Source organism: Chiloscyllium plagiosum, unplaced genomic scaffold (genome assembly GCF_037043375.1).
Source record: "Chiloscyllium plagiosum isolate Xiang-an unplaced genomic scaffold, Cpla_swu_hap1 HiC_scaffold_1, whole genome shotgun sequence".
NCBI classification, from domain to species: Eukaryota; Metazoa; Chordata; class Chondrichthyes; order Orectolobiformes; family Hemiscylliidae; genus Chiloscyllium; species Chiloscyllium plagiosum.
The window spans coordinates 167372373-167442855 of record NW_028270139.1 but is presented as its reverse complement, the minus strand read 5'-3'; the positions used below and the strand labels follow the sequence as shown (position 1 = coordinate 167442855).

The 70483-nt window shown below is 41.4% G+C and overlaps 3 protein-coding genes across 4 annotated transcripts in view; 1 reads left to right on the top strand and 2 right to left on the bottom strand.

Annotated features, from left to right (window-relative positions):
* The window catches only part of LOC148152260 (interferon-induced very large GTPase 1-like), a 22355-nt gene extending 14322 nt beyond the window's left edge, over nucleotides 1–8033 (bottom strand). Inside the window, exon 1 of the mRNA XM_087992118.1 lies at nucleotides 8001–8033. The gene's annotated coding sequence lies outside the window, so the exon portion shown is untranslated. The remainder of the gene's footprint in view (nucleotides 1–8000) is intronic.
* Nucleotides 8034–30885: 22852 nt separating this feature from the next.
* LOC148152259 (interferon-induced very large GTPase 1-like) lies at nucleotides 30886–50214 on the top strand. Of its 2 annotated transcripts, none has more exons than XM_087992104.1 (2): nucleotides 30886–31157; nucleotides 40277–50214. In XM_087992104.1, exon 2 carries the CDS (start codon nucleotides 40512–40514, stop codon nucleotides 47361–47363), a length of 6852 nt encoding a protein of 2283 aa, XP_087848230.1. In that variant the 5' UTR covers nucleotides 30886–31157; nucleotides 40277–40511; the 3' UTR covers nucleotides 47364–50214. The 2 variants fall into 2 exon arrangements, with proteins under 2 accessions (XP_087848230.1, XP_087848228.1); XM_087992102.1 differs by lacking the exon at nucleotides 30886–31157 and adding an exon at nucleotides 34587–34679.
* Nucleotides 50215–56363: 6149 nt separating this feature from the next.
* LOC148152258 (WD repeat domain 54-like) lies at nucleotides 56364–69888 on the bottom strand. The gene is made up of 4 exons (XM_087992115.1): nucleotides 69760–69888; nucleotides 67897–68059; nucleotides 66868–66942; nucleotides 56364–57689 (listed from the first exon to the last, which is right to left on the bottom strand). Exons 1-4 carry the CDS (start codon nucleotides 69780–69782, stop codon nucleotides 57558–57560), a joined length of 393 nt encoding a protein of 130 aa, XP_087848241.1. The 5' UTR covers nucleotides 69783–69888; the 3' UTR covers nucleotides 56364–57557.
* Between the last annotated feature and the right edge of the window lie 595 nt (nucleotides 69889–70483).

Below are 70483 nucleotides of genomic sequence, written 5' to 3'. Positions count from 1 at the left end.
TGGCATGGGCTGGTTGGACCAAAGAGTCTGTTTCTGTGCTGTCTGATTATGACCTTCTCTGCGGCTGTAATACTGAAGTCTGCACTCTGTTCTGCTAACGTGATGCACTTGGTATGGTATGATCTGCCTGTAGAGCATGCAAAACAGCACCTTTCACCGTATCGACATACATGTGAGAATAATAAATCAATTTAAGTATATCTTCCACCTTAAGGACTGATTCAAAGCATCTGTTTAACTCCTCTGCCATCTCCATGTCCCTGAAAATTGTCTCACCAGCTTCATTTTCTAAAAGGACTATGTTTACTTTGACCTCTCTCTTCGTTTTTGTCAACATATAGAAGCTCTTGTTGACAATTTTTATTCTCCTCGCTGGTTTGCTCTTGTAGTTTACTCTCTATTATCTTTTTAGTCCTCCTTTCCTGGATTCTGAATTTATCCTCACTGTCATTCCTGTTAATCTATCCAACCAGTTCACTTTCGCTAACTCTATCCTCCTTTCATTGTAATTCCATTCATTTAACTTTAGTTTCTTATGCTCAAACAGAGGATTAAATTATATCATTACTTCTGAGGGGACCTTTCACTCTGAAACATGGTTCATTCCTCATTACTAGATCATAGATAGCCTGCTCCCTACTTGGCTCCCTTGCATATTGCTCGAGGAAGCTATCCCTGATTCACTATGAAGTTCTTGTCATTGATCCCCTTTCCAACTTGATTGGCCCAGGCAACTTGACGATTGGTGGCTCAGTGGGTAGCACTGCTGCCTCATAACACCAGGGATTTGGGTTTGATTCCAACCTCGGGCAACTGTCCGTGTGGAGTTTGCACATTCTCCCTGTGTCTGTGTGGGTTTCCTCCTGGTGCACCAGTTTCCTCCCACAGTCCAAAGATATATAAGTTAGGTGAATTGGCCATGTTAAATTGCATGTGGTATTAAAGGATGTGTAGATTCGGTGTATTAGTTAGTGGAAACGTAGAGTAATAGTGTAGGGGAATGGGTCTGGGTGTGTTACTCTTCCGAGGGTTAGTGTAGACCTTTTAAAAATTCATTCATGGCATTAGGGCATCACTGACTAGGCCAGCATTTATTACCCATCCCTAATTACCCTGAGGGCAGTTAAGAGTCAACCACATCATTGTGGGTCTGGAGTCACATGTAGGCCAGACCAGGCAAAGATGGCAGTTTCCTTCCCGAAAGGGCATTAGTGAAACAGATGGGGTTTTTCCCCAACAATCAACAACGGAATCCTGGTCATCATAAACTTTTAACTCCAGATATTTATTGAATTCAAATTCCACCATCTGCAGTGGTGGGATTTGAATCCAGGTTCACAGAATATTACCTGAGCCTGTGCGATAAGCGTCCAGTGATAATACCGCTAGGCCATTGCCTCCCCTGTTGGGCCAAATGGCCTGTTTCCACACTGTAGGGATTCTGTGATTAAAGTCATCCATAATTAGTGCTCTATTCTTTTCACATGCGTCTATTATTTATTTATTTATTGCCTTTTCCTACAAAGTGGCTACTGTTTGGGGTCTGTCCATTACTCCCACCAAAATGCTCTTTCCCTTTCTGTTTCTTACTTCCCCCCCAAATACACTCTCGATCATCCGAGCCAAGGTCATCTTTCACAATTGTTCTCATTTCATCTCTTATTAACAGTGCTGCCCCATCAACTTTTCCACCTCTTCTGTCTTTCAAAAAATCAAAATTATTGAATGTTAACTTCTTAGTTCTGATCACATACAACATAGAACGATACAGTGCAGGACTGGGCCTTTGGCCATGATGTTGTGCCAAACTAAATGCCAAAAGAATTATATTTAAATTTCATCATCTGTTGCAGCAACATTTGATGCAGGTATATTTGATGTGTCTTTGGATGAATAGTCTAGTGATAATACCATGAGGCTATTGCTTCTCTGGCTATCATATACTTTGATATATATGTTTGAAATGGGAACAGAGAGAGACCATTATCCATACTGACCACAACTTGTTATATATTTTCAACTGGACAAGACTCACTGCAGATGTTCACCGAAGATCCTTAGACAGCACCTTCCAAACCCTCGACCACTTCAATCTAGAAGGACATGGGCAGCAGATACATGGGAACACTACACCCTGTAAGTTTCCCTCCAAGCCATTCACCATTCTGACTTGGAAATATATCGCTTTTCCTTCATTGTCGCTGGGTCAAAATCCTGGAATTCCCTGTCACAATCATCTATCTTCTTCACCTCCTGCTGCATCTGCATGCTTACTTTCAGCAACCTGTGTCTCATTGCACCAATCCTTTCCCAATCAATAGTACATCCTGTGAAGAGCTGGAGTTGGAGCACTGTGCCCTGTGGTACCCCACTAGTTACTGCCTGTCACTCAGAAAAAAGGTCTGTTTTTCCAAATTCTTTTTTCTCCTGTCTGCCAATAAGTTCTCTATCCATGTCAGCACACTGCATCCCAATCCCATGCCCTTTAACTGCACGCTCACCACTTATATGAGACTTTATCTTTTGAAAGCCCAAATAAACCACATTCATTGGTCCCTTCATCCATTCTTCTAGTTGGATCGTCAAAAAATTCCAGGAAATTTTCAAGCACAACTTTCCTTTTGTAAATTCATGCTGACTCTGTCCAATCCTGTCACTTCTAATAGATTCCAACATTCCCCTGCTGTTAATGAAAGACCAACAGATCAGTCAATCCCTGTTCCCTCTCTCCCACCCTCATAAATGATGGGGTGACATTAATGCTTCCTTTGGATCTGCAGTAACTATTCAGGAATCTTTACTCATCATCTCCCAGAATTCTAATGTGTTTTCTAACTCTGTGGAAGCCATTTTCTTGGTCATGGCTTCCCTCCCAGTTAAGGAATCATTTTGTTGAAGTGCCCCTCATCCAGAAGAACTATAGTGCTTGGCATGTAGCTATGGAAGTCGAGAGTGTGGTGTTTATGCCTGAAACATTCATTCTCCTGCTCGTCGGATGCTGCCTGACCTGCTGTGCTTTTCCAGCACCACACTCTCTGATCTCCAGCATCTGCAATCCTCACTTTCTCCATGTAGCAGTGGGGGTGCTGTTTTGCAGCCTCCTGCACATAGCTAAGTTCCTTTCTCACTAGGAGGTAATGGTAAAGTGTAGCTTATCTGTTCAAGGTGCCTCTGTTTGCCTGCTCAGTGTTTCCCAACTGTGAGCATTTTTTTTAGATTAGATTACTTACATGTGGAAACAGGCCCTTCGGCCCAACAAGTCCACACCGACCCTCTGAAGAGCAACCCACCCAGACCCATTCCCCTACACTTACCCCTTCACCTAACACTACGGGCAATTTAGCATGGCCAGTTCACCCAACCTGCACATCTTTGGACTGTGGGAGGAAACCAGAGCACCCAGAGGAAACCCAAGCAGACACAGGGAGAATGTGCAATCTCCACACAGAAGTTACCCGAGGCAGGAATTGAACCCGGGTCTCTGGCACAGTGAGGCAGCAGTGTGCCACATTTTTTGAGCACGTAGCTTCGTTGCTCAAGCGTGCATAGCCCCATGAATTAGTTTATGATATATTGCCAAGGTGTGTGGCTCCTCTAATAAAGGACATCTGTCCTACATTTGTTTTAGATCTGCACTGACCCTCTGAAGAATATCCTATCCCTGTAACACCATCCTGTTAGGTCAATTTAGCATGGACAATCCACCTAACCTGCACATCTTTAGACTGTGTGAGGAAACCCATGCAGACACGGAGGACATGCAAACTCCATACAGGCATCACCCGAGGGTGGAATTGAACCTGGGTTCCTGAGGGTGTAAGGCAGCAGTGCTAGCCTCTGTGGCACTCCATCAATTCAGTCACCATTTATTCATTCCCCATTATAACATTTCCTGTTTCTGCACATGATGGATCCACATTCATCTTAGAAAATATTTTCCTGTTACCCAAAGACTCTTATGCAGTTTTTTTAATATTGTCTCATTTAGATTTCCCCATTTATATTCAAATTTTGATTGATCAGTTTACTGGGCCTTCTTTGCTGAATTCAATATACATCATAATTATCAGCTTTAATACTAAATCCAACAACTTAATATGTATTCATTTAATCTGATATAATCCATAGCTTCCTTTGATAGCTGCCTCCTCCTCTCCCCTTTATTTCTCTCCCCCTCAATCCTCTCCTCTCTCCCTCTGTTGATCTATCTCTTCTCTCCCCATTCTCCATCTCCTCTCAGCTCTCCAGCCCCTTAAATGCTCTCCCCCATACCTTCCTCTCCCCTCCCTTCCTTCCTTTCTCTCTGTCCTCTGGCTTCCCTCTCTACGTGGGATGGAATGGGCAGAAAATTAAGGGAAACATAGGCATGGAGGTTGGGAAGTGGGGTGACACACAGGCCAGGAACACCAGCCCCCTCCCCGTCTCCCATTCCCATTCCCCATCCCCGGCACTCTCCCCATCTCCCCCTTCTTCACCCTGCTCTCCTCTTTGTTTTCTCCTCTCTGTCCCTATTCCTGTCCCTCCTCTCTCTCCTCCTCTCCCTCTTGCCCCTTCTCTCCCCTGCACACTGCCTCCTCTCTCTCCCAGCACCCCCTTTCTGTCCCCCTTTTCCCCACCTCTCTTCCATCTGCCCCTAATCTCTGTCCTTCCTCTCTCCACACACCCTCTAGCCCTCTGCTCCCAAAGGCTAAGTCGAATGCAGAAAGACCGAGACAGGGAAGAGGAGATCAGAAAAAGACCCTCAGACACAGTTGAGCACACACAGAAAGAGCAAGAGGAAGCAGCAGGAGAGATGAGACAGAGGGTGAATTGGAAATACAGAAATTGACAACAGAAAATGGTAAAGAACAAGATGCAGAATTACCCAATGATATCTGACCCGGATGATTCTTGATGTCGGAATGACCTTTCCATTGAGATGCATTTGGCTTTATATAAACAGGAGGACTTTCACTTTCTGTTTCTCCATGTCCAATCAGTAATGCCAGTGTATGAATAGATTAGAACTGAGTTATATTCACAGAAATCATGTGATTAGTAAGAAGTCAATTGAATTACTTGGAATCCCTGCAGTGTGGAAAGAGGCCATTTGGCCCAACAAGTCCATACTAACCCTCTGAAGAACAACACACCCAGACTCATTCTCCCATTACTCTACATTTACCCCTGACTAATGTACCTATTCTACACATCTGTGGACACTCGTGGCAATTTTAGCATGGTCAATTCACCAGACCTGCACATCTTTGGATTGTGGGAGGAAGCGGGAGCACCCAGAGGAAACCTCCACACACGGGAGAATGTGCAAACACCACACAGACAATTACCTGAGGCTGAAATTGAACCCAGTCTCTGGCACTGTGAGGCAGCAGTGCTAACCACTGTGCCACTGTGTTCCCCTTTCATTTCAGTGATATAATCTACATGCACAGGGTAGGGCTGAGTGTATGGCGTACACAGATCGGGGCAGAACAGATTCATCCTGGAGTCTACAGTTGTCCTCATCACCATCAACCACACGGTTCTGTGTTGCCTGCAAATGTCATGATCATACCCTCTGGGTTTAAGGTCAATTGTTAATCCATTCCACAGGAGTGAGTCCTGAAGAAATCCACTAGAAATAGTCGTCCTGTTGCTAAAACAATCAACAACACCCTTTGCATTCTGCCATGAAACCAACTTGCCAACTTTATTTCCAGCTTGCTACATTCCCCTGGATCCCATGGGGGATTTTAAAGTGTTTTTTTTAAACTAGTCTGCCATGTGGGACATGATCAGAAACCTTGTTGAAATCCATAGAGAACACATCAACTGTATCACCCTCATCAATACTCATCGTGACCTCGTCATACAGTTCGATCAAGTTAGTTCGATCAATATCAAACACCATCTTCGAACATATCCATGCGGCTTGATATTGATTTATTCCTTGCCTTTCTGATTGGCAGCTTTGCATGATCTCTCGAATTAGATTCCAATAATATGCTCCCTATGGAGGTTAGGCTGAGTTGTCTTGGGATTGTTTGTTTGATTTCTTACCATCTTACCTCCCCCACTACTCTTGCTCCCTTCACTCTCCCTGCTTCACTCTCCTCTCCCCATCTCCATTCACCCTCTCTCCTCACCCCATCCCTGCCCCCTCCCCAATTAGTGTCAAGCACACAAAGGCAGAGATAGGGAAAGGTGAGGAAAAGACCCTCTGTCACTGTCGAGCACAGACAGAGTCACAGAGTCATAGAGATGTACAGCATGGAAACAGACCCTTCGGTCCAACCCGTCCATGCCGACCAGATATCCCAACCCAATCTAGTCCCACCTGCCAGCATCCGGCCCATATCCCTCCAAACCCTTCCTATTCATATGCCCATCCAAATGCCTCTTAAATGTTGCAATTGTACCAGCCTCCACCACATCTTCTAGCAGCTCATTTCATACACGTACCGCCCTCTGCGTGAAAAAGTTGCCCCTTAGGTCCCTTTTATATCTTTCCCCCCTCACCCTAAACCTATGCCTTCTAGTTCTGGACTCCCCAACCCCAGGGAAAAGACTTTGTCTATTTACCGTATCCATGCCCCTCATAATTTTGTAAACCTCTATAAGGTCACCCCTCAGCCTCCGACACTCCAGGGAAAACAGCCCCAGCCTGTTCAGCCTCTCCCTGTAGCTCAGATCCTCCAACCCTGAGCTTTGTAAACGATGCTTTGATGAAGGTTTGCAGTTAGCTTATCTCTGTTTGAATTCTGTAAGCATTCAACTCGACCTGTGATAGTCGAACTCAGCGAAAGCTGAAGAACTGTTATGTCTAGGCCTAGAGATGAGGGGATAACAACTTGGGTTTCCCCAGTCTCTGCCCTTGAGAGTGTGATAAGGAACGCTATAAGGCAGGCATCTGTGTAATTTTTTGGTACTCATTGCATTGAGGCATCTGACTTAGTGTAATGAGTCAATCTTGCAAGATTTTTAATAAAGACCCTTGCTTTGCTCTTGCTAATTATTGAGTCAAGTCGATTTAATTTCCACGACAGAAAACCTGGGGGCTCGGTCGGGAACCCCGCGACTGGGTGAGATTCTGAAGATTCCCAGGAGGCGCATGTGCCAGCGCCTTGAAGGTCTTTCACTTCATCTTGAGCACTGAATTGGCCCTTTTGTGTGAGAGGACTGGGAATCTGTGGATCGCCCTAGCGCCGGGGTTTCGAATCAAATAAGGTCGGGGTAAGAATCGTGGGTTAAGTAATCCTGCATAGAGACTCATTCTAAGAGAATAAATACAGCAGGAAAAGGGTTCAGTGAACTCTCGCATGGTATTAGAGTAAAACCCCAAGGGAAGGGGCTTGCCCTCTCAAGAGTGTTTAGGAGACAGCAAGGTTAAGTGTGGTTTTAGACTTGGAACCACCACTGGCTGAGTTAGACTCGCCTAAGATGTCCCAGGTACGTGGTCTCTTGGTTTACGAAAACCAAGGCATTGAGGCGGACACACCCAATGTGAAAGGGGACCTCCAGAGGTAAAAGCAAGTCAAAGGGAAAAGGTAATGGTACCACGAGAGCGAGCGAGCGAGAGAGAGAGAGAGCTGAACACTTTTCCAGTTACATTAAAAATGGGCTCTGGCAAGAGCAAACAAAGGGAGAGTCCACACAGGACTTGGAATGGCCAATCAAAACTACAATACATGCTCAATAATTACGGCCCAGAGTCTGTGAAGCAGTTAGAATTGTGGATCAAGGAATGTGGTTTTCTGGAGGGAGGAAGTTTTAGGAAAAGGCAGCTGGAAATATTGAGGTCGAGGTTGGAGGAGAGAGAGAAGGAGAAAAGGAAGGGAAAAATAGAACCTGTGAATTGGAGTGCTGACAATATTGGCAAGGCTGAGGCTGATATCAGAGAAAGGAAATCTCAAGTAAACGATAAATCAAATACACGTGCAAACACCAGCACACATGCAGACGTGCGTGGTAAACACCCTAACGAAGCTGTACAGTGTCTTAAGTCTGTTTCAGACCCTGACCTTGATGACTGCCCTCCGAGACCTGCAGCCTCCCTACGCGATCCGCCTGGCGAAGGTTCCAAGTCAGCGGCCGCTGCCTCAGGGTCTGCTGAATCACCGGTAGCATCTCGTACCCGCAACAGATCATAGCAAGAAGGCCAAGAGGAGTATAACTGGCCAGCCATAAGTGTCCATGCCAGAGTAGCCAACCCGCAAGCAGAAGAGAACGGAGACATTAATGCTTTTGTTGCAGCGCTGGCAACCGCCTGTAGGAGACATTCCCAGTGCGAATGGACATGACCAAAATAGCAATGTGCAAACAACGGGAAGGTGAGACAGTGTCCCAGTACCTTACGCGTCTCACTGAAATCCATAATGTCCATAGTGGACTGAGACCACCTAGAACATAGAACATAGAACATAGAACAATACAGCACAGAACAGGCCCTTCGGCCCACGATGTTGTGCCGAACATTTGTCCTAGCTTAAGCACCTATCCATGTACCTATCCAATTGCCGCTTAAAGGTCACCAAAGATTCTGACTCTACCACTCCCACAGGCAGCGCATTCCATGCCCCCACCACTCTCTGGGTAAAGAACCCACCCCTGACATCCCCCCTATACCTTCCACCCTTCACCTTAAATTTATGTCCCCTTGTAACACTCTCTTGTACCCAGGGAAAAAGTTTCTGACTGTCTACTCTATCTAGTCCCCTGATCATCTTATACACCTCTATCAAGTCACCCCTCATCCTTCGCCATTCCAATGAGAAAAGGCCTAGCACTCTCAACCTTATCTCGTACGACCTATTCTCCATTCCAGGCAACATCCTGGTAAATCTTCTCTGCACCCTCTCCAAAGCTTCCACATCTTTCCTAAAGTGAGGTGACCAGAACTGCACACAGTACTCCAAATGTGGCCTAACCAAAGTCCTGTACAGTTGCAACATCACTTCACGACTCTTGAATTCAATCCCTCTGCTAATGAACGCTAATACACCATAGGCCTTCTTACAAGCTCTATCCACCTGAGTGGCAACTTTCAAAGACCTATGAACATAGACCCCAAGATCCCTCTGTTCCTCCACCACACTAAGAACCCTACCGTTAACCCTGTATTCCGCATTCTTATTTGTCTTTCCAAAATGGACAACCTCACACTTGGCAGGGTTGAACCTGAAGACATAATGGCAGCAGAAATCACACCGTAAAAAGCACACCAGAGGAACAGCTTCATCAATGGAATGAAGAATGGAATAGCCAAAAAGATGGTCACCCAGCTGTTGGAGAAAGCTGCTGCAGAAAAAGAGGTCGAGGAAGAGGCACTGGCAGAGGCAGATCTGGCAGATACTTTGTTTGTGTGAAGGTGTGAGGCTTGGGTGCTCATTGTTGTGGTTCTGTTCGCCAAGCTGGGAATTTGTGTTGCGGACATTTCGTCCCCTGTCTAGGTGACATCCTCAGTGCTTGGGAGCATCCTCCTCTCCCCTTTATTTCTGTGAAGCGCTTCTGTGATCTTTCCTCTGGCATACCTGCACTATGTTGAGATTGGATGTTGATACCATTAAATGTAAAGGGAGAAGGTTTGATTTTCATTTATTAGAGATGATCTTTGCTTGGCACTTGTGTGGAGCTTGTCTCCAGTCCTTTAGCTGGAATGTTGTCAGGCCCTGCAGCCTTTGCCAAATCCAGTGCCTCCATCTGTTTCTTGATATCATGCATGTTGAAGTAAGTTCACTGAAGTCTGGCATCTGTGATGCAATGGACCACTGGAGAGGGTTGAGCTGGCTCATTCACTTGGCACGTTGGCTGAAGATTGTTCTGAATGCTTCAGCCTTGTATTATGCTGGTTCCCCCAGTATTGAGGCTGGGATAGAACATAGAACATAGAAGAATACAGCGCAGTACAGGCCCTTTGGCCCTCGATGTTGCGCCGATCCAAGCCCACCTAACCTATACTAACCCACTATCCTCCATATACCTATCCAATGCCCGCTTAAATGCCCATAAAGAGGGAGAGTCCACCACTGCTACTGGCAGGGCATTCCATGAACTTACGACTCGCTGAGTGAAGAACCTACCCCTAACTTCAGTCCTATATCTACCCCCCCTTAATTTAAAGCTATGCCCCCTTGTAATACCCGACTCCATACGTGGGAAAAGGTTCACACTGTCAACCCTATCTAACCCCCTAATCATCTTGTACACCTCAATCAAGTCTCCCCTAAACCTTCTTTTCTCTAATGAAAACAGCCCCAAGTGTCTCAGTCTTTCCTCATACGATCTTCCTTCCATACCAGGCAACATCCTGGTAAACCTCCTCTGCACCCGTTCCAGTGCCTCCACATCCTTCCTATAGTATGGCGACCAAAACTGCACACAATATTCCAGATGCGGCCGCACCAGAGTCTTATACAACTGCATCATGACCTCAGGACTCCGGAACTCAATTCCTCTACCAATAAAAGCCAGTACGCCATATGCCTTCCTCACCGCACTATTTACCTGGGTGGCAACTTTCAGAGATCTGTGTACATGGACACCAAGATCCCTCTGCTCATCCACACTACCAAGTATCCGACCATTAGCCCAGTACCCCATCTTTTTGTTATTCTTCCCAAAGTGAATCACCTCACACTTAGCTACATTGAATTCCATTTGCCACCTTTCTGCCCAGCTCTGCAGCTTCTCTATATCCTGCTGTAACCTGCCACATCCTTCCTCACTGTCAACAACTCCTCCGACTTTCGTATCATCCGCAAACTTGCTCACCCAACCTTCTAACCCCTCTTCCAGGTCATTTATAAAAATGACAAACAGCAATGGTCCCAAAACAGATCCTTGCGGAACACCGCTAGTGATGGCACTCCATGAAGAAACTTTGCCATCAACTACTACCCTCTGTCTTCTTCCATCCAGCCAATTCCTAATCCAAACCTCCAACTCACCCTCAATGCCATATCTCCGTATTTTCTGCAGTAGCCTACCATGGGGAACCTTATCAAACGCCTTACTAAAATCCATATATACCACATCTACCGCTTTCCCCTCATCAACCTCCTTCGTCACCTTTTCAAAGAATTCAATAAGGTTTGTGAGGCACGACCTGCCCTTCACAAAACCATGCTGACTATCCTTGATCACATTATTCCTATCCAGATGTGCATAAATCCTATCCCTTACAATTCTCTCTAAGACTTTGCCCACAACAGAAGTGAGACTCACCGGCCTATAGTTACTAGGGTTATCCCTACTCCCCTTTTTGAACAAGGGAACCACATTTGCTATCCTCCAGTCTTCTGGCACTACTCCTGTAGACAACGAGGACATAAAAATCAAGGCCAATGGCTCTGCAATCTCCTCCCTTGCTTCCCAGAGAATCCTAGGATAAATGCCATCAGGCCCAGGGGACTTATCTATTTTCACCTTTTCCAGGATTTCCAACACCTCTTCTCTACATACCTCAAAGCCATCCATTCTACTTATTTGTGACTCAGTATTCACATCGACGACAATGCCCTGTTCCTGAGTAAATACTGAAGAAAAGTATTCATTCAGTGTCTCCCCAATCTCTTCCGCCTCCACACGCAACTTCCCACTACTATCCTTGACTGGACCTATTCCTACCCTAGTCATTCTTTTATTCCTAACATACCTATAGAAAGCCTTAGGGTTTTCCCTTATCCTACCAACTAAGGACCTTTCATGTCCCCTCCTTGCTGCTCTTAGCTCTCTCTTCAGGTCCTTCCTGGCTACCCTATAACTCTCAATCGCCCCAATTGAACCTTCACATCTCATCTTGAGATAGGCCGCCCTCTTCCATTTAACAAGAGATTCCAATTCCTTATTAAACCACGGCTCCCTCGCACGACCCTTTCCTCCCTGCCTGACAGGTACATAATTATCAAGGACACTCAATAGTTGCTCCTTGAACAAGCTCCACATATCATTTACACTCTTGCCTTGGAGTTTACTTTTCCAAGCCACACATCCTAAGTCATGCCTCACCGCATCATAATTTCCCTGACCCCAGCTATAACTCTTGCCCTGTAGTACACACTTATCCCTCTCCATCACGAGAGTAAAAATCACCGAATTATGGTCACTATCCCCAAAGTGCTCACCTACCTCTAATTCTAACACCTGGCCTGGTTCGTTACCCAGAACCAAATCCAGTATGGCCTCACCTCTTGTTGGCCTGTCTACATATTGTGTCAGGAAACTCTCCTGCACACATTGAACAAACACTGACCCATCTAACGAACTTGAGCTATAGCTTTCCCAATCAATATCAGGAAAGTTAAAGTCCCCCATAACAACCACCCTATTACTGTCACTCATCTCCTGAATCACCTTCCCTATCCTTTCTTCAATGATTCTAGGACTATTAGGAGGCCTGTAAAAGACTCCTAACAGGGTGACCTCACCTTTCCTATTCCTAACCTCAGCCCAAACTACCTCAGATGGCAAGTCCTCATCCATCGTCCTTTCCACCACTGTAATACTATCTTTGACAAGCAATGCCACACCTCCCCCTCTTTTACCCCCACCTCTGACCCTACTAAAACATTTAAATCCTGGAACCTGCAACAGCCAATCCTGTCCCTGTTCTAGCCATGTCTCCGTAATAGCCACAACATCGAAGTCCCAGGTACCAACCCACGCTGCAAGTTCACCTACCTTATTTCGTATACTTCTTGCATTGAAGTATACACACTTCAAGCCACTTTCCTGTTTACAGGCACCCTCCTTGGAAATTGATGCCATGTTCCTAACCTCCCTACACTCCAGGCCCTGCACCCTGAAGCTACAATCTGGGTTCCCATGCCCCTGCAGAGTTAGTTTAAACCCCCCCCAAGAGCACTAGCAAACCTCCCCCCAAGGATACTGGTGCCCCTCAGGTTCAGGTGTAGACCATCCTGTTTATAGAGGTCCCACCGTCCCCAGAAAGAACCCCAGTTATCTAAAAACCGGAATCCCTCTCTCCTGCACCATCCCTGTAGCCACGCATTTAAGTGTTCTCTTTCCCTATTCCTCGAATCTCTATCACGTGGCACGGGTAACAAACCAGAGACAACAACTCTGTTCGTTCTAACTCTGAGCTTCCAACCTAGCTCCCTGAAAGCCTGTCTAACATCCTCGGCACTCCTCCTACCTATGTCGTTGGTGCCAATATGGACCACGACTTCGGGCTGCTCCCCCTCCCCCTCCAGGACCCGGAAAACACGATCAGAGACATCACGTACCCTTGCACCTGGGAGGCAACATACCAAACGTGAGCCTCTCTCGTTCCCACAAAACCGCCTATCTGTGCCCCGAACTATCGAGTCCCCAATAACTATTGCTCTGCTCTTCTTCACCCTTCCCTTCTGAGTAACGGGGACAGGCTCCGTGCCAGAGACCTGAGCCCCGTTACTTACCCCTGGTAAGTCATCCCCCCCACAAGTATCCAAAACGGTATACTTGTTCTTGAGGGGAACGGCCGCAGGGGGTCCCTGCACTGGCTGCTTCCTCCCAGTCCCCCTCACTGTCACCCATCTATCTGCCATCTTTGGAGTTACTACTTCCCTATAACTCTGATCTATGACCCCCTCTGCCTCCCGAATGATCCGAAGTTCATCCAACTCCAGCTTCAGTTCCCTAACACGGTCTTGGAGGAGCTGGAGATGGGTGCACTTCCTGCAAGTGTAATCGGCAGGGATGTCGATGGCATCCCTCACCTCATACATGTTGCAGGAGGAACATTGCACTGCCTTCACTGCCATCCCTCTAAAGCTAACTTTTATTTTAAAAAAAACTGGGTCTAAAGAATACAACAAGCAAAATTCAGCACTTACCTACTTACCACAACAGGTGTTATTATTAGGTTAGAGGAGGAGGGCGGGTGGGAGGCACTACCCGTGTAGTGCCTCGGGTTCCTCTCCTTCGCGCTTTTATAGGGGGAAAAAACCTACCCAGGTAAGCTTACACTAACTGCTTCCGGGTCTCGGCTGCCCCTCTGGTCGTCATCACTTCCCCCTGGTGCTCCCGCTCTTTCTGTGAAGAGAGAGTGAAAGAGAAAAAAAAACACCGCTGCCCGCTACCGGTAAGCACTTTTAAAACCAAACGGTCTTACCTTCGCTGCTGCTCGCACTGGAAATGACCGACGGCTTCGAAGGGTGAGTATAAATACTCACCGCTTTCCTTCCCGGCTGCCCCTCTGGTCGTCGTCACTTCCCCCTGGTGCTCCCGCTCTTTCTGTGAAGAGAGAGTGAAAGAGAAAAAAAAACACCGCTGCCCGCTACCGGTAAGTACTTTTAAATGTTTACGGAGCTGCCTCCTCCAGCATTGTTCACAACTGGATGTCATGATTTGGAGGTGCCAGCGTGGACTGGGGTGGAAAAAGTTAAAAGTCACATGACATCAGGTTATAGTCCACCAGGTTTGTTTGAAATCACAAGCTTTCAGAGTGCTGACAAAGGAGCAGCTCTCCAAAAGCTTGTATTTGCAAATGAATCTGTTGGACTGTGAACTGGTATTTTTTTTAAACAAGTCCACACCGACCCGCCGAAGCAAAACCCACCCACACCCCTACATTTACCCCTTACCTAACACTACGGGCGATTTAGCATGGCCAATTCACCTGACCCTGCACATCTTTTGGATGGTGGGAGGAAACCGGAGCACCCGGAGGAAACCCACGCAGACACGGGGAGAACGTGCAAACTCCACACAGTCAGTCGCCTGAGGCGGGAACTGAACCCAGGTCTCTGGCGCTGTGAGGCAGCAGTGCTAACCACTGTGCCACCGTGCCACCCTGTGACCTGGTATTATGTGAGTTTTAATTTGTCCACAACTGGATGTGACAGGATTGTGGAGTATAGATCTGATCCATTGGCTGCAGGATCTCTCCGTCCCATCTATTACTTTCTGTTTATGCAAGTAGTCCTGTTTGGTAGCTTTACCAAGTTCACATTTCATTTTTAGGTGAACTTAATACTGCTTATTGCATGCCATCCTGGACTCTTGATTGAATCAGGATTGATCCCCAGCTTGCTGGTAATAGTAGAGTTGAGAGTATGCCGGGCCAAGAGGCCAGGTTGGGTTGGAGTTTGATTCTGCTGCTGCTGATGGCCCACAGCACCTTGGTGTCAAGATTTGTTCAGTGTCTAGTCTAGTGATAGTTATTGTGTTTATTTCCTCCCTCATCCCCTTTACTATTTAGTATTTTCGGAATGCTTTAATCCTTCACTATTTAGTATTTTCGGAATGTTTTAACCCCTTCACTATTTAGTATTTTCGGAATGCTTTAATCCCCTTCACTATCTAGTATTTTCGGAATGCTTTAACCCCCTTCACTATTTAGTATTTTCGAAATGCTTTAACCCCTTCACTATTTAGTATTTTTGGAATGTTTTAACCCTTCACTACCTAGTATTTTCGGAATGCTTTAACCCCTTCACTATTTAGTATTTTCGGAATGCTTTAACCCTTCACTATTTAGTATTTTCGAAATGCTTTAACCCCTTCACTATCTAGTATTTTCGGAATGTTTTAACCCTTCTTTATTTAGTATTTTCGGAATGCTTTAACCCTTCACTATCTAGTATTTTCGGAATGCTTTAACCCCTTCACTATTTCGTATTTTCGGAATGCTTTAATCCTTCACTATTTAGTATTTTCGGAATGTTTTAACCCTTCACTGTCTAGTATTTTCGGAATGTTTTAACCCTTCACTATTTAGTATTTTCGGAATGCTTTAACCCTTCACTATTTAGTGTTTTCGGAATGCTTTAACCCCATTCACTATTTAGTATTTTCGGAATGTTTTAACCCTTCACTATTTAGTATTTTCGGAATGCTTTAACCCCTTCACTATTTAGTATTTTCGGAATGCTTTAATCCTTCACTATTTAGTATTTTCGGAATGTTTTAACCCTTCACTGTCTAGTATTTTCGGAATGTTTTAACCCTTCACTATTTAGTATTTTCGGAATGCTTTAACCCTTCACTATTTAGTATTTTCGGAATGCTTTAACCCCATTCACTATTTAGTATTTTCGGAATGTTTTAACCCTTCACTATTTAGTATTTTCGGAATGCTTTAACCCCTTCACTATTTAGTATTTTCGGAATGTTTTAACCCCTTCACTATTTAGTATTTTCGGAATGCTTTAACCCCTTCACTATTTAGTATTTTCGGAATGTTTTAACCCTTCATTTTTTGTATTTTCGGAATGCTTTAACCCCTTCACTATTTAGTATTTTCGGAATGTTTTAACCCTTCACTATTTAGTATTTTCGGAATGCTTTAACCCTTCACTATTTAGTATTTTCGGAATGCTTTAAACCCATTCACTATTTAGTATTTTCGGAATGCTTTAACCCCTTCACTATTTAGTATTTTCGGAATGCTTTAATCCTTCACTATTTAGTATTTTCGGAATGTTTTAACCCTTCACTGTCTAGTATTTTCGGAATGTTTTAACCCTTCACTATTTAGTATTTTCGGAATGCTTTAACCCTTCACTATTTAGTATTTTCGGAATGCTTTAACCCCATTCACTATTTAGTATTTTCGGAATGTTTTAACCCTTCACTATTTAGTATTTTCGGAATGCTTTAACCCCTTCACTATTTAGTATTTTCGGAATGTTTTAACCCTTCACTATTTAGTATTTTCGGAATGCTTTAATCCTTCACTATATAGTATTTTCGGAATGCTTTAACCCTTCACTATTTAGTATTTTCGGAATGCTTTAACCCTTCACTATCTAGTATTTTCGGACTGCTTTAACCCTTCACTATTTAGTATTTTCGGAATGCTTTAACCCCATTCACTATTTAGTATTTTCGGAATGCTTTAACCCCTTCACTATTTAGTATTTTCGGAATGCTTTAACCCCTTCACTATTTAGTATTTTCGGAATGCTTTAATCCTTCACTATCTAGTATTTTCGGAATGCTTTAATCCTTCACTATCTAGTATTTTCGCAATGTTTTAACCCTTCACTATTTAGTATTTTCGGAATGCTTTAACCCTTCACTATTTAGTATTTTCGGAATGCTTTAACCCCATTCACTATTTAGTATTTTCGGAATGTTTTAACCCTTCACTATTTAGTATTTTCGGAATGCTTTAACCCCTTCACTATTTAGTATTTTTGGAATGTTTTAACCCTTCACTATTTAGTATTTTCGGAATGCTTTAATCCTTCACTATATAGTATTTTCGGAATGCTTTAACCCTTCACTATTTAGTATTTTCGGAATGCTTTAACCCCATTCACTATTTAGTATTTTCGGAATGCTTTAACCCCTTCACTATTTAGTATTTTCGGAATGCTTTAACCCTTCACTATTTAGTATTTTCGGAATGCTTTAATTCTTCACTATCTAGTATTTTCGGAATGCTTTAATCCTTCACTATCTAGTATTTTCGCAATGTTTTAACCCTTCACTATTTAGTATTTTCGGAATGCTTTAACCCTTCACTATCTAGTATTTTCGGAATGCTTTAATCCTTCACTATCTAGTATTTTCGCAATGTTTTAACCCTTCACTATTTAGTATTTTCGGAATGCTTTAATCCTTCACTATCTAGTATTTTCGCAATGTTTTAACCCCTTCACTATTTAGTATTTTCGGAATGCTTTAACCCCTTCACTATTTAGTATTTTCGGAATGCTTTAATCCTTCACTATTTAGTATTTTCGGAATGCTTTAATCCCTTCACTATTTAGTATTTTCGAAATGCTTTAACCCCTTCACTATTTAGTATTTTCGGAATGCTTTAATCCTTCACTATTTAGTATTTTTGGAATGTTTTAAACCTTCACTATTTAGTATTTTCGGAATGCTTTAACCCCTTCACTATTTAGTATTTTCGGAATGCTTTAACCCTTCACTATTTAGTATTTTCGGAATGCTTTAACCCCTTCACTATTTAGTATTTTCGGAATGCTTAACCCTTCACTATTTAGTATTTTCGGAATGTTTTAACCCTTCACTATTTAGTATTTTCGGAATGCTTTAACCTCTTCACTATTTAGTATTTTCGGAATGCTTTAATCCTTCACTATTTAGTATTTTCGGAATGTTTTAACCCTTCACTGTCTAGTATTTTCGGAATGTTTTAACCCTTCACTATTTAGTATTTTCGGAATGCTTTAACCCTTCACTATTTAGTATTTTCGGAATGCATTAACCCCATTCACTATTTAGTATTTTCGGAATGCTTTAACCCCTTCACTATTTAGTATTTTCGGAATGCTTTAATCCTTCACTATCTAGTATTTTCGGAATGTTTTAACCCTTCACTATTTAGTATTTTCGGAATGCTTTAACCCTTCACTATCTAGTATTTTCGGAATGCTTTAATCCTTCACTATCTAGTATTTTCGCAATGTTTTAACCCTTCACTATTTAGTATTTTCGGAATGCTTTAATCCTTCACTATTTAGTATTTTTGGAATGTTTTAAACCTTCACTATTTAGTATTTTCGGAATGCTTTAACCCCTTCACTATTTAGTATTTTCGGAATGCTTTAACCCTTCACTATTTAGTATTTTCGGAATGTTTTAACCCCATTCACTATTTAGTATTTTCGGAATGCTTTAACCCCTTCACTATTTAGTATTTTCGGAATGCTTAACCCTTCACTATTTAGTATTTTCGGAATGCTTTAACCCCTTCACTATTTAGTATTTTCAGAATGCTTTAACCCTTCACTATTTAGTATTTTCGGAATGCTTTAACCCCTTCACTATTTAGTATTTTCGGAATGCTTTAATCCTTCACTATTTAGTATTTTCGGAAAGTTTTCACCCTTCACTGTCTAGTATTTTCGGAATGTTTTAACCCTTCACTATTTAGTATTTTCGGAATGCTTTAACCCTTCACTATTTAGTATTTTCGGAATGTTTTAACCCCATTCACTATTTAGTATTTTCGGAATGTTTTAACCCTTCACTGTCTAGTATTTTCGGAATGTTTTAACCCTTCACTATTTAGTATTTTCGAAATGTTTTAACCCTTCACTATTTAGTATTTTCGGAATGTTTTAACCCCATTCACTATTTAGTATTTTCGGAATGTTTTAACCCTTCACTATTTAGTATTTTCGGAATGCTTTAACTCTTCACTATTTAGTATTTTCGGAATGTTTTAACCCTTCACTATTTCGTATTTTCGGAATGCTTTAACCCCTTCACTATTTAGTATTTTCGGAATGCTTTAATCCTTCACTATTTAGTATTTTCGGAATGTTTTAACCCTTCACTGTCTAGTATTTTCGGAATGTTTTAACCCTTCACTATTTAGTATTTTCGGAATGCTTTAACCCTTCACTATTTAGTATATTCGGAATGCTTTAACCCCATTCACTATTTAGTATTTTCGGAATGTTTTAACCCTTCACTATTTAGTATTTTCGGAATGTTTTAACCCCTTCACTATTTAGTATTTTCGGAATGCTTTAACCCTTCTCTATTTAGTATTTTCGAAATGCTTTAACCCCTTCAATATCTAGTATTTTCGGAATGTTTTAACCCTTCACTATTTAGTATTTTCGGAATGCTTTAACCCTTCACTATCTCGTATTTTCGGAATGCTTTAAACCTTCACTATTTAGTATTTTCGGAATGCTTTAATCCTTCACTATTTAGTATTTTCGGAATGTTTTAACCCTTCACTGTCTCGTATTTTCGGAATGTTTTACCCCTTCACTATTTAGTATTTTCGGAATGCTTTAACCCCTTCACTATTTAGTATTTTCGGAATGCTTTAACCCTTCACTATTTAGTATTTTCGAAATGCTTTAACCCCTTCAATATCTAGTATTTTCGGTATGTTTTAACCCTTCACTATTTAGTATTTTCGGAATGCTTTAACCCTTCACTATCTAGTATTTTCGGAATGCTTTAAACCTTCACTATTTAGTATTTTCGGAATGCTTTAATCCTTCACTATTTAGTATTTTCGGAATGTTTTAACCCTTCACTGTCTAGTGTTTTCGGAATGTTTTAACCCTTCACTATTTAGTATTTTCGGAAGGTTTTACCCTTCACTATTTAGTATTTTCGGAATGCTTTAACACCATTCACTATTTAGTATTTTCGGAATGTTTTAACCCTTCACTATTTAGTATTTTCGGAATGCTTTAACCCCTTCACTATTTAGTATTTTCGGAATGCTTTAATCCTTCACTATTTAGTATTTTCGGAATGTTTTAACCCTTCACTGTCTAGTATTTTCGGAATGTTTTAACCCTTCACTATTTAGTATTTTCGGAATGCTTTAACCCCATTCACTATTTAGTATTTTCGGAATGTTTTAACCCTTCACTATTTAGTATTTTCGGAATGCTTTAACCCTTCACTATCTAGTATTTTCGGAATGCTTTAAACCTTCACTATTTAGTATTTTCGGAATGCTTTAATCCTTCACTATTTAGTATTTTCGGAATGTTTTAACCCTTCACTGTCTAGTATTTTCGGAATGTTTTAACCCTTCACTATTTAGTATTTTCGGAATGCTTTAACCCTTCACTATTTAGTATTTTCGGAATGCTTTAACCCCATTCACTATTTAGTATTTTCGGAATGTTTTAACCCTTCACTATTTAGTATTTTCAGAATGCTTTAACCCCTTCACTATTTAGTATTTTGGAATGCTTTAATCCGTCACTAATTAGTATTTTCGGAATGTTTTAACCCTTCACTGTCTAGTATTTTCGGAATGTTTTAACCCTTCACTATTTAGTATTTTCGGAATGCTTTAACCCTTCACTATTTAGTATTTTCGGAATGCTTTAACCCCATTCACTCTTTAGTATTTTCGGAATGTTTTAACCCTTCACTATTTAGTATTTTCGGAATGCTTTAACCCCTTCACTATTTAGTATTTTCGGAATGATTTAACCCTTCACTATTTAGTATTTTCGGAATGCTTTAACCCCTTCACTATTTAGTATTTTCGGAATGTTTTAACCCTTCACTATTTAGTATTTTCGGAATGCTTTAACCCCTTCACTATTTAGTATTTTCGGAATGTTTTAACCCTTCACTATTTAGTATTTTCGGAATGCTTTAACCCTTCACTATTTAGTATTTTCGGAATGCTTTAACCCCATTCACTATCTAGTATTTTCGGAATGTTTTACCCCTTCACTATTTAGTATTTTCGGAATGCTTTAACCCCTACACTATTTAGTATTTTCGGAATGCTTTAATCCTTCACTATTTAGTATTTTCGGAATGTTTTAACCCTTCACTGTCTAGTATTTTCGGAATGTTTTAACCCTTCACTATTTAGTATTTTCGGAATGCTTTAACCCTTCACTATTTAGTATTTTCGGAATGCTTTATCCCCATTCACTATTTAGTATTTTCTGAATGTTTTAACCCTTCACTATTTAGTATTTTCGGAATGCTTTAACCCTTTCACTATTTAGTATTTTCGGAATGCTTTAATCCTTCACTATTTAGTATTTTCGGAATGCTTTAACCCATCACTATTTAGTATTTTCTGAATGCTTTAATCCTTCACTATCTAGTATTTTCGGAATGCTTTAACCCTTCACTATTTAGTATTTTCGGAATGCTTTAACCCTTCACTATTTAGTATTTTCGGAATGCTTTAATCCTTCACTATCTAGTATTTTCGGAATGCTTTAATCCTTCACTATCTAGTATTTTCGCAATGTTTTAACCCTTCACTATTTCGTATTTTCGGAATGCTTTAACCCTTCACTATCTAGTATTTTCGGAATGTTTTAATCCTTCACTATCTAGTATTTTCGCAATGTTTTAACCCTTCACTATCTAGTATTTTCGGAATGCTTTAACCCTTCACTATTTAGTATTTTCGGAATGTTTTAACCCCATTCACTATTTAGTATTTTCGGAATGCTTTAACGCCTTCACTATTTAGTATTTTCGGAATGCTTAACCCTTCACTATTTAGTATTTTCGGAATGCTTTAACCCGTTCACTATTTAGTATTTTCAGAATGCTTTAACCCTTCACTATTTAGTATTTTCGGAATGCTTTTACCCCTTCACTATTTAGTATTTTCGGAATGCTGTAACTCTTCACTATTTAGTTTTTTCGGAATGTTTTAACCCTTCACTATTTAGTATTTTCGGATTGCTTTAACCCCTTCACTATTTAGTATTTTCGGAATGCTTTAATCCTTCACTATTTAGTATTTTCGGAATGCTTTAATCCCTTCACTATTTAGTATTTTCGAAATGCTTTAACCCCTTCACTATTTAGTATTTTCGGAATGCTTTAATCCTTCACTATTTAGTATTTTTGGAATGTTTTAAACCTTCACTATTTAGTATATTCGGAATGCTTTAACCCCTTCACTATTTAGTATTTTCGGAATGCTTTGACCCTTCACTATTTAGTATTTTCGGAATGTTTTAACCCCATTCACTATTTAGTATTTTCGGAATGCTTTAACCCCTTCACTATTTAGTATTTTCGGAAAGCTTAACCCTTCACTATTTAGTATTTTCGGAATGCTTTAACCCCTTCACTATTTAGTATTTTCAGAATGCTTTAACCCTTCACTATTTAGTATTTTCGGAATGCTTTAATCCTTCACTATCTAGTATTTTCGGAATGCTTTAATCCTTCACTATCTAGTATTTTCGCAATGTTTTAACCCTTCACTATTCCGTATTTTCGGAATGCTTTAACCCTTCACTATCTAGTATTTTCAGAATGTTTTAATCCTTCACTATCTAGTATTTTCGCAATGTTTTAACCCTTCACTATCTAGTATTTTCGGAATGCTTTAATCCCTTCACTATTTAGTATTTTCGGAATGCTTTAACCCCATTCACTATTTAGTATTTTCGGAATGTTTTAACCCTTCACTATTTAGTATTTTGGGAATGTTTTAACCCCATTCACTATTTAGTATTTTCGGAATGTTTTAACCCTTCACTATTTAGTATTTTCGGAATGCTTTAACCCCTTCACTATTTAGTATTTTCGGAATGCTTTAACCCCTTCATTATCTAGTATTTTCGGAATGTTTTAACCCTTCACTATTTAGTATTTTCGGAATGCTTTAACCCTTCACTATTTAGTATTTTCGGAATGCTTTAATCCTTAACTATTTAGTATTTTCGGAATGTTTTAACCCTTCACTGTTAATATTTTCGGAATGTTTTAACCCTTCACTATTTAGTATTTTCGGAATGCTTTAACCCTTCACTATTTAGTATTTTCGGAATGATTTAACCCCATTCACTATTTAGTATTTTCGGAATGTTTTAACCCTTCACTATTTAGTATTTTCAGAATGCTTTAACCCCTTCACTATTTAGTATTTTGGAATGCTTTAATCCGTCACTAATTAGTATTTTCGGAATGTTTTAACCCTTCACTGCCTAGTATTTTGGGAATGTTTTAACCCTTCACTATTTAGTATTTTCGGAATGCTTTAACCCTTCACTATTTAGTATTTTCGGAATGCTTTAACCCCATTCACTCTTTAGTATTTTCGGAATGTTTTAACCCTTCACTATTTAGTATTTTCGGAATGCTTTAACCCCTTCACTATTTAGTATTTTCGGAATGATTTAACCCTTCACTATTTAGTATTTTCGGAATGCTTTAACCCCTTCACTATTTAGTATTTTCGGAATGTTTTAACCCTTCACTATTTAGTATTTTCGGAATGCTTTAACTCCTTCACTATTTAGTATTTTCGGAATGTTTTAACCCTTCACTATTTAGTATTTTCGGAATGCTTTAACCCTTCACTATTTAGTATTTTCGGAATGCTTTAACCCCATTCACTATTTAGTATTTTCGGAATGTTTTACCCCTTCACTATTTAGTATTTTCGGAATGCTTTAACCCCTTCACTATTTAGTATTTTCGGAATGCTTTATTCCTTCACTATTTAGTATTTTCGGAATGTTTTAACCCTTCACTGTCTAGTATTTTCGGAATGTTTTAACCCTTCACTATTTAGTATTTTCGGAATGCTTTAACCCTTCACTATTTAGTATTTTCGGAATGCTTTAACCCCATTCACTATTTAGTATTTTCGGAATGTTTTAACCCCATTCACTATTTAGTATTTTCGGAATGCTTTAACCCCTTCACTATTTAGTATTTTCGGAATGCTTAACCCTTCACTATTTAGTATTTTCGGAATGCTTTAACCCGTTCACTATTTAGTATTTTCAGAATGCTTTAATCCTTCACTATCTAGTATTTTCGGAATGCTTTAACCCATCACTATTTAGTATTTTCTGAATGCTTTAATCCTTCACTATCTAGTATTTTCGGAATGCTTTAACCCTTCACTATTTAGTATTTTCGGAATGCTTTAACCCCATTCACTATTTAGTATTTTCGGAATGCTTTAACCCCTTCACTATTTAGTATTTTCGGAATGCTTTAATCCTTCACTATCTAGTATTTTCGCAATGTTTTAACCCTTCACTATTTCGTATTTTCGGAATGCTTTAACCCTTCACTATCTAGTATTTTCGGAATGTTTTAATCCTTCACTATCTAGTATTTTCGCAATGTTTTAACCCTTCACTATCTTGTATTTTCAGCATGCTTTAATCCTTCACTATCTAGTATTTTCGCAATGTTTTAACCCTTCCCTATTTAGTATTTTCGGTATGCTTTAATCCCTTCAGTATTTAGTATTTTCGGAATGCTTTAATCCTTCACTATTTAGTATTTTCGGAATGCTTTAACCCTTCACTATTTAGTATTTTCGGAATGCTTTAATCCTTCACTATCTAGTATTTTCGGAATGCTTTAATCCTTCACTATCTAGTATTTTCGCAATGTTTTAACCCTTCACTATTCCGTATTTTCGGAATGCTTTAACCCTTCACTATCTAGTATTTTCAGAATGTTTTAATCCTTCACTATCTAGTATTTTCGCAATGTTTTAACCCTTCACTATCTAGTATTTTCGGAATGCTTTAATCCTTCACTATCTAGTATTTTCGCAATGTTTTAACCCTTCACTATTTAGTATTTTCGGTATGCTTTAATCCTTCACTATCTAGTATTTTTGCAATGTTTTAACCCCTTCACTATTTAGTATTTTCGGAATGCTTTAACCCCTTCACTATTTAGTATTTTCGGAATGCTTTAATCCTTCACTATTTAGTATTTTCGGAATGCTTTAATCCCTTCACTATTTAGTATTTTCGAAATGCTTTAACCCCTTCACTATTTAGTATTTTCGGAATGCTTTAATCCTTCACTATTTAGTATTTTTGGAATGTTTTAACCCTTCACTATTTACTATTTTCGGAATGCTTTAACCCCTTCACTATTTAGTATTTTCGGAATGCTTTAACCCTTCACTATTTAGTATTTTCGGAATGTTTTAACCCCATTCACTATTTAGTATTTTCGGAATGCTTTAACCCCTTCACTATTTAGTATTTTCGGAATGCTTAACCCTTCACTATTTAGTATTTTCGGAATGCTTTAACCCGTTCACTATTTAGTATTTTCAGAATGCTTTAACCCTTCACTATTTAGTATTTTCGGAATGCTTTAACCCCTTCACTATTTAGTATTTTCGGAATGCTTTAACTCTTCACTATTTAGTATTTTCGGAATGTTTTAACCCTTCACTATTTAGTATTTTCGGAATGCTTTAACCCCTTCACTATTTAGTATTTTCGGAATGCTTTAATCCTTCACTATTTAGTATTTTCGGAATGCTTTAATCCCTTCACTATTTAGTATTTTCGAAATGCTTTAACCCCTTCACTATTTAGTATTTTCGGAATGCTTTAATCCTTCACTATTTAGTATTTTTGGAATGTTTTAAACCTTCGCTATTTAGTATTTTCGGAATGCTTTAACCCCTTCACTATTTAGTATTTTCGGAATGCTTTAACCCTTCACTATTTAGTATTATCGGAATGTTTTAACCCCATTCACTATTTAGTATTTTCGGAATGCTTTAACCCCTTCACTATTTACTATTTTCGGAATGCTTAACCCTTCACTATTTAGTATTTTCGGAATGCTTTAACCCCATTCACTATTTAGTATTTTCGGAATGTTTTAACCCTTCACTATTTAGTATTTTCGGAATGCTTTAACCCCTTCACTATTTAGTATTTTCGGAATGCTTTAATCCTTCACTATTTAGTATTTTCGGAATGTTTTAACCCTTCACTATTTAGTATTTTCGGAATGCTTTAATCCTTCACTATCTAGTATTTTCGCAATGTTTTAACCCTTCACTATTTCGTATTTTCGGAATGCTTTAACCCTTCACTATCTAGTATTTTCGGAATGTTTTAATCCTTCACTATCTAGTATTTTCGCAATGTTTTAACCCTTCACTATCTAGTATTTTCGGAATGCTTTAATCCTTCACTATCTAGTATTTTCGCAATGTTTTAACCCTTCACTATTTAGTATTTTCGGTATGCTTTAATCCCTTCAGTATTTAGTATTTTCGGAATGCTTTAATCCTTCACTATTTAGTATTTTCGGAATGCTTTAACCCTTCACTATTTAGTATTTTCGGAATGCTTTAATCCTTCACTATCTAGTATTTTCGGAATGCTTTAATCCTTCACTATCTAGTATTTTCGCAATGTTTTAACCCTTCACTATTTCGTATTTTCGGAATGCTTTAACCCTTCACTATCTAGTATTTTCGGAATGTTTTAATCCTTCACTATCTAGTATTTTCGCAATGTTTTAACCCTTCACTATCTAGTATTTTCGGAATGCTTTAATCCTTCACTATCTAGTATTTTCGCAATGTTTTAACCCTTCACTATTTAGTATTTTCGGAATGCTTTAACCCCTTCACTATTTAGTATTTTCGGAATGCTTTAACCCTTCACTATTTAGTATTTTCGGAATGTTTTAACCCCATTCACTATTTAATATTTTCGGAATGCTTTAACCCCTTCACTATTTAGTATTTTCGGAATGCTTAACCCTTCACTATTTAGTATTTTCGGAATGCTTTAACCCCATTCACTATTTAGTATTTTCGGAATGTTTTAACCCTTCACTATTTAGTATTTTCGGAATGCTTTAACCCCTTCACTATTTAGTATTTTCGGAATGCTTTAATCCTTCACTATTTAGTATTTTCGGAATGTTTTAACCCTTCACTATTTAGTATTTTCGGAATGCTTTAATCCTTCACTATTTAGTATTTTTGGAATGTTTTAACCCTTCACTATTTAGTATTTTCGGAATGCTTTAACCCTTCACTATCTAGTATTTTCGGAATGTTTTAATCCTTCACTATCTAGTATTTTCGCAATGTTTTATCCCTTCACTATCTAGTATTTTCGGAATGCTTTAATCCTTCACTGTCTAGTATTTTCGCAATGTTTTAACCCTTCACTATTTAGTATTTTCGGTATGCTTTAATCCCTTCAGTATTTAGTATTTTCGGAATGATTTGATCCTTCACTATTTAGTATTTTCGGAATGCTTTAACCCTTCACTATTTAGTATTTTCGGAATGCTTTAATCCTTCACTATCTAGTATTTTCGGAATGCTTTAATCCTTCACTATCTAGTATTTTCGCAATGTTTTAACCCTTCACTATTTAGTATTTTCGGAATGCTTTAACCCCTTCACTATTTAGTATTTTCGGAATGCTTTAACCCTTCACTATTTAGTATTTTCGGAATGTTTTAACCCCATTCATTATTTAGTATTTTCGGAATGCTTTAACCCCTTCACTATTTAGTATTTTCGGAATGCTTAACCCTTCACTATTTAGTATTTTCGGAATGCTTTAACCCCATTCACTATTTAGTATTTTCGGAATGTTTTAACCCTTCACTATTTAGTATATTCGGAATGCTTTAACCCCTTCACTATTTAGTATTTTCGGAATGCTTTAATCCTTCACTATTTAGTATTTTCGGAATGTTTTAACCCTTCACTATTTAGTATTTTCGGAATGCTTTACTCCTTCACTATCTACTATTTTCGCAATGTTTTAACCCTTCAGTATTTCGTATTTTCGGAATGCTTTAACCCTTCACTATCTAGTATTTTCGGAATGTTTTAATCCTTCACTATCTAGTATTTTCGCAATGTTTTATCCCTTCACTATCTAGTATTTTCGGAATGCTTTAATCCTTCACTATCTAGTATTTTCGCAATGTTTTAACCCTTCACTATTTAGTATTTTCGGTATGCTTTAATCCCTTCAGTATTTAGTATTTTCGGAATGCTTTAATCCTTCACTATTTAGTATTTTCGGAATGCTTTAACCCTTCACTATTTAGTATTTTCGGAATGCTTTAATCCTTCACTATCTAGTATTTTCGGAATGCTTTAATCCTTCACTATCTAGTATTTTCGCAATGTTTTAACCCTTCACTATTTCGTATTTTCGGAATGCTTTAACCCTTCACTATCTAGTATTTTCGGAATGTTTTAATCCTTCACTATCTAGTATTTTCGCAATGTTTTAACCCTTCACTATCTAGTATTTTCGGAATGCTTTAATCCTTCACTATCTAGTATTTTCGCAATGTTTTAACCCTTCACTATTTAGTATTTTCGGTATGCTTTAATCCTTCACTATCTCGTATTTTTGCAATGTTTTAACCCCTTCACTATTTAGTATTTTCGGAATGCTTTAACCCCTTCACTATTTCATATTTTCGGAATGCTTTAATCCTTCACTATTTAGTATTTTCGGAATGCTTTAATCCCTTCACTATTTAGTATTTTCGAAATGCTTTAACCCCTTCACTATTTAGTATTTTCGGAATGCTTTAATCCTTCACTATCTAGTATTTTCGGAATGCTTTAATCCTTCACTATCTAGTATTTTCGCAATGTTTTAACCCTTCACTATTTAGTATTTTCGGAATGCTTTAACCCCTTCACTATTAGTATTTTCGGAATGCTTTAACCCTTCACTATTTAGTATTTTCGGAATGCTTTAATCCTTCACTATCTAGTATTTTCGGAATGCTTTAATCCTTCACTATCTAGTATTTTCGCAATGTTTTAACCCTTCACTATTTAGTATTTTCGGAATGCTTTAACCCCTTCACTATTTAGTATTTTCGGAATGCTTTAACCCTTCACTATTTAGTATTTTCGGAATGCTTTAACCCCATTCACTATTTAGTATTTTCGGAATGTTTTAACCCTTCACTATTTAGTATTTTCGGAATGCTTTAACCCCTTCACTATTTAGTATTTTCGGAATGCTTTAATCCTTCACTATTTAGTATTTTCGGAATGTTTTAACCCTTCACTATTTAGTATTTTCGGAATGCTTTAATCCTTCACTATCTAGTATTTTCGCAATGTTTTAACCCTTCACTATTTCGTATTTTCGGAATGCTTTAACCCTTCACTATCTAGTATTTTCGGAATGTTTTAATCCTTCACTATCTAGTATTTTCGCAATGTTTTATCCCTTCACTATCTAGTATTTTCGGAATGCTTTAATCCTTCACTATCTAGTATTTTCGCAATGTTTTAACCCTTCACTATTTAGTATTTTCGGTATGCTTTAATCCCTTCAGTATTTAGTATTTTCGGAATGCTTTAATCCTTCACTATTTAGTATTTTCGGAATGCTTTAACCCTTCACTATTTAGTATTTTCGGAATGCTTTAATCCTTCACTATCTAGTATTTTCGGAATGCTTTAATCCTTCACTATCTAGTATTTTCGCAATGTTTTAACCCTTCACTATTTCGTATTTTCGGAATGCTTTAACCCTTCACTATCTAGTATTTTCGGAATGTTTTAATCCTTCACTATCTAGTATTTTCGCAATGTTTTAACCCTTCACTATCTAGTATTTTCGGAATGCTTTAATCCTTCACTATCTAGTATTTTCGCAATGTTTTAACCCTTCACTATTTAGTATTTTCGGTATGCTTTAATCCTTCACTATCTCGTATTTTTGCAATGTTTTAACCCCTTCACTATTTAGTATTTTCGGAATGCTTTAACCCCTTCACTATTTCATATTTTCGGAATGCTTTAATCCTTCACTATTTAGTATTTTCGGAATGCTTTAATCCCTTCACTATTTAGTATTTTCGAAATGCTTTAACCCCTTCACTATTTAGTATTTTCGGAATGCTTTAATCCTTCACTATTTAGTATTTTTGGAATGTTTTAACCCTTCACTATTTACTATTTTCGGAATGCTTTAACCCCTTCACTATTTAGTATTTTCGGAATGCTTTAACCCTTCACTATTTAGTATTTTCGGAATGCTTTAACCCCTTCACTATTTAGTATTTTCAGAATGCTTAACCCTTCACTATTTAGTATTTTCGGAATGCTTTAACCCGTTCACTATTTAGTATTTTCAGAATGCTTTAACCCTTCACTATTTAGTATTTTAGGAATGCTTTAACCCCTTCACTATTTAGTATTTTCGGATTGCTTTAACTCTTCACTATTTAGTATTTTCGGAATGTTTTAACCCTTCACTATTTAGTATTTTCGGAATGCTTCAACCCCTTCACTATTTAGTATTTTCGGAATGCTTTAATCCTTCACTATTTAGTATTTTCGGAATGCTTTAATCCCTTCACTATTTAGTATTTTCGAAATGCTTTAACCCCTTCACTATTTAGTATTTTCGGAATGCTTTAATCCTTCACTATTTAGTATTTTTGGAATGTTTTAAACCTTCACTATTTAGTATTTTCGGAATGCTTTAACCCCTTCACTATTTAGTATTTTCGGAATGCTTTAACCCTTCACTATTTAGTATTTTCGGAATGTTTTAACCCCATTCACTATTTAGTATTTTCGGAATGCTTTAACCCCTTCACTATTTAGTATTTTCGGAATGCTTAACCCTTCACTATTTAGTATTTTCGGAATGCTTTAACCCCATTCACTATTTAGTATTTTCGGAATGTTTTAACCCTTCACTATTTAGTATTTTCGGAATGCTTTAACCCCTTCACTATTTAGTATTTTCGGAATGCTTTAACCCTTCACTATTTAGTATTTTCGGAATTCAATTGACTTCTTACTAATCACATGATTTCTGTGAATATAACTCAGTTGTAATCTATTCATACACTGGCATTACTGATTGGACATGGAGAAACAGAAAGTGAAAGTCCTCCTGTTTATATAAAGCCAAATGCATCTCAATGAAAAGGTCATTCCGACATCAAGAATCATCCGGGTCAGATATCATTGGGTAATTCTGCATCTTGTTCTTTACCATTTTCTGTTGTCAATTTCTGTATTTCCAATCCACCCTCTGTCTCATCTCTCCTGCTGCTTCCTCTTGCTCTTTCTGTGTGTGCTCAACTGTGTCTGAGGGTCTTTTTCTGATCTCCTCTTCCCTGTCTCGGTCTTTCTGCATTCGACTTAGCCTTTGGGAGCAGAGGGCTAGAGGGTGTGTGGAGAGAGGAAGGACAGAGATTAGGGGCAGATGGAAGAGAGGTGGGGAAAAGGGGGACAGAAAGGCGGTGCTGGGAGAGAGAGGAGGCAGTGTGCAGGGGAGAGAAGGGGCAAGAGGGAGAGGAGGAGAGAGAGGAGGGACAGGGATAGGGACAGAGAGGAGAAAACAAAGAGGAGAGCAGGGTGAAGAAGGGGGAGATGGGGAGAGTGCCGGGGATGGGGAATGGGAATGGGAGACGGGGAGGGGGCTGGTGTTCCTGGCCTGTGTGTCACTCCACTTCCCAACCTCCATGCCTGTGTTTCCCTTAATTTTCTGCCCATTCCATCCCACGTAGAGAGGGAAGCCAGAGGACAGAGAGAAAGGAAGGAAGGGAGGGGAGAGGAAGGTATGGGGGAGAGCATTTAAGGGGCTGGAGAGCTGAGAGGAGATGGAGAATGGGGAGAGAAGAGATAGATCAACAGAGGGAGAGAGGAGAGGATTGAGGGGGAGAGAAATAAAGGGGAGAGGAGGAGGCGGCTATCAAAGGAAGCTATGGATTATATCAGATTAAATGAATACATATTAAGTTGTTGGATTTAGTATTAAAGCTGATAATTATGATGTATATTGAATTCAGCAAAGAAGGCCCAGTAAACTGATCAATCAAAATTTGAATATAAATGGGGAAATCTAAATGAGACAATATTTAAAAAACTGCATAAGAGTCTTTGGGTAACAGGAAAATATTTTCTAAGATGAATGTGGATCCATCATGTGCAGAAACAGGAAATGTTATAATGGGGAATGAATAAATGGTGACTGAATTGATGGAGTGCCACAGAGGCTAGCACTGCTGCCTTACACCCTCAGGAACCCAGGTTCAATTCCACCCTCGGGTGATGCCTGTATGGAGTTTGCATGTCCTCCGTGTCTGCATGGGTTTCCTCACACAGTCTAAAGATGTGCAGGTTAGGTGGATTGTCCATGCTAAATTGACCTAACAGGATGGTGTTACAGGGATAGGATATTCTTCAGAGGGTCAGTGCAGATCTAAAACAAATGTAGGACAGATGTCCTTTATTAGAGGAGCCACACACCTTGGCAATACATCATAAACTAATTCATGGGGCTATGCACGCTTGAGCAACGAAGCTACGTGCTCAAAAAATGTGGCACACTGCTGCCTCACTGTGCCAGAGACCTGGGTTCAATTCCTGCCTCGGGTAACTTCTGTGTGGAGATTGCACATTCTCCCTGTGTCTGCTTGGGTTTCCTCTGGGTGCTCTGGTTTCCTCCCACAGTCCAAAGATGTGCAGGTTGGGTGAACTGGCCATGCTAAATTGCCCGTAGTGTTAGGTGAAGGGGTAAGTGTAGGGGAATGGGTCTGGGTGGGTTGCTCTTCAGAGGGTCGGGGTGGACTTGTTGGGCCGAAGGGCCTGTTTCCACATGTAAGTAATCTAATCTAAAAAAAATGCTCACAGTTGGGAAACACTGAGCAGGCAAACAGAGGCACCTTGAACAGATAAGCTACACTTTACCATTACCTCCTAGTGAGAAAGGAGCTTAGTTATGTGCAGGAGGCTGCAAAACAGCACCCCCACTGCTACATGGAGAAAGTGAGGATTGCAGATGCTGGAGATCTGAGTCGAGAGTGTGGTGCTGGAAAAGCACAGCAGGTCAGGCAGCATCCGAGGAGCAGGAGAATGCATGTTTCAGGCATAAACACCACACTCTCGACTTCCACAGCTACATGCCAAGCACTATAGTTCTTCTGGATGAGGGGCACTTCAACAAAATGATTCCTTAACTGGGAGGGAAGCCATGACCAAGAAAATGGCTTCCACAGAGTTAGAAAACACATTAGAATTCTGGGAGATGATGAGTAAAGATTCCTGAATAGTTACTGCAGGTCCAAAGGAAGCATTAATGTCACCCCATCATTTATGATGGTGGGAGAGAGGGAACAGGGATTGACTGATCTGTTGGACTTTCATTAACAGCAGGGGAATGTTGGAATCTATTAGAAGTGACAGGATTGGACAGAGTCAGCATGAATTTACAAAAGGGAAGTTGTGCTTGAAAATTTCCTGGAATTTTTTGACGATCCAACTAGAAGAATGGATGAAGGGACCAATGAATGTGGTTTATTTGGACTTTCAAAAAAGATAAGGTCTCATATAAGAGGTAAGCATGCAGTTAAAGGGCATGGGATTGGGATGCAGTGTGCTGACATGGATAGAGAACTTATTGGCAGACAGGAGAAAAAAGAATTTGGAAAAACAGACCTTTTTTCTGAGTGACAGGCAGTAACTAGTGGGGTACCACAGGGCTCAGTGCTTCAACTCCAGCTCTTCACAGGATGTACTATTGATTGGGAAAGGATTGGTGCAATGAGACACAGGTTGCTGAAAGTAAGCATGCAGATGCAGCAGGAGGTGAAGAAGATAGATGATTGTGACAGGGAATTCCAGGATTTTGACCCAGCGACAATGAAGGAAAAGCGATATATTTCCAAGTCAGAATGGTGAATGGCTTGGAGGGAAACTTACAGGGTGTAGTGTTCCCATGTATCTGCTGCCCATGTCCTTCTAGATTGAAGTGGTCGAGGGTTTGGAAGGTGCTGTCTAAGGATCTTCAGTGAACATCTGCAGTGAGTCTTGTCCAGTTGAAAATATATAACAAGTTGTGGTCAGTATGGATAATGGTCTCTCTCTGTTCCCATTTCAAACATATATATCAAAGTATATGATAGCCAGAGAAGCAATAGCCTCATGGTATTATCACTAGACTATTCATCCAAAGACACATCAAATATACCTGCATCAAATGTTGCTGCAACAGATGATGAAATTTAAATATAATTCTTTTGGCATTTAGTTTGGCACAACATCATGGCCAAAGGCCCAGTCCTGCACTGTATCGTTCTATGTTGTATGTGATCAGAACTAAGAAGTTAACATTCAATAATTTTGATTTTTTGAAAGACAGAAGAGGTGGAAAAGTTGATGGGGCAGCACTGTAAATAAGAGATGAAATGAGAACAATTGTGAAAGATGACCTTGGCTCGGATGATCGAGAGTGTATTTGGGGGGGAAGTAAGAAACAGAAAGGGAAAGAGCATTTTGGTGGGAGTAATGGACAGACCCCAAACAGTAGCCACTTTGTAGGAAAAGGCAATAAATAAATAAATAATAGACGCATGTGAAAAGAATAGAGCACTAATTATGGATGACTTTCATCACAGAATCCCTACAGTGTGGAAACAGGCCATTTGGCCCAACAGGGGAGGCAATGGCCTAGCGGTATTATCACTGGACGCTTAACGCACAGGCTCAGGTAATATTCTGTGAACCTGGATTCCAATCCCACCACTGCAGATGGTGGAATTTGAATTCAATAAATATCTGGAGTTAAAAGTTTATGATGACCAGGATTCCGTTGTTGATTGTTGGGGAAAAACCCCATCTGTTTCACTAATGCCCTTTCGGGAAGGAAACTGCCATCTTTGCCTGGTCTGGCCGACATGTGACTCCAGACCCACAATGATGTGGTTGACTCTTACCTGCCCTCAGGGTAATTAGGGATGGGTAATAAATGCTGGCCTAGTCAGTGATGCCCTCATTCCATGAATGAATTTTTAAAAGGTCTACACTAACCCTCGGAAGAGGTCTACACTAACCCACCCAGACCCATTCCCCTACACTATTACTCTACGTTTCCACTAACTAATACACCGAATCTACACATCCTTTAATACCACATGCAATTTAAAATGGCCAATTCACCCAACATATATATCTTTGGACTGTGGGAGGAAACTGGTGCACCAGGAGGAAACCCACACAGACACAGGGAGAATGTGCAAACTCCACACGGACAGTTGCCCGAGGTTGGAATCAAACCCAAATCCCTGGTGTTATGAGGCAGCAGTGCTACCCACTGAGCTACCAATCGTCAAGTTACTTGGGCCAATCAAGTTGGAAAGGGGATCAATGACAAGAACTTCATAGTGAATCAGGGATAGCTTCCTCGAGCAATATGCAAGGGAGCCAAGTAGGGAGCAGGCTATCTATGATCTAGTAATGAGGAATGAACCATGTTTCAGAGTGAAAGGTCCCCTCAGAAGTAATGATATAATTTAATCCTCTGTTTGAGCATAAGAAACTAAAGTTAAATGAATGGAATTACAATGAAAGGAGGATAGAGTTAGCGAAAGTGAACTGGTTGGATAGATTAACAGGAATGACAGTGAGGATAAATTCAGAATCCAGGAAAGGAGGACTAAAAAGATAATAGAGAGTAAACTACAAGAGCAAACCAGTGAGGAGAATAAAAATTGTCAACAAGAGCTTCTTTATGTTGACAAAAACGAAGAGAGAGGTCAAAGTAAACATAGTCCTTTTAGAAAATGAAGCTGGTGAGACAATTTTCAGGGACATGGAGATGGCAGAGGAGTTAAACAGATGCTTTGAATCAGTCCTTAAGGTGGAAGATATACTTAATTTGATTTATTATTCTCACATGTATGTCGATACGGTGAAAGGTGCTGTTTTGCATGCTCTACAGGCAGATCATACCATACCAAGTACATCACGTTAGCAGAACAGAGTGCAGACTTCAGTATTACAGCCGCAGAGAAGGTCATAATCAGACAGCACAGAAACAGACTCTTTGGTCCAACCAGCCCATGCCAATCATGTTCCCAAACTAAACTAGCCCCACATTCCTGTGTTTGACCCATATCCCTCCAAACCTTTCCTATTCAGAAGCATGGCCAAACATCTTTTAGACATTGTAACTGTTCCTGCATCCATTAGTTTCTCTGGCAGTTCACTCCACACACGAACCACTCTCTGTGCAGAAACATTGCCCTGCGTGTGCCTTTTAAATTTCACCTTAAAAATAAGCCCCCAGTTGTGAACGCCCCACCTTAGGGAAAAGACGCTTGTTATTCACCTTTTCTATGACCCTTATGATTTAATAAACCTGAATAAGGTCACCCGTCAACCTCCTACACTCCAATGAAAATTGTCCCAATCTGTCCTTTCTATTTTTATTATCTTAAGCCCACCATTGCTCACAGACTAGTCAAGCAACAGCCTGACATAATCATTCTTACAGATTCATACCTTATGGATAACACCCCAGACGCTGTCATTACCATCCCTGGATATGTTCTGTGCCACTGGCAGGACAGACCTAGCAGAGGTGACAGCACAGGGGGATACAGTCAGGAGGGAGTTGCCCTGGGGGTCCTTGACTCCAGACCCGATGAAGCCTCATGGCTTTAGGTTAAAGGTGGGCAAGGAAACCTCTTACTGGCTCAGCTGATGAGTCAGTACTCCTCCATGTTGAACAACACTTGGAGGAAACACTGAGGGTGGCAAGGGTGCACAATATTCTCTGGGTGGGGGTTTTCAATGTCCACCACCAAGAGTGGCTTGGCAATAGCATTACAGATCGAGCTGGTCAGGTCCAAAAGGATATAACTGCGAGACTGGGTCTGCAGAAGGTGGTGAAGTAACCTGCAAGAGGAAAAAACATACTTGACCTCATCCTTACTAATCTGCCAGCTGCAGAACCATCTGACTATGACAGTATTGGTAAACGTGACCACCGCACTGTCCTTGTGATTTAATAAACCTGAATAAGGTCACCCGTCAACCTCCTACACTCCAATGAAAATTGTCCCAATCTGTCCTTTCTATTTTTATTATCTTAAGCCCACCATTGCTCACAGACTAGTCAAGCAACAGCCTGACATAATCATTCTTACAGATTCATACCTTATGGATAACACCCCAGACGCTGTCATTACCATCCCTGGATATGTTCTGTGCCACTGGCAGGACAGACCTAGCAGAGGTGATGAAGTCCCACCTTCACATTGAGAATAACCTCCCTCGTGTTGGGTGGCACTATCATTGTGCTAAATGGGACAGAGTTTGAACAAATCCAGCAGCCCAAGACTAGGCATCCATAAGTGCTGTGGGTCATCAACAGCAGCAGAATTGTACTCCAGCACAATCTGCAATCTCATGGCCCAGCATGTCCCCCACTTAACCATTACCATCAAGTCAGGGGATTAACCCTGGTTCAATGGAGAGTGCAGGAGGGCATACCTGAAGGTGAGATATCTACCTGGTGCCAAACAGCATAAAGAGTAAATGATAGATCTGAGCAACCCAACAACTAACGGATCAGATCTAAGCTCTGCAGTCCTTCCACATCCAGTTGTGAATGGTGGTGGACAATTAAACAACTCACTGGAAGAGGCAGTTCCACAAATATCCCTATCCTTAATGATGGAGGAGCCCAGCACATCAGTGCAAAGATAAGACTGATGCATTTGTAACAATCTTCAGTCATATCCATCTCAGCCTTCTCTGGTGGTCCCCAGCATCACAGATACTGCAAAGGCTTCCGGCCTTCTGGCAACAGTATTGAAGATGTGTGCTCCAGAACCTGCTGCTCCCCAAGTCAATCTCTTCCAGTACAGTTACAACACTGGTATCTACCCGAGAATGTGGAAAATTTGCCCAGGTATGTCCTGTACACAAAAAACAGGACAAATCCAGCCCGGCTAATTACCACCCTTTAGGGTGAGAGAGGAAAGATTTAAAAGCATCAACTTTTCCTTACAGAGGGTGGTGCGTGCATAGAATGAGCTCCCAGAGGAAGTGATGGAGGCTGGTACAATTACAGTAGTTAAAAGGCATCTGGGTGGATATATGAATAGGAAGTGTTTAGAGATATGGCTAAATGCTGGCTAATGGGACTAGATTAATTTAGGATATCTGGTCGGCATGGACAGATTGGACAAAAGGATCTGTTTCTGTGCTGTATATGTCTATGACTTTAAATATTAAGGAAATAAATCCGAACATTTGGAAAATCAAAATCTAATCCAGCAAAGTCAGAATGGAATGGGAAATAGTGTCTTGACTAATTAAATTTTGGTGAAGTCTCAACCAAAATGGATTGAGGGTAACCAATAAATATGTTGTATTTGGTCTTCCGCAAGGCATTCAACCAAAGTACCTCACAACATGTTAAACCATAAGAGCCAATGATGTTGCAGATAGTAAACCCACCTGAATAATGAATTGGTCAATGAGCAGGAAACAATGAGTGGGGATAAGGGGCTGTTTTTCACATTGGTGACCTGTGGCTGGTGGAGCTGCACAGGGACCTGCATTGTGAGTGCAGTTGTTTACAATCTCCATCCATTGACTTGGAGCATGTGAACGTACTGTCGTCACATTGGCAGGCAACACAAAAATATGTGGAAATGCAAGTTGCAAAAGGAATGAAAACAGTTTACAGAGAAATGTTGATTGTTAAAAGTCAGTGGGCAAAAGGTTGGCAAATGGAATATAATGTGAGAAAATGTGAAGTTGTTCATTTTGAAAGGGAGAACAAAAGAATACTTAAATGGAGAAGAATACAGAAATTTGCAACAGTGTTTTTGGGGGTACTCGCGCACAAAACACAGAAAGCAAACATGAAGGTGCAAGAGGTAATCAGGAAGGCCACTGGCATGTTGGTCCTTATTTCAAGGCGGTATAAGAGTGAGGAAGACTGACTGCAACTGTACAAGTTGTTAGTCAGACCAGATCGGGAATAGTAGGTCCCCCTTTTTAGGGAAAGGTAATGTTTCACTGGAGGCATTTCAAAGGATGTTCACTTGGATAATCCTGGTTTGGAGGGATTGTTTTATTAGCAAAGGCTAAACAGGTTGGGTCTCTACTCATTGGGGTTTAGAGGAATGAGAAATGATCTCATTGAAACACACAGGATTCTTAAGGGGCTTGACAGTGTCAATGCCGAGAGGACGTTTCCCCTCATTGGAGAGTCCAAGACCAGGGAGCACAGTCTCAGAATAAACTGGTGCCTACTTAGAACTGAGATGAGGAGGAATTTCTTCTCTCAGAGGGTTGACTGTCTTTAGAACTGTTTGCCTCAGAGAGCTGTGGGGGGCAGAATCCTTGTGTATATTTAAGGCTGCAATAGATTCTTGACCAGTTGGGGACTCAAAGGTTACAGGAAAGTGGATGTGAAGAATATTGGGTCAGTTGTGATCCTATTGAATGACAGAGCAGGCAGTTTTGCGGGGGGGGGGCATGGTGGGGGGGGAATAGCCTCCTTTCCCTATTTATTATGGTCCTGTTGGATAAAAGAATCCCATTCTGTAAGAAATAAAAGCTCCCATGTCCTGTGAAAGCTCTATACGTTGACTAGTGACTTCAGAATTCATGCAATAGATACAATCCCATGCACATTACCTGTAATTCAATCCCTCTTCCAAGGGTTTCATGCACACCTAGTACTCATCATTGAAATGGTTTCAGAACTGGCAAATAAGAATTATTTTCTTTTCTAATTCAACTCTTAACTGTGTCTGACTACAGGTGTAAGAGTTGTCAAAGAAGATTGGGTTAACTATAGATAAAATTAGATTCTTTATAGTTTGTCTGTGTCCTGTTGAAGTTGAGATATTAGTAACAATTTGTTAATTTTTGTTTAAGTTTTTAACTTGTTGTCCAAAATGTGTAATTTGTCAACTCTAACAATTGAATAATTTTGAGTGTCTTTGAATGTTTGAATTTCACTGTGTTGTGAATCCAATGAGGGGGAGGTTGATTTGGTTTGGCTTGCTGTTCCCGTGTCATAACAATGTGGAAATTTATACGATATCTGAATGGGAGAGAATAGAGAAACGGGGTTTCGAATGATACCTTAGGGGTAACACTTAAATGGCCACCTATGGATCTTTTTAACTAGAAGCAATTCAGAAAATATTACATTTGACTGGATAAACAAGTAGCAGGCTCACACGTCTAACAATGAAATATTAACGTATTTCTGATCTTCTCAATGACAATTCAGTCCAGCCTGTTATTTTTGATTGTTCCATTGTTACATGTCCACAGCTATTCCCAAGCACTTGAAGTCTCATTGTTCTGAACGTGTGGTAAGAGGAAAGGAGCAACCTACAAAGTGCACCAAAGAGAAACCTCAGACATGGAAGCAATGTTGAGCAGCAGGTCAATTTCACAATAAATTACAGGACAGGAAGTCAGACCAGTGATAAAGCACAGGACAGGATCCTGAATCTCTGGAAATCGAATTTCACCTCTGATCAAAAGGAAATTTATTTAAAAGGAAATGGGACAGACTTCAGAATGTGGTTACTGGTCTGCAACTCAGCTGCTTGAAAAGGCATCTGGTGGACTGGCACTCAAAGGAATTTTTGTCAGTAAGAATGTGAATGATCTGTTAAAGACGCGGGAAAGACTGCTGGAAGTCCCAAAGACATGCTGTCTATTGGGTCCATCCATGAATCCTACTGAACACACTGAGAGTTTCACGTCTCACACTCATGCCGAAAATTCTAAGAAGTGTGTAGAACAGTTGGGTCTTGGTATCAGAAGCAGTGTTGAGACTAAATTCTGGAGCTTTGAACTGGATGTTAAGGGAGAGCATAACACTTCCAGCAGCAGTTCTAACAGCACAAAAAATACATATGTCTCTTTTTATAAGATGATCATTGTACCTATGGCCAGTGTTGAGTTAAACTGCAAGGATCTGAAACTGTCAGAAACTGCTGTCAACTCTCTGAAAGATGTTGAAATGAATCTGCGCTATCAGGAGTCAGATCATGTGAAAGATATTTTGTGCGAGCAATTCCTGGAACGATTCGGGTCACATGTAAACAGCAGCAATATTCACTTTGGGGGAAATTACTTGATAGAAACAGAAAGTGATAAATTGAAAACCCAAGAGAAAGAAGATGCTGAAGAAGTCATGAAAACATTGGTCAACACAGATTTACAAACTAGCGCGTTAGGCTTCGTCAGTGCCAGTGTTTCAGCGTCTGCGTCTCACTTTAAATCTAACGTTAACTCTACCTGCAAAAAGACTCTATTGGATAAAATAAGTGTCCGCATTACTAAGATCGGTGGCCCTGTTGAAGCATCATCGCTTCTAGACTGGAAGAAAGGCTTACAGAAACAGGATAGCACTTGGCGAGTCATTGATCGTGGCTCTGTACACAGCCTAGTTCCTGTCTGGAAAGTAATTCAACAGAACCACAGGACAGACTTTGACAATTATCAATTACTAACTGAAAGCTTGCAGAGATGCTGGGAAAGGAAAACTGGATTACAGGCTGAAGATACAGAAACTGGAAAAGTGACGGAAGTTAATACCAGTATTCAAGATCTGGTGCAGGAAGTAAGCAAATGGAACTCCATCTCAGAATCAGAGTTTGTTGCAGACTGTATTAGGAACATTTCCCAGTGTGCACACATTAAAGCCTCTTTGGGAAAACACTTCCCGATAGACACAGACAGACTGTGGTATTGTGAATTTATTTGTAAAAGCCCCGTTCAGGAATTCTTCAGTAAAGTTTTAAAATGCATTGCAGAGAACAGAATTGTGGGTGTGGATAAAATCTATCTAAAGGTTCAACTGGCACATCTGCTGCAGCCTCAAGAAATAATAAACAGCTTGGATTTTCCAAACATCTCATCAATCTTGCAACAACTGACTGACAATATCAGTGATGAGAAAGAATTAATCTTCTCCAGTTTTGAGGAAGCAAAGGAATACATTAAGAAACTGGAGAAAATATTCCAGGGGCCAGATGTTGGGAACAAATTTCAAAGTAAAGTTTGCAGTGAGCTGGGAAAATCATTGTTTCAACTACAACAAAGTAAAGATCAAGAGACATCTTTGCTCTTGACTGCACTTCTGCACCCACTATTCCACCAACCTAGTGGAATACTGATTCAGCCTCTAACAGAGGATGGCTGTAAATACCTGATCTCTCAGTTAGATCAAATCGAAACCTTCAGGCATGAAATGGAGACAATGCAGAAGGCACAATGCCAAGCCTTCCTGCTCCTCAAAGCACTGACTGCCAGAGTCACTGAGTCAGAATATAAAGATCCCAGAATAGTACTCGAAACAATGTTTGCAAAAATGGACAAAGAAGTATCGCTTCAAGTCCGTGAGGCAGTGATGACTCAGAATGGAACCTTTTTATCTGACATGGAACTTCTAAAAGAAACATTACTACATTTATCAGCCAACAAAGATGGACTGGAAGAAAACACACCATCAGAATATAGTGAAACATTGGAAAGATTCACATTCAGTGATGACAGAGAAAAGAACATCAACAAGCTCCCAGATTCTTTCTGTGAGTGGACTGAGCAATCAGGCATATCCCACAATGAGACACCACCTCAAATTGTGAATGACTTGGGATTACAAAATTACTATCCTCATAAGCTATCCCTAAATTTCACTCGGGAGATGAGCTGGGATAAACTGAGTGACAGTAAGCTGACTGAGTTAAAAGATGTCCCTTTGCGTTTCCTCCAAAAGGTCCTCTCTGCCAATTCTGTTGCAAGGAACCTTGAATGGCCACTTGCTCAACAATCAGAAAGTGAGATCGATGCTGATGAAGATTTCAATGGTTTCTTTGAAGGAAAAGAAACTGAGATTTCTGAGATTAATCCTCAAGATATCATTACTACTATCTTCCTTTGTGCAGATTACTTTCTACAACAGGAGCTAATGCTGAAGATGTCTCTATGCCAGTTTGCATTACCCTTTCTGCAGCCATATAGGGATAATTATTCTACAGAAAAGAAGAGGGATTCCACAGATGAACCTGGTGGCACCCTTCTCCTGTGGGCAATGCGATCTATTGTTAAAAAATGGTGCCCACAATCCCATATATCAAGTAACAGCTTTGTGCAAGAGCCAATTGTAACTGCAGCCATGCCAACCATTTCCTTCATCAGGATTGGAAGATGCAGTATCTCCAAATCCAAAATTCTCAATTTCACCTTGAGCCAGAAGCAGCAACAACAGAATATCTTCCTGCACTCGGGTATGGACTGTGGCCATGTTCCACGTGACATATCTGATGGACTAGCCGAGATCAGCTGGTACCTTCCATCTGGCAAAAAGAATTTGGACGTATTCCCCGAGGCTGCAGCATTCATTAACCTCCGAGGAGATGCTGAAATTTATCAGAGAAACACTCGGTTTCTTGCTAAAGTCTCTGCTGCTCTCTTTATATTCATTGATATCATTGGGGAAAAGGAAAGAAAATTCCTTACTTCTCTTGCACAGTCACCAGCCAAATTCTTTCTCATAATCAACTCACACAGCAATCAGCAAAAGATAACCCAACAGCAAACAAAGGAACTGTTCAAAGATCTACAGTTAAAACCTCAACAATGCATTGTTCGGACAAATTTAAATGATGCAAAGCTTGTGGAAAACCTTTGTTCGAGAATTGAACAAATGATTCTAACTCAGAAAGAGAAGACCTTTCTAAACCTGGAGCAAATGGCTGAAATTGCACGAGAAAGTGGGATTCAAATCGATGAACATCATCCCAAAATACAAAATGCTAAACAATTGGCCTCCAAAATACTGGAAGGACTTAACCTTGAAGCCATTATTGAATACAAACAGAGGGTGTTACCCTTCCATGGGAAGCCCTGGCAAGATTGGTCTAAAGCTGAGAAAGAGAAGTCTCGCATGAAACTCCGTAAGAACAAGACTACAGAGGTATACAAGTATGAGCTGGAGCAAAAGCAGAAAAAAATCCAAGGAGATCTGATCAAGCAGAACTTGTCGAAAGAGATGCAACAATTCATTACAGAACTGATTTCAACTTGTGCAGAAGAGAGAGCGCTTTTCCTACAATGGCTGAAGTTCAATCTGGACAGTAAATCAAGGGAGATAATGTCAAACTTATGCAGCGCTTATAAAACTTTTTTGAAAGACTCAAAGCAGAAGACAAGTGAGCTGAAAGATTTGGATCAGAAAATGTCTGATAGTTCTCTTGGACTTGAGCATTTCATGAGGGAACTGGGTCAGGTTTATGAGATTTCAGTGACAGCAAGTAATATTGGCTCCGAGAGAAAAATGAACAGGAATATATTGGAGTTACCAATAGTTGCAGCTGAACTGTTGCTGGAAGGGTTCCCGCTGGAGCTCATTGATGGAGATGTTTCCAACATACCGGTTCAGTGGGTCACTGCTGTACTGAAGGAAGTAGCTAAGAAGGTGGGCACTGCTTCCCGTGTGTTTGTGGTGACAGTGCTTGGTGTCCAGAGTACAGGGAAGTCCACACTCCTAAATACAATGTTCAGTTTGCAGTTTGCTGTGAGTAGTGGCAGATGTACACGAGGAGCCTTCATGCAGTTTCTCAAGGTCACAGGGCAACTGAAAAAAGATCTTGGCTGCGATTTCATGCTGGTGATTGACACTGAGGGCCTGAAAGCTCCAGAACTCGCAACCCTTACAGACAGTTATGAGCATGATAATGAACTAGCAACATTTGTCATTGGATTAAGCAATTTAACTTTAGTAAATATAGGGATGGAAAACCCCACCGAGATGAAAGATGTTTTGCAGATTGTTGTGCATTCCTTAATCCGCATGAAACTAACTGGCAAGCGGCCAAGCTGCCAATTTATCCACCAGAATGTTGGAGATGTGTGTGCATATGATCAGAACCTGAGGAGTCGTCAAAAACTGCTGGAACAACTGGATCAAATGGTAGAGGCTGCAGCGAAACTGGAGAAGGTGGACAAAATGAAATTCTCAGATGTGATGGAGTATGATGCTGATCAGAGCAACTGGTACATCCCAAGTCTGTGGCATGGCACTCCTCCAATGGCTGCAGTTAATACTGGTTACAGTGAGCAAGTCTTTGAGCTGAAGAAGCACATCATTCAATGTTTAGTAAAACGTAGCAAATCTGAAAGAGCTTTAACAATTCCAGACTTTATCAAGTGGATGCCTGGGCTTTGGGAGCAGGTGAAAAATGAGAACTTCATTTTCAGTTTTCAGAATAGTCTGGTTGCTGAAGCTTACAATCAGCTCTCCATGAAGTACAAAGAGTGGGAATGGAATCTCCGCAAGTTTGCACATTCCTACACATGTGAAACTGAAAATACAATAAAGAATGAAGATGGTGATCTCACCCAACTGCTCCCAAAATTGGAACTGGAGATCAGGAATACGATTGATGACAAAAAGCAGGACACACTCAATAATCTAAAACGACATTTTGAAAGTGGTGCTGATAATGTGCAGCTGATGGAGAAATACAGGGAGCAATTCAAACAAAGCATTTCCATGTTATGTAGACAACTCCAGGATAATTTACTACAGAAATGTAAAGATACTATCAACAGGCAAGTGGGATTATCGAAAGTGGATACTATCTGGGAAGAATTCAACAACAAGATTGAAGAACAAGTCAAGAAACTTTTACAAAATTGTAAAGAAATTCAGCAAGTGTTACATGATGAAGAACTAAAAGCTGCCTTTGAAAGAATGTGGCATGATACGCTCTCTAAATTGAACTATCAGCCCTGCAGTAAAAAAAACATTGAGGCCGAGATTGAAAATCTTCTGAGAGATGACATGGAAACACAAGGAAGAGTGATAAATGCAAGTCTGAAAGAGAAATGCCTGTCAAAGCACGGGAAGCAAACCTTTAAGATTCTGGAGAAACACATTAATGTGTCGAAGTGGAGGTTGATTAAAAACCTTGGTACAATTAATCCATCAGATTTAGAACAAGCAGGACTGATATCAAATACACTTGAGACTGAATGTAGGGAACAGATCAATAACATTGCAAAAATGGACATGGATTATGATATCAAATATTGTATTGAACTTTTGGACAACATAGACAAAAAAATCAACGATAATGATTCAGATTCAAAGTTTAGAATGAGTGAGATTTTCAGGGCAGAGTTTAAACTTCACATGTGTGGCTACGCTGCACCAAGATTCATGGAAATGCAATCCAAATTTATCAACAAACATGATCCACAGAAGCGGCTGGAAAGCAAAAAAGATCAATACTTTGAACTATTCATGGCGATTTACAAGGAGCAGGATCAGAATCAGCAACAAGCAGAACGATTTGTAAAATGCTGCTTTATGCCAGCTGTCAGAGATGCCACACTCAACAGCCTCAGCCTGAAAATAGTGGACGATATGAAAAAAAATGATCCTGAGGGGAAGTACACACTCCGCAATAACTTCATTGTCGCACTTCTGATCTATTTAAAACAAACTAACAGCTTCGAAGAATATTACCAGTATATTAATAACCTTGAGAATTTTGCATCCAACTGGCTTCACAAGCAGGTTATTGCACACTGCAAAATGCAATTTAAAGGAGAAATGAAATTTATACATCTAGCTAAGGAAATTGTCAAAGAAATCACTCAACAGGCCATTGAATTTGTCAGAGATGTATCACAGCAGAACATTTCTGGAAATGTTCAGGGCTTCCTTGATCTGTTTATTAATAAGTTCAAAACAAAAATTGCGATGCCCAAAGAGGAGTTGAAATTTGTTTTATTCCAGACTGACAGCAATGCCAAGAAATTTGCAGAAGCAGTTCTACTGTCTATTGCAGAGGCAGAGAAGCTCCTCCTCCATGAGGTGACAGGCTGGAATGTTGAAGCAAAGGTGAAAGAATTATCTGTAAAACCAAATAAGGAACTCTTTAAAGGTTTATTCAGTTGCACAAAGAAATGCCCTTTCTGTGGAGTTTTCTGTGATGCAGAGAGCCCTGAGCACCAGCAGCATTTCAGTAAACAGCACAGGCCTGAAGGATTAACTAGTTTTCGATGGAGAGACAGCCAGCGTCTTGTGGTGGATGTTTGTACAGCTTCAGTAGCAACCAATGCACAATTCTGCAATGGTGACACAAATGGTAAGTACGTACCCTACAAGGACTACCAAACAGTCAATGATTACTATAAATCCTGGACTATTCAAAAGGAACTCACTGCAGAGGCAACATCCTACTGGAAAAAAGTTTTTTATACTTACAATGAGAAATTTGCTGAGAGATATGGAGCAAAATGTGCAGAAATTAGCAAATCCTGGGACATTGGATGGGATGAAATAAAGAAGCAGCTGAACAAAACATATAACACAAATATCGAATCCCTGTAGGAGCCTATTCAATATCTTAGCAATGCAAACACCTTAAATCAATCAGAAATTAGAGAGTATATATGGAAATGTCAAGAAATGCATTACTGTAAAATTTCAAATGCCACAATGCTAAATTAAAACTTAGGAGAAATGTTTTCACTCACGTTTTATTAAGTATAATTAAGTTATGGAATGTTATTAGGGAAAGGAACTGGAGAGGACATTAGAAATTAGGTCAAGAAACAGTCAGATATATTTCTAACAGGAATTTGGGATATGACGAAGAGGGATTGAAAGGTGTATAGAGAAAGTGTTGAGGGATAGGGTGAGAGAGACCGAGGGACATGGAGAAGGTATTGAGTGACATGGACTGAGTAACTGAGGGACAGGGTGAGAAATATGTTAAAATTGTGGATTGGCCACGTCAACATTTGTAAGAAAGGTTTAATCTCACTGCCAATTCCTGATTCTCTTTCTTAAGAATGGAGCACTATATCAGACACACAATCAGCTTCCAGGTCAGTTTCTTCTCAGTTATGTATTAAATAGCTCTGAATGCATCAGTCTAAAGTGTAGGGAAATGATAGTTGCTTATGAATCTCTACCAAGAAAAGCTTACACGGTGTAATTATATTCTTAAATATTGTTAATATGTTGCAGGCTCTGCAAAGCCACATTATTCATATTTTTTATAAGTGAATTTGAAAAGATTCACAAATATTTAAACTGAAGCAGTAACAGGCATCTGCAGGTACAATGTGAGGCAGGAATCTGAGTAGATAGTTTCAGATTAGAAACCATTTCTAGTTCAGAATGGGCTGAATAGCCAGTTTTGGTGCTTTAATTCTGAGCATTCAATGATTTATGTCAGTTCTGCCTGTAACCTCTATCTCTGAAACTGAAGAACCAGAGGATGCATGACCTTAATGGGCAGAGTTGGTTTTACTTCTGTTGACAACTAGAGACAAGGAAATTGTCACAGTGGGACAGGAACAAGTTCCTTTAGGAACTGCAACAGAACAAACACAAAGATAAATTACTTCACTAGGAAATGCACCTTCGTGCCATCTGAATTCTCCCTCCACAGAAACTCTACAATCTACAAATCCACACACAGTATCTGACTTAGACAATAAGACCTTGGAGCAGAAGTAGACTATTCAGACCATTGAGTCTGCTCCATCATTAAATGGGATTATGATTGAGTTGATAATTGTCAACTCCACTTTCCTTCCTTTTCTCCATCGTAATTAAAATAAATCTATCTCAGCTTTGAATATACTTCATAACCCAGGCTTGAGTGTCCTTTATAGTAAAGAATTTCACAGATTCACGACCCATTGAAAGAAAAAATGCCTCCACATCCTTGTCTTACATTTGCAATCCCTCATTCTGAGATTACGACTCTGGTCGTAGACTCTCTCGTAAGGGGAAGCATATCTTAGAATCATAGTATCATAGAATCCCTACAATGTGGAAATAGACCATTTGGCCCAACAAGTTCACACAGACCCTCCAAACAGTATCCCACCCTGACCCTATCACTCTACATTTACTAGATTAGAATGGTGCTGGAAAAGCACAGCAGTTCAGGCAGCATCCGAGGAGCAGTAAAATCGACGTTTCGGGCAAAAGCCTTTCATCAGGAATACAGGCAGAGAGCCTGAAGGGTGGAGAGATAAATGAGAGGGGGGCGGGGTACATTTACCCCTGACTAATGCACCAAACGTACACATCCCTGAGCACTATGGGGAAATTAGCATGGTCAGTCCACCCAGCCTGAACATCCTTGGACTGTCATGTCTCAGCAGAATAATCTCTGAAAGGAATTTCTGCAGAAGTAGAGTCCGATAAAGAGGATAATAAGTGAAACCTGACAGTACTTGCTCCTCCTTATGTCTCCATTATCTGAGTAGAATTGTGTGAAACAACCCAAGAAACCACTGGGGCCATTACAGCTTTGGATCATCTTCATACAGAAGGAGAAACAGCAGAACTAACATTGGGTTAACTGATGAGCAAGGGATTTGAACCAGGAAAGTGCTGATTCCTTGATGAGATGGCAGCACTCACAGTGAAATTGGAAGAACGTATAACGAGACATGTCTTGAATTAATTTAAATAATGAAAAAGCGCTGCTTACAATTGTCATTTTAACTGTGTGTTCTAATGAGAATCTAGGTGTACTTTGTGTCCTCTGCTAATTACTGAGTACAATAACTCAACAACAGTGAAGATAGTCATTCGGCTAAAAATGTGTAAGTGCCTTCAAGTAATTAATAATACTTTTAACATTAATTATCAATTAATTTTAAAAATCACATAACACCAGGTTATAGTCCAACAGTCCAATAACCATGAATTCATGGAAAGACGGAGGGAGAAGAATAGTTAAGATTCAGAAGTTAGACTCCAGATCCTTGAAGTAATACCAGAGGCTAACTACTTACACTTTTACTTGGTTACAGTCATTGTATCAACAATAATAAATGATTTAAAACTGAAAGCTCAGAATCACAGCTATGTTACAGAAGAGGAGGAGGTCATTCAGCCCATCAAATCTACACCTTGAGCGCTTTATCCACTGCCAATCTCCCACTTTTTAGAATATTTTTGCAGTTATATTTATCAAAATAATCATCCAATGCCTTCTCCTGTTACCGTGGTGTATAAACTGAAGCCCAGCTCCTCAATACAAAAGCACCAAGAACTCAATGTTTACTGTTCTGGTATGTGTATTTGCCTTCAGCCATTACTGTGATGCTTTAATCTGAACTACAGTTGCATTTCCATGATATGATGTGAAATTAACATAGTGAACTGTTATTGCTTGAGTAGCTGTAATTGAATAAAGTAGATTTTAGCTGTACATGAATGGTGTCCTGTCAAATCCTTCACTGAGCTGAGCAAAGAATTCCCAGTTCCACACTATGTTTACAAAGGATTGTCTGTGCAGCTGAATCTTATTCCTTGATCCAGTTTATTTAAACATTGGTCATTATCAAAAATGCCCTAAATCTTTAAACCCATGTGCATTCTCATATCCCCCAGTCCATTACTGACCTGATATGCCCGAAACATCGATTCTCCTGTTCCTCGGATGCTGCCTGACTAGCTGTGCTTTTCCAGCACCACACTCTTTGACTCTGATCTCCAGCATCTGCAGTCCTCACTTTCTCCTTCCTCTATTCCCTGCCTGTTCATGTGTCTGGCTAAATGTCTGTTAAATATTGCTATCATATCTGTGTCTACCAGTTCCCATAGCAACATGTTCCAGATACCTAGCAAACTGTGTGAAAAACCTGCCTCGCACATCTCTTTTAAACTTTCCCCTCTCAACTTAGACCTATGCCCCCTAGTATTTGATATTACCATCCTGGGGAAAAAAAACTTTGACCATCCACCCTATCAATACCGCTCATATTTTATATACTTCTATCAGGTTGTCCCTCAGCCTCTGGGGCTCTAACAAAAACCCACACTCCACTCCCGGCACCTTCCCTTGTTGCAGCAAGGGGTGTAAAACCTATGCTCACACCTCCCACCTCACCTCCATCCAAGGCCCCAAAGGATCCTTCCATATCCGACAGAGATTTCCTTGCACATCCAAACACCTCATCTACTGCGTCCATAGCTCTCGATGTGGTCTCCTCTACGTTGGGGAGACAGGACGCCAACTCACGGAATGTCTCTGAGAACATCTCTGCGACACATGTACCAAATAACCTCACCCCCTGTGGCTGACCACTTCAACTTCCCCCTCCCACTCCTGGGCCTCCTCCACTGCCAAATCCAAGCCATTCGACATCTAAAGGAAGATGGCCTCATCTTCCGCCTTGGGACCCTCCACCCTCCGGGATCAATGTTGACTTCACCGGTTTCCCTATTTCCCTGCCCCCCCACCTTATCCCCTCCCAACTCAGCACTGCCCTCTTGAACCATCCTACTTGTCCCCCTTCCTTCCCACCTATCTGCTGCACCCTCCCCTCCGACCTATCACCATCACCTCCCACCTGCATCTACCTATCACCTTTCCAGCACCCCACCCCCACCGTCCTATTTATCCATCAGCTCCCTTTTCCCCCACCCACATTCCTAATGAAACATCGATTCTCCTGCTCCTCGAATACTGCCTGACCTGCTGTGCTTTTCCAGCACCACACTTTTTGACCTCATTCTAACTTGTCACCAATCTGCTGCTGATTCCCCAAATCCTGAACATTATTTCTATTTAAATATCATTCACAGACTCTTGAATGCCTCAACTGAACCTACCCCTGTCACACTTTCAGGCAGTGCATTCCATACTCCAACTAATCACTGTGTGAGAAAAGCGTTTTCTCAAATTACATTTGCTCCATTTGCAAATCACTTTGAAGCCATGCTCCATGGTTCTTGATGTGTTTAAAAGTGGAAAAGGTTCTTCCCTGTCCACTCTGTCCAGACCCTTAGTGATTTTGAAAGCATCAATCAAAGTTCCTCTCAGCCTTCTCTTCTCCAAGAAAATCAGTCCCAATCAATCCTTGTCATTGAAGTGTGTCTCATCCCAGAAACTACTCTCACAACAGGGGTCACGGAGCTGTATAGTACAGAAACAGACCCTTCAGTCCAACTTGTTCATGCTGACCAGATATCCTAAATAAATCTAGTCCCATTAGCCAGCATTTGATTGATGTCCCTCTAAATCCATGTCTCTGACTCTATTTACGTACCCATCCAGATGCCTTTTAAATATTGTAACTGTACCAGCCTCCACCACTTCCTCTGGAAGCTTGTTTTATACATGCATACCCTCTGCATGAAAACCTCACTCCACAGGTCCCTTTTAAATCTTTCCCCTCTCTCCTTAAACCTATCCCCTCTAGTTTTGGACTCCCCATCCTGGGGAAAAGACCTTGTCTATTCATCCTATACATGTCCCTCATGATTTTATAAGCCTCTATAAAGTCACCCCTCAGCCTCCAACACTCCAGGGAAAACAGCCCCAGCCTCTCCCTCATGCTCAAACCCTCCATCCCTGGCAACATCCTTGTAAACCTTTTCTGAATCCTTACAACATCCTCCCTATATCAGAGAGACCAGAATTGCGTACAGCATTCCAACAGTAGCCTAACCAATGTCCTGTACAGCCACAATATGACCTCCCAACTCCTGTACTCAATGCTCTCACCAATAAAGGCAAGTGTACCAAATGCCTTCTTCATTGTCCTGTTTACCTCAGACTCCACTTTTCAGAAACTATGAACCTGCATTGCAAGGTCCCTTTGTTCAGCAACATTCCCCAGGACCTTATCATTAAGTATTTAAAGCTTGCCCTGATTGGTCTTTCCAAAATGCAGCATCTCATATCTATCTAAATTAAATTCCATCTTCCAAAGACTAAGAAGCTTACATGAAGTCACTCCAGGACTTACAACCAAGGTAATAAAGGAGGTTTGAAATGAAATTTCAAAGATGATGTTCTGCTGCACTTTAGAGATGATACAATTCCATCAACCTCCCCAAAAAGAACAGTAACAAGAGAAGCTGAACAGTGGGGTTGGTTAATATAGAACACAATGACTTTATCCATCATGTACATCAACACATATGCTATACAGTATTCCCAATTCCTCCGCCAGATCTGCTCCCAGGAGGGCCAGTTCCACCACAGAACACACCAGATGGCCTCCTTCTTTAGAGACCGCAATTTCCCTTCCCACGTGGTTAAAGATGCCCTCCAACGCATCTCGTCCACATCCCGCACCTCTGCCCTCAGACCCCACCCCTCCAAACGTAACAAGGACAGAACGCCCCTGGTGCTCACCTTCCACCCTACCAACCTTCGCATAAACCAAATCATTCGCTAACATTTCCGCCACCTCCAAACGGACCCCATCACTAGGGGTATATTTCCCTCCCCACCCCGTTCCGACTTCCGCAAAGACCGTTCCCTCCGTGACTACCTGGTCAGGTCCCCGCCCCCCTACAAGCCACCCTCCCATCCTGGCCCAGCAGGAATTGCAAAGCCTGCACCCACACCTCCTCCCTCACCTCCATCCAAGGCCCTAAAGGAGCCTTCCACATCCATCAAAGTTTTACCTCCACATCCACTAATATCATTTATTGTATCCGTTGCTCCCGATGCGGTCTCCTCTACACTGGGGAGACTGGACACCTCCCAGAGCGCTTTAGGGAACATCTCTGGGTCACCCGCACCAATCAACCACACCGCCCTTGGCCCAACATTTTAACTCCCCCTCCCACTCTGCCGAGGACATGGAGGTCCTGGGCCTCCTTCACCGCCGCTCCCTCACCACCCGACGCCTAGAGGAAGAACGCCTCATCTTCCGCCTCGGAACACTTCAACCCCAGGGTATCAATGTGGACTTCAACAGTTTCCTCATTTCCCCTTCTCCCACCTCACCTCAGTTCCAAACTTCCAGCTCAGCACTGTCCCCATGACTTGTCCTACCTGCCTATCTCCTTTTCCACCTATCCACTCCACCCTCCTCCCTATCACCTTCATCCCCTCCCCCACTCACCTATTGTGCTACTTTCTCCCCACCCCCCACCCCCCACCCTCTCTCACTTATCTCTCCATCCTTCAGGCTCTCTGCCTGTATTCCTGATGAAGGGCTTTTGCCCGAAACGTTGATTTTACTGCTCCTTGGATGCTGCCTGAACTGCTGTGCTTTTCCAGCACCTCTCTAGTCTAGACTCTGGTTGCTAGCATCTGCTGTCATCATTGTTTTTACTTACCTGCTATACAGTTTTGTCATAGGCACACTAAAATAGATGTGACTGGTATGCTTAGTCCCGAGACATCTAAATCATGCTCTAATGCGTGGTCCGCATGAAATTCCTGCATTTGTTATTCATTCACAAGATAGATCCAGTGGCTAGGCCAGCATTTACTGCCAGTTCCTGGCAGCCCCTTGACAAGGGGGTGGTGAATGTAGGTAGACCCACAACGGTGTTAGGGTGGGAATTCAAATATTTCCACTCAATGACACTAACAGAATGGTGATATATTTCTAAGTCAAGATGGTGTGTGACTTCAGGGGAACTTAAAGATGGTAGTTTTCCCATTTATATGCTGCCCTTGTCCTTCAGATCGTGGTCAGAGCTTTGGTAGGTTCTGTCTACGAAGACTTGGTGTGTTACTGCAGTGCATCTTGTAGATAGTATACACTGCTGCCAAGGTGGAGGGAGTATGTGTTGAAGGTGTCAGATGGGATTCCAAACAAGCTTTGTCCTGGATGGTGTCAAATGTGGAGTCATAGAGGTAATACAGCATGGAAGCAGGCCGTTCTGCCTGAACTGGTCCATGCTGTCCATAGTGCCCACTCAGCTAGTTTCAATTGCCTGCATTTAGTCTATATCCCCCTAAATCCTTCCCTTCCATGTTCCTATCTAAATGAGTTTTTAAATGGTGCTATTGTACCTGCCTCAACCACTTTCTTTGGCAGCCCATTCTATATGCTTCTTGAATACTGTTGAAGCTGCAACCATCCAGGTATATGAGAGTAATCCTCACTGTGCCATGTAGATGGTGGATAAGCCCTGGGGAGTCATAAGTTACTCACTGCAAGATTCCCAATTTCCCCGATCCACTCTTGTAATTGCAGTATGTATAATCAGTGGCAATCCCCACAAGAATGTGATGGCTAGAGCTTCAGCAGTGGTAATACCATTACACATGAAGGAGCAATGGTTAGATTTTCTCTTACACAGAAACATAGAAGATAGTAGCAGGAGGAGGCCATTCGGCCCTTCAAGCCTACTCTGCCATTCATCACTATCATGGCTCATCATGCAATCCAACAGCATAACCTCACAATCTGGAAGAAGTATCTAGATGAATGCTTGAAGTGGCATAACATTCAAGGCTAGGGGCTGGTGCTGGTGCTGGAAACAGGGACTGACATAGATTTGGCCGTGCAGACTTGACCAAGGAGCCTCTTCTGTACCGTATGATTCTATGATTCAAAGTCACTCAGTTCCAGGGCAGTTAGGGATGGGCAATAAATACTGGCTTAAATTAGGAATCCTACATCCCATGGATGAATTTGAAAAAGTGGATTTTTCCATCGACTTGGTTCTCTCACTGCTAGTTTGACAAAGATCCATCATTCAGGACTTGGCTAGCACAGTCAATATTCATTCTATTTACTTTTAGCGATGAACTTCAAGCCCTAAATCTACACTGTATTTAGTGCCTTTTCCAACCTCAGCATTCTTGCAAATAACATAGATGGTAATGGAAATGGCAGTAGGTGATAATTAGGCAGAAACTCTCTGACCCGTATTTAGCGTGAAACCAAGAGACTTCATTGGATAATGCAGGCAATGTTGAGGACTCCCAAAGCCACTCTCTCTTGACTGTATAGCATGGAGCCATTGCTTCTGGTATATCTGCCTGCCAGTGATAGGTAATTAATGCAACTCCTACTAAAGGAGAGAATAGTAGAACACCGAGAAATAAGAAATATAATAATGAATAAGCATTACGGTAACAGAAAAAGCAGACAATGGTAATGCAGTCAATGTGATTAATTTGAATTTACAAACAACTTCAAATAAAGAACCCCCCAACACATCAATTAATAAGGTCAATAAAGATGGAGTCACAGGACAAGTGGCAGAATGGATCGTGAATTGCCTTCAATACAGAAAGTAGTGAATGGGAATCAATAGTACTTATTAACGTGGTAGGAGGAGAAGTGATGGTCTTCCAGGAGGATCAGTTCTGGACCACTGATGTTCACAATTTATATTAACAGCTTGGACTTTGGAATTAAACACACAATTTCAAAATCTGAAGATGATAAATTGTGCATGAGAGGGGTCTAGGATACTGTGAAGGTCTGCAACAGATTACAGAACTTTAACACATTTGCAGAATGGACAAATAATTGCCAAATAGAGTTCAATACAGATTGATGTGTCATATTACATGTTAGTAGGAAGAATGGAAAGTTCACTCGTTTTAAAATGCAAGTTTACGTCAAGCTGAGAAATAAAGAGATTTTGAAGTTATGACTCAATGACTAATTTTATTTGACTATAGTTTTCAGAAACAGTTGCTTCAAGCCCTACAATGAGAGGGTGTGTCCGAGATGGACATAAATAAACCCTCCCACTGGTGCAGTACACAGCACAAACTTAACATTTTAAAACAAGCTGGAAAATCCATACGATTGGTAATGCTTATGGCAGGATTGGTCACATTTATTAAAAGCAGATAACTTATATATGCACATTGTCAGCTGAACAGTCTGAATACAAGATTGCCCAGAGTTATGCATATCTAGAAGAGCAAATGTTTTCTTTAATAAACACCGAAATATCTACAACCGAATATGAAAAACAAACAGTTTACAATTCAACTACAGAGCACTTTCAACAGATCCTTCCCGTTTGCTTCCTAATTAGCTCTCAAGATGTGGGTGTCACTACTGACAAGGCTGGGATTACTCCTCCATTCCACAGTTGCCAAGATGGAAGTGACCAGAATTTGATCTGTTGATAAATGGTTTGGGCCTTAGATAATTTCAGAGGCAGTTAAGAATAATATTGTTGTGGATTTACAGTGAATATATCAGCCAGAGAAAGGAAGGAGAACAAAAGTGTCCTTTCCAAAAGACATTCAGAAAATAATTTCTTTCAAGTTACATAGTGAGAGTAGCTTTTAATTAATATTCTAAACTGCTGTGGTGCAACTTAAAATTATCTGTTCTCTTTCTTGTGTGAGATTACTAACTTTGTGACATAGCCAGTTTAGCTATTTTGTAACAAGATCAGTGATCATTCACAATGAGTTTCTGCCTCAAGTGGGGGAAAATTACAGAAATTATTTCTTTGCAGTAGTTTAAAAACTCCATGCCTATGGGAATCAAACCACAGAATCCCTGCAGTGTGGAAGCAGGCCTTTTGGCCAATCGAGGCCACACCAATCTTCCAAAGAGCATCTCAGCCAGACCCACACCACCCTACCTTACATCTTTCCCATTGCTGATCCACCTAGCCTGTACATCCCTGGATAGTATAGGGCAATTTAGCATGGCCAATCCAAATAACCTGCACATTTTTGGACAGGCAGATATGAGAGGCATATCACGTGACATTGTGATGGTTAGTCCCTGTTAAATTGCCTAGGTTCTGAAAGCCTGTGCTTTCCAGGCATTGTCCCCAGCTCGTGGTCTTTCGCACGATCCCATCCATCTGCAATTACACCAGGACATAACGAATAATCTCACACAGGTCATATCCTGTCACTGCAAAGGCGTTTCCTTCAGGGTCACAGAACTTGGCTCCACATATCTGCACATCAGTTACGCATTCCATGTGCTCATGTTCCACCTGACAAGGAAAAGTATCCTGTTATATTCTTGGCTCACAAGCTGGAGAGAACATTTCTTGCTCAGCAACAGAAATTTGCCTTCATACTCGATGAATCTCATAGCTTGCTGCTTGCTAGGTCCTTGTTACATCTAGCCTGCATGCAGTTGGCCCCTCTGTTACAGATGGCACTCAGTTACAGATCAGGCCTCAGTATTACAGATGGCCCTCAGTCACAGACCAGGCCTCAGTGTTACAGATGGCCCTCAGTCACAGACCAGGCCTCAGAGTTACAGATTGCCCTCAGTCACAGACCAGGCCTCAGTGTTACAGATGGCCCTCAGTCACAGACTAGGCCTCAGTGATACAGATGGCCCTCAGTCACAGACCAGGCCTCAGTGTTATAGATGGCCCTCAGTCACAGAGTAGGCCTCAGTGTTACAGATGGCCCTCAGTCACAGACCAGGCCTCAGTGTTACAGATGGCCCTCAGTCACAGAGTAGGCCTCAGTGTTACAGATGAAGCTCAGGCCTCACTAGGCTTCTCTTTTCCACCTTCACACTAAACCCACCCCATCCCATTTTTCTCTCCACCCTGGCCGTTCCCTTTCTTTATTCCTGATGAAGGGCCTTTGCCAGAAATGTAGATTTTTCACCTCTTGGCTGCTGCTTGACCTGCTGTACGTTTCTAGCAACACTCTAATCTAAACTCTGATTTCTAGTATCTGCAGTCCTCACTTTTGCCTCAGTGTTACAGATGGCCCTCAGTCACAGACCAGGCTTCAGTGTTACAGATGGCCCTCAATCACAGGCCAGGCCTCAGTGTTATTGATGGCCCTCAGTCACAGATTAGGCCTCAGTATTATAGATGGCCCTCAGTCACAGTTTAGGCCTCAGTGTTGCAGAAATAGAATGCTGAGTGTCCGTCAGGAAAGATACACAGTTGAGAGGGCAAAGGGATGGGTGAAAGTGTGTCTGTTTCAATGCAAGAAGTATCAGGAATAAGCGTGCTGAACTTAGAGCATGTATCAGTACTTGGAACTACGATGTTGTGGCCATAACGGAGACATGGATTTCACAGGGGCAGGAATGGTTGCTGGATGTTCCAAGGCTTATATATTTTAAAACGAACAGCGAGGAGTGTAAGAGAGGAGGGGGACTGGCATTGTTAATTAGAGACAATCACATCTGCAGAAAAGCAGGTTTTTGAGGTGGAAGTCAGTAACAGTAAAGGAGCAGTCACTTTATTGGGTGTTTCTTATACAACCTCCTCGATAACAGCAGAGAGAGGGAAGAACAGCTTGGACAGATCTTGGAAAGGTGCAGATATAACAGAGTTGTCGTTATTGGTGACTTCACCTTCCAATTCCAAACTATTGTTTGGAAGCACCTTAGTGCAGATGGTCTGGATGGAGTCGATTTTGTCAGGTGTGTCCAGAAAGAAATCCTGACTCAATATCTAGATAAGCCGCCTAAGGGAGAGGTCATATTGGATTTGGTGCTAGGCAACAAGCCGAGCCAGGCCAGGTGTCAGATCTCTCGGTCGGGAAGCATTTCAGTGACAGTGACCACAACTGCCTCACCTTTACCATAGCCATGGAGAGGGATAGGAACAGACAGTATAGGAAGGGGGAGGGGAATTTATACTGCTATTAGACAGGACCTGTAGAATATAAATTGGGAACAATTGTTCTCAGGAAAGGCAGAACAGAAATGTGGAGGCTGTTTAAGGAGCACTTTTTGAGAGTGTTATATTTTTTTTTCCCACTGAAACATGGAATGAATGTTAAGGAGAAGGAGCTTCTTATCAAAAGGAAGAAGTAGATTGATATTAAGAAAGTGGATGTGCTGGAATGTCTGGGAAGCATCAAGATAACTAAGTCCCCCAGGGCCAGACCAGATATATTTAAGGTTACTAATGGTAAGGTCCTGGGGAGTGTTGCTGAACAAAGAGACCTTAGAGTTCAGGTTCATATCTCCCTGAAAGCGGAGTTTCAGGTAGATAGGATAGTGAAGAAGGTATTTGGTATGCCTTCCTGTATTGGTAGAGTGTTGAGTACAGGAGTTGGGAGGTCATGTTGCGGCAGTACAGGACATTGGTTAGGCCACTGTTGGAATATTGCATGCAATTCTGGTCTCCTTCCTATTGGAAAGATGTTGTGAAACTTGAAAGGGTTCAGAAAAGATTTACAAGGATGTTGCCAGAGTTGGAGGATTTGAGCTATAGGGAGAGGTTGAACAGGCTCGAGCTGTTTTCCCTGGAGCGTCGGAGGCTGAGGGGTGACCTTATAGAGGTTTACAAAATTATGAGGGGCATGGATAGGGTAAATAGGCAGTCTTTTCCCTGGGGTTGGGGAGTCAAGAACGAGAGGGTATAGGTTTTGGGTGAATGGGGAAAGATATAAAAGAGACCTAAGGGGTAACTATTTCACACAGAGGGTGGTACGTGTATGGAATGAGCTGCCAGAGGATGTGGTGGAGGCTGGTACAATTGCAACATTTAAGAGACATTTGGATGGGAATATGAATAGGAAGGATTTGGAGGGATATGGGCCGGGTGCTGGCAGGTGGGACTAGATTGGGTTGGGATATCCGGTTGGCATGGATGGGTTGGACCGAAAGATCTGTTTCTATGCTGTACATCTCTATGACTCTCTGACTCTACTATGGGAAGTGAGGAATGACATTGCTGCAACTCTGGTGATGAGCTTTGCTTCCTCACTCTCCACATGAGTAGTACCCGATGATTGGAGGGAGGCGAATGTTGTTCCTCAGTTTAAGAAAGGGAATAGGGAAATCCCTGGGTATTACAAACCAGTCAGTCCTATGTCTGTGGTAAGCAAAGTACTAGAAAGGATTCTGAGAGATTAGATTTACGAGTATTTAGATAAACATCATTTGATTAAAGATAGTCAGCATGGCTTTTTGAGGGGCAGGTCTTGCCTCACAAGCCTTATTGAGTTCTGTGAAGACGTGATGAGACAAGTTGATGAAGGTCGAGCAGTGGATTTCAGCAAGGCTTTTGGTAAAGTTCCCTACGGTAGGCTCATTCAGAAAATTGGGAGGTATTGGATACTGGGAAATTTGGCTGTCTGAATACAAAATTGGCTGGCTGAAAGAAGACAGCCAATGGTAGTAGATGGAAAGTTTTCTGCCAGGAGGTCAGTGACCAGTGGGTGTCCCGCAAAGATCTGTTTTCTGCTCTTTGTAGTTTTTATGAATGACTTGAATGAAGAAGTGGAAGGGTGGGTTTGTAAATTTGCCAGTGACACAAAGGTCAGTGTCAACAGCTGTTGCAGGCTGCAACAACACTGACAGGATGCAGAGCTGGGCTGAGAAGTGGCTGATGGCGGTCTTCCTAGATACATGCAAAGTGATTCATTTTGGAAGGTTGAATTTGAATGCTGAATACAGGGTTAAAAACAGGATTCTTGGCAATGCGGAGGAACAGGAGGATCTTGGGGTCTACATACGTAGATCCCTCAAAGTCGCTACCCAAGCTGATAGGGTTATTAAGAAGGCATATGGTGTTTTAGCTTTCATTAACAGGGAGATTGAGTTTAAGAGATGCAAGGTTCTGCTGTAGCTCTATAAAACCCTGGTTAGACCACACTTGGAATAGTCCAGTTCTGGTCGCCTCATTATAGGAAGGATGTAAATGCTTTAGAGAGGGTACAGAGGAGATTTACCAGGTTGCTGCCTGGTTTGAAGGGCTTGTCTTATGAGGAGAGGTTGAGGGAGCTAGGGCTTTTCACATTGGACAGGAGGAGGAAGAGAGGTGACTTGATAGAGGTGTACAAGGTAATAAGAGGCATAGATAGAGTAGATAGCCAGAGACTTTTCCCCAGGGCAGAAAGGGATCATAATTTTAAGGTGATCGGAGGAAGGGGAGATGTCAGAGGTAGGTTCTTTACGTAGAGCATGGTGGGTGTGTGAAATGCACTGCTAGCGCTGGTAGTAGAGTCAGAGACATTAGGGACATTCAAGTAAAGAGACCAGGCCCCAGTGTTACAGACCAGGCCTCAGTATTACAGCTAGCCCTCAGTCACAGACTAGACATCCCTCTCCTCTCACCAAACACAACACAGATTTCTCCCTTTCGTTCTCACTCTTTCTGTGCAACTAATCTTCATCTCATCCACAGCCCAACAGGTTTTTTTTAATTTACGCAACAAATCAATCACAACACAGTTCTCTCTCTGTTTGCTTAGACCTCAATCAGAAACCAGCTTCCATGTACAGCTAGGCCTCACCCTAATCACAATACAGGCCTCTGTATACAATGCTGCAGATCTCGCATATAAAGTGTTGAAGGAGGTCTGGCAGCCTCTTGTGGAAACAGAAGCAATTGAGTTTCAAACACAATGGCGCTTCTCTGGAGTTGTAAAGTTCCAAAGAAAAACAGTTGGATGTGAAATGTAACTCTGTTTCTCATTCCACAGATTCTGCCAGAACTGCTTGAATTGTCCCATTTCCTCTCTCTGTACAGCTGAGGCTGCTGTCAGTACATATAGACCTCACATCAATCAATTACACTCCTGATGTATCCTATATATTCTTCCTATGTCAATCAAAATTTGCACATTCAACAAAAGTGGATGGAGAGTGTGTAGGTGAAAAGGAACAACAGTATTTTTATTGTGAACTCTGGGTGTCACTGGCTGGAATTGCATTCATTGCCCGTTCATTGGCCTTGCAAAGGTGGTGGTGAACTGCCTTCTTAAACCACTGCAGTCCATGTGCTGTAGGTATGGAGTTAAAGAGAGAGTTTCAGGATTTTGACCCAGTGACACTGAACAAATGGCGATATACTTCCAAGTCAGGATGGTGAGTGGCTAAGGGATGAACTTATGGTGGTGTTCTCATGTATCTGCTGTCCTTGCCTTCCTCAATGTAACTGCCCCATGAAGTTGGAAGCTGCTGTCTAAAGAGCCTTGGTGAATTTCTGCACCACATCTGCTGCTATTGCATGTTGGCCGTGGAGGAACTGAATATTTGTGGATGTGCTGCCAATAGATCAGGCTTTGTCTTCAGTAGTGTCAGGATTCTCCAGTTTTGTTGCAACTGCACACATTCAGGCAAACAAGCAGTGTTCCATCATGCACCTGACTTGTGCCTTATAAATGGAAATAGGTCTCAGGATGCTGGAGGTAACTTCTTCACTGAAGAAGGGTTCTGAAGGAGGGTCACTGGACTCAAAACGTTAACTCTGCTTGCTCTCCACAGCTATTTCCATACCTGTTGAGACTTTCAAGCAATTTCTGTTTTTATTTGCCATTTTTGACTTATTCACTGTAGGATTCATAGAATCAAACAACTACCCTTTGGCTCCTCAACTCTCTACCACCAAAATTAAACGACTACCTACACTAGTCCCAGTTTTCTGCACTAAGCCCATGATTCCTCGCATCTGATTTACTGTGATCCACAGCGTTTATATGGTGAGACCAGTTCAGTTTCTGGTTAATGGCAACCCCTGGGATGTTGACAGTGGGAGATTCAGTGATGGCAATGCCACCAAATGTCAAGGGGCATTAGTTACATTTTCGTTTGTTAGAGATGGTCATTTCCTGGTACTTGTGTGGTGAATATTACTTTCCACTAGTCAGCCTAAGCTTGGATGTTGTTCAGGCCTTGCTGTATTTGGACATGGACTGCTTCTGTATCTGAGGAATTATAAATAACACTGAACATTGTTCACTGATTATTGCACAACCTTCTTGTGACCTTATGATGGAGGGAAGATCATTGATGAAGCGGCTGAAGATGGTTGGATCTATAATATGACCCAAGGACCTCCCACAAAGATGGAAATTAGCTGGATGATCTCCAAAAATCATAATCATCTTCCTTTGTGCTTGATTAGATTAAATTCCCTACAGTGTGGAAACAGGCCCTTCGGCCCAACAAATCCACACCGAACCTCTGAAGAGCAACCCACCCAGACCCATTCCGCTACATTTACCCCTGACTAATGCTAACACTATGGGCAATTTAGCATGGCCAATTCACCTAACCTGCACATCTTTGGAATGTGGGAGGACATCGGAGCACACCCAAGCAGACACGGGGAAGATGTACGAACTCCACATAGACTGTTGCCCAAAGTGGGAATTGAACCCGGATCCCTGGTGCTGTGAGGCAGCAGTGTTAACCACTGAGCCACTGTACCACCCCTTGGGTATGACTCCAATTAGCAGACAGAGTTCCCTTGATTCCATTCAAAACTCATTTGGTCAGGACTACTTTAATGCCACAATTGGTAAAATGAAATCTTGATCTCAAGGCTAGCCTTAGTAGTATTCAGTGCTTTCAATTGTTTCATGGATATCACATAGAGTGAATAAAATTGGCTGAAGACTAGTACATATGCTGCTGGAGACCACTGGCGAAGGCAGAGATGGATCATCCACCCAGCATGTTTGGCTGACATTCTTGCAAATGCTTTAAATTGATCTTTTGCACTGATGCATTGTGCACTTTACCATTGCGAATGAGGATGTTATGGAGCTTCCTCCAGTGAGTAGTTTATGACTGGATGTGGCAGGAACTCAGATCCCATGGTTATGAGAGTGCTTAGCTCTATTGCTTTCTGTTTTTGTTGTTTAGCACACATGTAGTCCTGTGATGTAGCGTCAGACTGACCTCATCATTACGTAGGTCAGATATTCCTCGGACATGCTGTCTTCCACTCTTCCTCAAACCAGAACTGAATATCTGTCTTTGCAGATTAGATGTGCGTACTATTTAACCAATGCTCATGGCCCTCAATAACTCCTTAATGGAAAGGATAAGGTCAGGTATGTTTTTCCCTCACCACCTGCTGCAGACCAGGTCTAGCAGCAATGCCCTTTAGGACTCAACCAGTTTGGTCAGAGATGATGTTGCCAAACAACACTTGATGAAGGACATTGAAATCTCCCACCCAGTGTATATTCTGCACCCTTGTCAGCACTTCCTCCAAGTGAAATTCAAAATGAAGGAACAGAGTCATTTGCTGAGGTTTTTTGGGAGGGGGAAGTGAGCAGCAGATTCCTTTGTCCATGTTTGACCTGATGAAATGAGATGATTCTCATGGCAACTCCCTCCTGACTGTAAGTTATTATGCTGCTATCTCTGCTGGTTCTGTCTTGTTGGTGGAACAGAACATACTAGGCATAAGTCAGGAATACTCCCCACTTGCCTGGATGGGTTCTGCTCCAAAGACCCCAGCTCAAGAACCTTCACACCATTCAGGACAAAGCAGCCCGCTTGACTGGCACCAAATCCACAAACATCCACTCCCTCCATCATTGATGCTCAGTAGCAGCAGTGTGGACTATCTACAAGATGCACTGTGGAAATTTGCCAAAGACTCTTGACAGCACCTTCCAAACCTAAAACCAACTTCCACTCAGGAGGACAAAGCCAGCAGATATATTAGAATGTCACTCAAGATCCCCTCCAAGCCCCTCCTGACTGACTTGGAAATATATCATAGTTCTTTCAGTGTCGCTGGGGTCAAAATCCTGGATTTCCCTCCCTAAGGGCAATGTGGATCTACCTACAGCACATGGACTAAAGCGGTTCAAGATGGCAGTTCACTCCCACCTTCTCAAGGGAAACTAAGGAAAGCTACAACTCACAAGTGAACATAAAACAGTGCCAGGGAGGTGGTGGCGATGCTTTGAACATGGACTGCGAGATATAATTCCACGGTTATGACTATGTCAGGCTGCATCTGTGAGACAGCTTTCTCAGTATTTGTGCTGGCTCCCAGATGTCAGCAAGGAAAATTTTGCATGGTTGTCAGGGCTGTTTGTTATTGTCGTTTCTGGTGCCAGGTCATCGCCCATTCTTAATTTTTGGTCTTCTTAACATGGTGTAGATAGTACACACTGCTGCTAGTGGGCATCCCTGGAGGAGCAGGCAGCAGGCCCAGGAGGAGACAGTCCTGCACTTACCTTGGAGCAGCTGAGTGCCGATACGGAGCAGACTTGGGCTTGGAGGGAAGCAGGAATGGCCGTTGGACTGGGATCTGATGTGGGTGGTCAGACCACATGCAGAAGCCCTGTGCTAAGCTGTTAAACTGTAATGTCTATTTCGAATTTCCAATCTTACTGTAATGCCAACCCTTTAATGATGTCCTATTTTCAATTTCTTTGTCAACTCTGTAAGTAATGTAACTACTTTTAACCCTCTGCTGTATCCAAGAATTGTACTTAGTTACTTGTATCTAAGATGTCATCATAAGGCAGCAGACATTGGAAAAGCTTTCCCCTGTCCTCCTGCAATGGAGTACATGTGACAATAAAATGATATTGACATTGACAATAAAACAATATCGAGGACGGACTGAGTCTTTGTGGATGAGGAGACAATTAATTGGGCTGCTTTGTCCAAGATGGTGTCAAGTTTCTGGAGTGTTGTTGGTGCGGAGAGTTTCCCCCACCAACTCCCACTGATTCCAGTTTTGCACAGGCTCCTAGATGCCACACCCGGTCAAATGCAGCCTTGATGTTAAGCAGTTTTGTCTATGTTTGAACCAAAGCTCGAATGAGGTCAGGAGTTGCTGTGGTGTTACGTGAATCCAGGTTTCCCACAGATTACCTCAATTTCTAGATTACAATGACCATCAAAAATACCACCGTGGCTTTTTGGCAGGTGCACGAGGCTGTTACCAGTTGTCACAGGGAAAAACCATGCGTTGAAAGGACAGAACTGCTAGATTGATGGTTCACCCACAACTTCTTTCTCTGAGTGAAGTGGGAACCACACTTCCTCCTCCTCTTTCTACTTACTTCGCTCCAGCACTAACCACATTCTCAATATTATTTTCTCATAAAGCTGATTGGTGCTGAAAATGTCTCGGTAGTGAGGAGGCCCAAGGAACAGATGGACAGACCTAATCAATAAGCTGGGGAGGGAAGGGGAGAGTGGACAAATATTGGCAAGAGCCTGAGGCTACTACCAGTGGTCCTGTCACAAGAAGATCAAGGAACTCAAATACAGTCCGGGGTGCTTTACACGTTATATCAGTTGGAGAAGACAGCGATCTTCCCTGAAAACTAATCGAGTTGGATAAAACTGGTTGGACCGTTTGCAATACAGTGTTTGTGAGCTGGCGAGGAGCTTCTGCATGTACACTAATTTTAAACCTGGATAAATCTATTGTTTAATTTTGTTTAATGATGCACTTGTGGACATTAAGCCCTACTTACCTCAATGGTGTTGGACTCAGAGTTCCGATAAATCCTCCAAATCCTGAGAAAAGAATCCTCAGCTCCCGACAGCAGCTGTTTGGAAATTGAGATGTTACCACATGGTAAAGGGATCTCACAAATTATGTTGTAGATTATATCAATAAAGATGCAGTAGCAGACATTTAAGATGATATTTCAGAATGTGTAAAATAGTGTGATGAAAAGGATCAGATTTTTTTTAGAACTTAGGTTTAAAACAGGGAAGATTACTTAAGAATATCTGGTCGGCACAGACGAATTGGACAGAGAGGTCTAATTCCATGCTAAATGACACTACAACTCCAATTGAATACAAAAGTATGAACTGAATACAAAATATAGAGGGGACTGGTGAAACTGCATCTGGAATTCCATAGACAACACTAGTCTCCTTATTGAAGAAAGGATGCAACAGCATTGGAAGGAGTTTGGAGAAGATTTACTAGACCAACTCCAGGAATGGGTAAGTTGCCTTATGAGGAAAGGTTGTTCGAGGTAGGCTCATATCCACTGGAGTTGAGAAATATAGGACGGACCTTGATTGAAAAATGTAAGATTCTGAGGAGCCTTGAAAGGGTGGATGTGAAAAGGAGATGTCTTCATATGGGGAAATCTAGAAATAGGGAATTACTATTTAAATGTAAATGGTCATTCATTTAAAACAGAGATAAGCAGAACTGTTGATAGAGGGTTGAGCATCTTTGGAACTTCTTTCACAAAGGATGATACAAGCAGAGTCTGCATCACTAAGGCAGAGGTAGATAAATTCTTGATAGGCAACGGAGTAATAGGTTATCGAGAATGGTGCAATAATTCGCATTAATCCAATTGAACTGCAGAGCAGGGTCAAAAGGTTGAGTGGTCAACTCCTAATTAGTATGTCTGCAAGTTCATATTTTGTGATGCAAACAATCCAACTCCTTCATGGAGCAACATAGCAGGGAGAGAAAGTACACAGCCTGTCAGTGTCATGCAGGACAGCAGAGCTCCAAAGAAGCTTGTGGATACCTTGCCACTTTCAGATGCGAGGTCGAGAGCGCAGATCCAGCGTGCGTGAGCATTCACCTCCACATGCACTGTACCAGTCGCTGCATCATAAACCAGGATCTGGCCACTCCCATATCCTGCTGCAATGATCCCACTCCACATCTTCACAGATGAGCAAGTGCCTCTGGAAACAGGCAATAATTGGCTAGTTAGCACTGATGGTTCAGTAGTGAGTCTCAATCTACTGCAATGTGATTGATTCTTAACTACCTTCCTGGCAATTAAGGCTGAGCAATGAATGCTGGTTGAGCCAGGACCCACACCTCACAAGTGATTTAAAAAAAGCTTTTTCAAAATAGAAACATACAACTTTGGAACAGGTCATTCAGCTCCTTGAGCTTGCTCTACCACTCAATAAGCTGATGTTAGTGTGATCTTAAATCCCCTTTCCTATCTATGCCTGATACCCATTGACTTTCTCGTTCATCAAAGAAAAGTGCAGTGTGGTGGAATAAAGGTACATGCAGGCCAGGACGATGGGATTTTAACTCCGGGTAGCTGGTCCAGTATTTGAAATACTGAGCACTCCTAAAGTTAGAAATTAGAAATCCTACAGTGTGGAAAACAGGCCTTTCGGCCCAACAAGTCTGTACCGATTCTCTGAAGAGCATCCCACCCACACTCACACCACTATCTTATCGCTGCAACCCTGCATTTCCCATGGTTAGCCCCACCTACCTTTACAGCCCAGTGATGATATGGGCAACTTAGCTAACCTGCAAATCTTTGGACTGTGGGAGGAAACTGCAGCATCTGGAGAAAACCCATGCAGACATGGGTCGAATATCCAAACTCCACACAGACAGTCACCCCAGGCTGGAATTGAACCCAGGTCCCTGGTGTTGTGAGGCTGCAGTGCTAACCACCAAGCCACTGTGCCGCATCAAATGTGTCAACTCTGGAAAGTTCAGATCCAGGGGCCCAGTGCGAACTCATAGCTGTAGTGGAGCTGCATTCTGCATCAACGAAGCGGTTGTAGCACCAACTCATGGCTGTTGTGTCAGAGGTGAGTTTGGGCTCCCGGCACTGTTTGCGTCCAAAGCAAATTCATGGAAGCAGAGGCAGCTTTGGTGCCCAGTAGAACACCCACCAGCATCAGCAGCTGCTGCATTGGCAAGGTATGCTTGAAGTGGACTGGTGATGGCGGAATCGGGTTTGGGCTGGTGCAGTACCCAGCAGCAATGGTGGCATCTGCATTAGTGAGGTCCAGCAAGGATGCATAGTGGTAAGTAAACTGGTGGACAAGCAGAAGGCTGGAAGATCACAGGAAGCCAGGCAACATCAGGAGGTGGAGAAGTCAATGTTTTGGATATAACACTTCTTCAGGACTGGGGTTGGGTGGAAGGGGAGCTGCAGATAAAGTGGGGGTGGATCAGGCAGGAGGAATAGGTGGCCACAGGCAGAGGGCACAACCTGGTTGGTCGATGGGAGGAATGAATCTGGTTGGGAGCTGTTTCATTGGCTTTTCGGTTTCAAATTCTCTTCAAACCAAACTGGTGGAGGCTTGACAGCACCAAAGAGTGGCGACATTCATTCCAGCTGCAACAGTGAGGTAAAGGGGACTTGTGCCTCACTACCAGCCTCATGGCCCATGCTGGGGTGCTTAACAATAAGCAGTGGAAAGCAGTGCCTTTGTATTCTATGTTTTGGTTTATTTTTCCATGTTTTGAGATGACACCAGAGAGTGGTGACATATACAACATTTTTCACTGTATTTTGTAACAAAATACACATGGCAATAAGTAAAACCAGTCAGATTATTAATCAACTTTGTGATTCTCCATTACACTTCTTGGAGTGAGACAAGACAAAGACATCACCTACCCATAAGCTGCCAACTTATGCATTAATTTAAAATCTTCCCCTGATTTCCAGATACACAGGACCCCAGAGTCATCTGCCGTCACCAGATCTGCAACATACTCCTATAGAATGAAACCAGCATCAATCAATCCCAGTAAAACATTCTATTATTGGATACTTGGGAAAAAAATAGGATATGAGAAAAACTCGGATTGTATTTGGAGTACCCCTGTGCAGTGAACCTTGCTTAAAGTGCCCCACCAGTCCTCTCAAACAGTGCACACTCAGAGTCAAAAGGTGTGGTGCTGGAAAAGTACAGCAGGTCAGGCTGCAGCCAAGGAGCAGTAGAGTCGACATTTCGGGCATAAGCCCTTCATTGCCCGAAACGTTGACTCTCCTACTCCTCAGATGCTGCCTGACCTGCTGCTGTGCTTTTCCAGCACCACACTTTTCGATTCTGATCTTCAGCATCTGCAGTCCTCACTTTCAGATCCAATTCAGTGTCACCTCTCAAACACCTTCAGCAATGGCTTCACTTCCCAGAAAATAACATGCAACATACATACACAAAATCATATTATAGTAAAGACCACATGTTTAAAATTTCTTTTATGTCACAAAGGAAGGCGCAGCTATAAACCAAGGAGGCTGTGCAAAGTGGCTGCAGTTTCAAAAGGTCTTGTTGTTGGAACACTTTGTGAATCATATACAATTTGGTGTTTTTCTTGGGGCAGTGAGAATAATC

Bases quoted from the DNA above. Each gene is read 5' to 3' on its own strand.
- LOC148152259 (XM_087992104.1), top strand. From the start codon at position 40,512: ATGGGACAGACTTCAGAATGTGGTTACTGGTCTGCAACTCAGCTGCTT.
- LOC148152258 (XM_087992115.1), bottom strand. From the start codon at position 69,782: ATGCATAAGTTGGCAGCTTATGG. The intron at 68,060-69,759 runs GTAGGTGATGTC...GCCTGTTTCCAG, and splicing joins CATAAGTTGGCAGCTTATGG to AGGCACTTGCTCATCTGTGA. The intron at 57,690-66,867 runs GTAAGTAGGGCT...TTTCCTTGTCAG, and splicing joins CTGAGTCCAACACCATTGAG to GTGGAACATGAGCACATGGA.